This window comes from Urocampus carinirostris, chromosome 19 (assembly GCF_059441175.1).
Source record: "Urocampus carinirostris isolate Australia breed hairy pipefish chromosome 19, RoL_Ucar_1.0, whole genome shotgun sequence".
NCBI classification, from domain to species: Eukaryota; Metazoa; Chordata; class Actinopteri; order Syngnathiformes; family Syngnathidae; genus Urocampus; species Urocampus carinirostris.
The window spans coordinates 23,880,088-23,941,035 of NC_142367.1; the positions used below are offsets into that span (position 1 = coordinate 23,880,088).

The following is a 60,948-nucleotide window of genomic DNA, read 5'->3' on the forward strand; positions in this document are numbered from 1 at the left end:
TTTTCTGGGAAAATTTACAATGAGACAACTTTCTTTGATTTGTTTCAAAATTTGACATAAACCGTCACATATTTATATTTGTTGTTTATTTCTACGATTGCATTTTTATACAATAATGAAAACATTTCTTAACCAACACATACGATTTTAAATGTAACCAGGGTTGGGTAGGGTTACTTTAATGTGATTACTTTCAATGACTTTTGGATTACTCCAATACCAAATATGCTAATAAAAGACAAAAGAAATGAATCAAATGATGACTCACAACACGCGGTAAGCTTTCTCTCCTGGCTTTGATCTCTTTGATCTCCGGCAAAACGAACATAAAATGCGACAGAAACAAAATGAAAATCAATCCAGCTTTTCCATTATCAAAAAAACAGCTTGCCAACATCATTTTTGCCGTTCCATGTATTCCGTTACTCCCCAAGCCTGCACAAAATTGAGTCATTTTATTCCTATTTAGTTACTTTTGTCTTTTATTAGCATATTTGGTATTGGAGTAATCCAAAAGTAACTGAAAGTAATCAAGTTAAAGTGACCCTACCCAACCCTGAATGTAACATGACGACAAGAAAAGTAAATAAAATAATCGTAAGTAAATAAATATATTCTTGTGGTAAGCAATTCGACGATTTGTTGGACAGAAACAGTTAAAATGTGAACGTAATCACCTCGTTTTTCCTTAATTCGACATTCCACAGGGTTCAGATGAGAAATTCCCAAACGTTTGTTCCCGTTTTTGTGAAAAAAGTAATATAAGTTAAGTGACCTCAGCTGCTAACAGTGAATTAGCAACGATTGGCTGTTTAGTTTGAGCACAAGATGGCGCCAAAATCGTCAGAAGCTCATCTTAAAACTGTTGCGCTTATGTTAGTGAGTTTTTTAAAAAGAGTTATTTTATATTTATTATATGTAAAATGTTATAATCAAACATTTATATTCACTCACTCTAAATTAATAATCAAATGATAACCTTGTACAAATACTGTGGGGCAACAGTAACTGCCGTTGGCTCAAAGGACCGGAAGTGCTTTCATAATAAAAACAATTTCCGTGTTTTTGTAATGCTTCTTCCGGAATATGTGATGAACCACCGCTTTCTCTCCTTATACTGATTCGAAAATTATAATAATACGAAATAATTATCTACTGTTTTGCTTAAACTAGAACAAAAATAGAGTACTTTAGTCGACAAAGTGAAGAAATCACTGCAACGATTGCATTTAACTTCCGGTTTTGGTAAAAGTTTGCTACTTCCGGTTTTAAATGGTGAACGGACTGCATTTATAAAGCGCTTTTCAAATGACTGAAGAATTCCTAAAACGTTGTACAATAATCAAATACCATAACATGTCAATAGTTGATAAAGGTGTTTGCAGAAGCTAAACGAATACAGCGAAATAAACATTTTGCATTTAAAATACGCAGTACTTGAGGCCCAGGGGGCTTCCTTGGCACGCCCATGGGAGGAGCCGGCACACCATTATGCGGGGAGAAGATGGCCAATAGGAGAAAGCTAAAGGACTTCAGAAGAAGGCTTCCCACGGACGCCATCGTCGCTTCAAGTTACATATTTGTTGTGAAATTATAATAATACTAAATCATTATCTACCGTTTTGTTCAAACTAGAACTTCATTTAAAATACGCAGTACTTGACTTTAAGGGAGTGAAGGATTTTACACATTTGACTATAAAGGGTTTTATACGATTCAATATAAATTACATTTCATGCAAAAGATATTCACTGACTGGGCTGTCGTACAAGGTCAGGGCAGGCTGGTGGAAAATGTTGTTTACAGGAACGGCAGGGACGGGACGTACTGCTGATAAGATAATCGGCACATCCAGACGCTGATGACGCAGAAAGGCTCGGTGTTGTTTTGAGTACCCCAGACATCGGGACGCTCGTCTACGAGATGGTGAAGCCCAGGGGTCTTTCTTGGCACGCCCATGGGAGGAGCCGGCACACCATTATACGGGGAGAAGATGGCCGATAGGAGAAAGCTAAAGGACTTCAGAAGGTTTCCCACAGACGCCAACGACACTAATAGTTTCTATTTCTTATTTATTTATTTTCTTGGCCTGTGTCGGGATTTAACTAGCAAAATGTACCGTTTACCAAATGATTCAAAAGTGTAAACAGGAGACTGCCTGGTTCATTCTGCGTCAGCAAATCCACGAATCCTGTTATCAAAAGCACTAGACAAAACATTATGCGTTTCACCTTTTATTGTTCATTGAGCTAAAACACAGTCAGTGAATAGCTTTATTGCATTCAACTGAATACATGTAATTTGTAGTCGATCGTATAAAATCCTTTATAGTCAAATGTATACAATCCTTTAGCCTGTTAAATGTAAACATTTTAAGATTTAAACTGATTATCAATGAAACGATAAACGTGTTTTGTAGAAAAAAATGTTATTTCCGAAACCCATGACTTTCAGAATAAAACATTGACCATGTTTGTGTAATGCTTCAGCATACTCACTAATATACTGTTTTCTACATTAGACTATCACTTCCCCCCATAAAACCCTAAACAATTAAAATAATACACTATCCATTTATGTCCATATTAAAAAAATAAAAGAAAAACTTGACTCGAAATGAGTATTTCAATCTAAGGCTGCTTTTATTTTGAAGCGCGTGAATAAACTGCTCCAACGGTCGCATTACAATCGAAAAGTCTCGATTGTCATTGATGACAACGTTGTGAAAGATTGCATGCAACGAGATTAGACATGGCACTCCAGAGTAAAACGTATAATAAAGACTTTGAAGAGAAAAACATGTAAAACACGATCAGGATAAATAGGCGTAAAAATATAATACTAACTAAAATTATGGTGATTATTATTATTATTATTATTACACTGTAGTGCTTAAAAACAGCCTAAGTTATAATAATTCAAATAAAAAACAGTATATTGTAACAATAGTGCAACAAAGTTGATTTCCGTTTTGGTAAAAGTTTGCTACTTCCGGTTGAAAGAGTACGTGTTTTTTTTTTAATATTCTGAACACAGATAGTGTTTTTAGGTGGAAAAAACAGAATGCGCAATAAAATATTTAAAAGATTATAACTTTGCCTTTGAATGTAAATGAAGTGATTTCAACTGTTGATGGTTTATTAGCAATTATTAGCCTTTGGGCACAAGATGGCGCCAAAAATCATCAGAAGCCCATCCCAAAGCTGTTGCGCATGTTTTTTTGTAAAATATATATAATTTTTTCATTTTATCAGCATATAAAATGCAACAATATATAATTAAAACTGTACTGACTCTCTCAGATTATTAAAGAAACAATAAATGTGTTTGGTAAAAAATAATGTGACGTAACCGAAGCTTTCGCTGGCTCAAACTACCGGAACCCGTGATTATGTTTTCACAATAAAACAAATTTCTTGTTTACGAAGCGCCCCGGCTGTGTGATAAACACGCATGATTCAAAACACGCGTTTTAGTTTGAATGTCTACCACTCTCCCGTACCGGAAGTTCGACAACGAGCTTGACTTTATAGAGCCGCTGTACTCATGCAGCGCTTCAGAGCAAGAAGCGCACTCCACCTTTCCTGTTTACATTTCTTTTGCAACAAGTTTAGGAAAATAATCCCATTCACACAAGAAAACCTACCTTCCGCTTGTTTTTCTGAGATTTGTTGGACGTGAGATTCATAAATGACAAAAAAACACTGAGAGACCCCCGCTTCTGGACCAGCGATGGAGGGCAAAGGACCGCTCCGGTGTAAAATTGTTGTGGTTGGGGACACGCAGTGTGGAAAAACTGCTTTGCTGCACGTTTTCGCCAAAGATTCATACCCAGAGGTACATGCAAAATGATTTCTCAAGTTATTATCTGTTTCAAAAAAAAAGTTTAGTAAAACCGGTGCGTTTTTACGCATGACGCACAAGATCGTTTTTAGGGTTCGTACACGCTTTTGCACGGACAAATTCAAGCACTTTTTTTAAGGACTTTTAAAAGCTCATTTGCCAAATTTTCTAGTGCCATTAAAAGAAAGTTCATCATATTTTTTTGCAGTTACACAATTATAATTATGATATACATATACCCAGGGTTGGGTAGGGTTACTTGAACTGGATTACTTTCAATGACTTTTGGATGACTCCAATACCAAATATGCTAAGACAAGACAAAAGAAACTAAAAAGGAATCAAATGATGACTCACAACACGCGGTAAGCTTTCTCTCCTGGCTTTGATCTCCGGCAAAACGAACATCAAATGCGACAGAAACAAAATGAAAAGAAATCCAAACAGCTCGCCAACATCAAATGGAGTCATTTGATTCATATATAGTTTCTTTCTTCTTTTATTAGCATATTTGGTATTGGAGTCATCCAAAAGTCATTGAAAGTAATCCCGTTAAAGTAACCCTACCCAACCCTGGTAACAATGACAATAAAGGTATATTCTATTCTATCTATGTAGGCTGCTTTTCAACCAAAAACGAGTGCTAATTGACAAGGAAGAATACAAACTATGGGGACTCAAAGTGACCAAAACATAACCAAATGTTACCCTCAATTTTTTGGCCTGGTTTTTCACGATCACACTGGATTTCTTCTGGGAAAAAAATTAAAACATGGCTATAAACAAGGTGTACGAACCCTGGAATTGGTTACTAAGTAATGTAGGTGGTAAATAAGGTACTCTTTAAATGAAGTACCTACAAACTAAGTATTTTGTTTCCAGTTTTTGCACCCAACACTGTTCACCAACCAGGGATGGGTAGGGTTACTTGAACTGGATTCCTTTCAATGACTTTTGGATGACTCCGATACCAAATATGCTAATAAAAGACAAAAGAAACTAAATATGAATTAAATGATGACTCACAACACGTGGTTAGCTTTCTCTCCTGGCTTTGATCTCCGGCAAAACTAACATCAAATGCGACAGAAACAAAATGAATATCAATCCAAACAGTTTGCCAAAGTCATTTTTTGCCGTTCCATGTATTCCGTTACTCCCCAAGCCTGCACAAAATTTAGTAATTTTATTCCTATTTAGTTTCTTTTGACTTTTATTAGCATATTTGCTATTGGAGTAATCCAAAAGTAATTGAAAGTAATCCAGTTAAAGTAACCCAACCTAACCCAGCATATACCATTCTTAATATCGTGTGTGCATTTAACAAAACATTTGATTTTTATATATTGAATAAAAATTGGGTAAAAATGACAGGAGTATGTAGCTGAAATTTTCAGTTACAGCGCAGGTGTCAAACAGGCAGCCCGCGGGCCGGATCAGGCCCGCTAAGGGATTGAATCCGGCCCTGGAGACAACATTCAGAGAAGCGCAAGAGAAAAACAAGCTGCAGGTTGAAATATGTCAACTTGATGTTGCCAAAGCCAGGTGCCTCCAACAAAGAGACTGTACTTGTATTTTTTTTTCTCTCTCTCTCTCTCTCGTTCTCTCTCTTTTCCACCCATTTTCTTCCACTCTTTCACTATCTGTGTCTCTTTTTCTCTTCCTTTGTTGCTCTTTGTCTCTTTCTCTCTGTGTCTTTTAACCTCTTTTGCTCTAACTTCCTTTTTTCCTTTTCTCTCTTCATACCCTTCGCACTTTCTTTTCTCTTTTCTCTCCTTCTGTCTTTCTCTTTGGATTTCTTTCCTCCTCTTCCTTTCTTTTCCCCCTCTCTCACGACTTTTTATCTTTTCTTTCTCACGCTCTCTCCTTTTCCCTTCCTCTTTCTCTTATTTCTTTAACTCTCTTTTTTTTCTCTTAAATCTACTACTCCGGCCCCGACAGAATGTTTGTTCTATCGTGTGGCCCCTGAGTTAAAATGAGTTTGACACCCTTGAGTTACAGTAAGCAACTTACTACTGTGAACGCTACCTTGGCCCCAAAGAAATATCCATAATTGATACTTAATCCTTGCAGGTATACACTTTTCATAGTAGTCTGTTTAGGTGTAGCACGCACTTGTCCCATAGGGGGGCGATAATGCTTCATAGGACGATACCATACAAACTGATACCAGCTGCCGTTAATCGCGAGGGAAGAAGAAATGAAATGGCAAAGCGTTAATGTTCTCAAAACTTTGGATCAATTTTCTCTTACGCATCTGACAGGCTCCCTCATTTTCCATTTTTTAAAAGATTCTGAAATCCCTGACACTTTGTTCCTGTTTTATTATTTTAATACTTTTCTTTTTTTATATATCTAAAGCATTTCTATTCTATGCACTTTGTCTTCAGCTGTGGGTGTTTTAAAAGGCTTTTGTAAATAAAGTCGAGTTGAGTCATTCTTAAGCAGATTTTTTGAGAAACAAGGCAACCATTTCAAGCATTTCATCATTTCACTTCATCCAAAATTCAAGCACCTTTCAATTCTTGTAAACACAACATTAGAATTAGAGTGCTTCCAAGGATTTCAAGCGCCCGTAGAGTCAAGAACCGGAACGGGACCAGGACCCAAACGCGTGACGTTTCTCACACGAGCCTTTTATTTTACGGGAAATGGGGAGTCATGCACGTTAGGCAGCAGTCTGGCGAGGAATGATAGGAAGCCAGAGGCTGACGAGATCGATACCAATCGCCAGAGCAGATATCGAACAAATGGGGTCAACAGGATTGATAATGAAACAGGATATGGAAAATAAACAGGACAAACTAGATGGGAACGAAAACTGGAGAGAATGATAAACAGGACAAAAATAGACAGGAACAAAACTGGAAATCGATATAAAACAGGACAAAAATATCGGGAACAACACAGGACAGAGAATACCAACAGGAAACAGGACCGAGTCGAAACCCATGTCTTGCGGGGCAGAGGTTTGTTGACGGACTGACAAAAGGAGAGTGACAGGACTGGGTTTAAATAGCAGGGAAGCCAATCTGTCAACGAGCCGCAGCTGGCGCCAATTGTGCGCCATGGCAACCGTGACATTTATAAATAAAGTCGAGTTGTGTCATTTTTAAGCAGACTTGTTGAGAAACAAGGCAACCATTTCAAGCATTGACACTACTTCATCCAAAATTCAAGCACTTTTCAATCCTTGTAAACACAACATTAGAATTCAAGCGTTTCCAAGGATTTCAAGCAGTGTTGTTGAATGTTTGGTTGTCATTGATGACGAAAATCGGCAAGTTCGCGTTCAAACTTTGACTTCCGTGTTCGCAGAATTACGTCCCGACGGTTTTTGAGAATTACACGGCCAGTTTCGAGATCGAGAAGCAACGCATCGAACTCAACATGTGGGACACGTCAGGTAAGACCTTCGTTAAGGCAAGTGACCTCCAGGGGGCGCCTTGGAATTAGATTCATGTCTGATACAAATGGTAAATGGTCTGCATGTATATAGCGCTTTTCAAGTCAATGAAGAGCTGCCAAAGCGCTTTACAATGTGCTTCACACTTAGCCATTCACACACACACTCTCACACCAATAGGGAGTCAGCCTCCAAACATTTTGAGGATAATCAAGATGCTAAATGCTAAAAAGACTGCATTTTTATAGCGCTTTTCAAGTTAACAATGTGTTACAATGTGCTTCACAGTTACCCATTCACACACACACTCTCACACCAATAGGGAGTCAGCCTCCAAACGTTTTGAGGATAATCAAGATGCTAAAGGTAAATGGTCTACATTTCTATAGCGCTTTTCAAGTCAATGAAGACCTCCCGAAGCGCTTTACAATGTGCTTTACACTTTTCCCTTTTACACACACACTCACACACACCAATAGGGAGTCAGCCATTCAAGGTGCCGACCTGCTTATTGGGAGCATTAGGGATTCAGTGTCTTACCCAAGGACACTTCGACATAGAACATGGAGGAGCCGGGAATCGAACCTGCGATCTTTTGATCCCAACCACCCACAACCACTTCCAACTGTGCTGTTGTTTCCACGTTAGCTTGTCGGCTAGTCGGCTTATGTAACAAATATTAATGCGGAGTTTTCTATTAGTTTGCATGTCAGGTCTTGTTTTGATAGTTAAGCAAGGAGTGTTAAATTATGTCCGTAAGGGATGTCCACAAAGGTTTTCTGTGTGTGAGAGCAGTCGGGATTTTTTAATGGATATCGAATGACATGGATGAAAGAATTAAGATCAAAGTTTGACCGATTATCCGTCAAAAACCGGTACAGGATCAGGACCCAAACGCGTGACGTTTCTCACACAAGCCTTTTATTTTACGGGAAATGGGGAGCCATGCACGTTAGGTAGCATTCTGGCGTGGAACGATAGGAAGCCAGAGGCTGACGAGATCGATACCAATCGCCAGAGCAGATATCGAACAAATGGGGTCAACAGGATTGATAATGAAACAGGATATGGAAAATAAACAGGACAAACTAGATGGGAACGAAAACTGGAGAGAATGATAAACAGGACAAAAATAGACAGGAACAAAACTGGAAATCGATATAAAACAGGACAAAAATATCGGGAACAACACAGGACAGAGAATACCAACAGGAAACAGGACCGAGTCGAAACCCATGTCTTGCGGGGCAGAGGTTTGTTGACGGACTGACAAAAGGAGAGTGACAGGACTGGGTTTAAATAGCAGGGAAGCCAATCTGTCAACGAGCCGCAGCTGGTGCTAATTGTGCGCCATGGCAACCGTGACATTTATAAATAAAGTTAGGCAGCGGTCTGGCGTGAAATGATAGGAAGCCAGAGGCTGACGAGATCGATACCAATTGCCCGAGTTGATATCGGACGGATGGGGTCGATACCGGACAGGACGGGACAGACAGGATTGATATCGAAACAGGATATTGAAAGCAAATTGAGCAAATAAAATCTGACTTTGACTTGTTCCAGTCTTACGAGGGTTTGTATGGAGAAGGGCTGTCGAACTCATTTTAACTCGGGGCCCCGTGGTAGAGAACCGTTTCTCACAGGGGCTGGAATAGAAAGGGGGAGAGACAGAGAGAGAGAGAGAGAGAGAGAGAGAGAGAGGGAGAGAACAGATTAGAGCAAGTACAGAGAAAGAGAGAACAGATTAGAGCAAGTATAGAGAGAGAGAGAGAGAGAGAGAGAGAGAGAGAGAGAGAGAGAGAAAGATGGGGAGAACAGATTAGAGTAAGTACAGAAAGAGACAAAAAACAAAAAGAGAGGCAGAAGGGAAAAAGAGGGAGAAAGAATTAGAGAGAACTTGCAACAGTAATAGAGAACCAGAGACAGAAAGCAATAGAGAAAGAGAGAGAAAAATAAAGGGAGGAATGAGAAAAAAAAGGAAAAGTCTCATGAACCGGAACAGGATCAGGACCCAAACGCGTGACGTTCTCACACAAGCCTTTTATTTTACAGGAGTCATGCACGTTAGGCAGCGGTCTGGCGGGAAATAATAGGAAGCCAGAGGCCGACGAGATCGATACCAATTGCCCGAGTTGATACCGGACAGATAGGGTCGATACTGGACAGGACAGGACAGGACAGGACAGACAGGATAGATATTGAAACAGGACAAAGTAGACAGGAACGAAACTGGAGAGAATAATAAACAGGACAAAAATAGACAGGAATGAAACTGGAAACGGATATTAAACAGGACAAAATAAACAGGAACAATACCGGACAGGAAATGCCAACAAGAAACAGGACGGAGTCAGAACCCATGTCTTGCGGGGCAGTGGTTCGTTGACGGACTGACAAAGGAAGAGTGAGAACACTGAGCTTAAATAGAAGGAAAGCCAATCTGTTAGCGAGCCACAGCTGGCGCCACACGGGCGGGGTCAATTGGGCGCCATGGCAACCGTGACATTTCCAGCCCCGATATTTGGGTATTTGACGGATATCGGTATCGGCACTTTATTCAATCGACTGGCCGAATATAAGGGCTCAGATGCAGCCAAGTCTCTATCCCCCTCTCTTCCCTTCCTCTATCTGGTTGTTACTCACCCTGTGCCTTCTGATTGGATAAGCGACCCGGGGCGGAGCCACTAAAGGAGGAAGCATAACATAAGAGTAGACAACGACAGCTAACTCCTGAGTCCTGACATGCCTGTGAATCAAAACCACCGCTGATGATATTAAGATTTTTCTGTATATCGAGTCTGTGGTAAAAAAAAAAAAAGCATATGTTTGATTAATAAATAGCATAAAAGTTTGGTTAACTTGTTTTAGGGAAGCAAGTTCAAGCAGAGACTGGTCTATTAGCTTTTATCATAACATCAATTCGTCAATTAAACGTGTGTGTTTTTGATTGAGAGCATAAAAAGCAGGGTCAAGTGGAAGTGATGAGCTGGTATCATAACATTAGCTGGTCAATCCGGCTTTGAAACAGTAGTAAGTAAATTCAAATAAAAAATAGCTTTTGCTAGACCGCACAGGCACACAAATTGGATCATTTCCCACGGAGCAGTACATTAATGAATGGCCGCGGAGGAGCCGGGAATCGAACCTGCAACCTCTTGATCCCAAGACAAGCACTCCACCTCCTAATACTTAAGAAATACACCACTCCAGAAATAGTACAAAAATTACTTCAAATATACAAATACAGTAATATTACAAACAGGAAGTACCATTATGGAAATATTTCAAAAATACTTTAAAGCACCACAATAATGATGCAAAAGTAATACAGTAATGCTACAAAAAAAATTCAGTAAGGCTACAGAAATCATACAAAATTGAGACAAATATACTACCATAATGCTACAAAAATATTAGATAAATACTACAAAAATACGAGAGAAATGCAACAAAAATACTAAAGTAATGATACAAAAGTACTGCAGTACTGCTACGAAAATGCTAATATATTGAGACAAATGTACTACCGCAATGCTACAAAAATCCTAGAGAAATGCAACAAAAATACTACAATAGTGATACAAAAATACTACAGTAATGCGACAAAAATATTTCAGTAAGGCTACAAAAATACTACAGAAATCCTACAAAATTGAGACAAATGTAAAATACTACTACAAAAATACTAAAGAAATGCAACAAAAATACTACAACAATGATACAAAAATACTACAGAAATACTACAAAATTGGGACAAATGTTCTACCATAATGCTACAAAAATACTAGAGAAATGCAACAAAAATACTACAATAATGATACAAAAGTACTTCAGTAATGCTACAAAAATACTTCAGTAAGACAAAAATACTACAGAAATACTACAAAATTGAGACATATGTACCGCCATAATGCTACAAAATTTTTGAGAAATGCAACAAAAATACTACAACATCATGATACAAAAGTACTGCAGTAATGATACAAAAGTACTACAGTAATGCTACAAAAATACTCCAGTAATCCGACAAAAATACTACAGAAATACTACAAAATTGAGACAAATGTACCGCCATAATGCTACAAAATATTCAAGAAATGCAACAAAAATACTACAATAATTATACAAAAATACTACAGTAATGCGACAAAAATACTACAGAAATACTACAAAATTGAGACAAATGTACCGCCATAATGCTACAAAATATTCAAGAAATGCAACAAAAATACTACAATAATTATACAAAAATACTACAGTAATGCAACAAAAATACTTCAGTAAGGCTACAAAAATACTACAGAAATCCTACAAAATTGAGACGAATGTACTAACACAATGCTACAAAAATACTAGAGAACTACTACAAAAATACTCAAGAAATGCAAAAAAAATATTACAGTAATTCAACACAAATACTTCAGTAAGGCTACAAAAATACTACAGAAATACTACAAAATTGGGACAAATGTACAACCATAATGCTAAAAAAATACTAGAGAACTACTACAGAAATACTAGAGAAATGCCACACAATACTACAATAATGATGCAAAAGCACGACAGTCATGCGACAAAAATACTTCAGTAAGGCTACAAAAATACTACAGAAATACTACAAAATTGGGACAAATGTACTACCATAATGCTACAAAAATACTAGAGAACTACTACAAAAATATTGTAGAAATGCAACAAAATATTACAATAATGATGCAAAAGTATGACAGTAATGCTACAAAAAATACTTAAAAAAAATCCTACAGAAATACTACAAAATAGAAAAGAAGATAATTTACTTTTATTGTCATTCTTGACAAAAATACTACAGTAATCCGACATAAATACTACAGAAATACTACAAAATTGAGACAAATGTACCGCCATAATGCTACAAAATTTTCGAGAAATGCAACAAAATACTACAATAATGATACAAAAATACTACAGTAATGCTACAAAATACTATAGTAATGCGACAAAAATACTACAGAATTACTACACGATTGTGACAAATGTACTACCATAATGCTACAAAACTACTAGAGATCTACTCCAAAATACTAAAGAAATGCAACAAAAATACTACAACAATGATACAAAAAATACTACAGTAATGCTACAAAAATACTACAGTAATGCGACAAAAATACTTCAGTAACGCTACAAAAATACTACAGAAATACTACACAATTGAGACCAATGTACTACCATAATGCTACAAAAATACTAGAGAACTACTACAAAAATACTAGAGAAATGCAACAAAATACTACAATAATGGGACAAAAGTACTACAGTAATGATACAAAAGTACTACAGTAATGCTACAAAAATACTACAGTAATCCAACAAAAATACTACTGAAATACTACAAAATACTATAGTAATACGACAAAAATACTTCAGTAAGGCGACAAAAATACTACAAAAATACTACACAATTGTGACAAATGTACTACCATAATGCTACAAAACTACTAGAGATCTACTACAAAAATACTAGAGAAATGCAACAAAATACTACAATAATGATGCAAAACTACGACAGTCATGCGACAAAAATACTTCAGTAAGGCTACAAAAATACTACAGAAATAGTACAAAATTGGGACAAATGTTCTACCATGATGCTACAAAAATACTACAAAAATGCAACAAAAATACTACAATAATGATACAAATGTACTACAGCAATGCGACAAAAATACTACAATAATCCGACAAAAATACTACAGAAATACTACAAAATTGAGACAAAAGTACCACCATAATGCTATAAAATATTTGAGAAATGCAACAAAAATACTACAACAATGATACAAAAATACTACAGTAATGCGATAAAAATACTCCAGTAAGGCTACAAAAATACTACAGAAATCCTACAAAATTGAGACGAATGTACTAACACAATGCTACAAAAATACTAGAGAACTACTACGAAACTACTAGAGAACTACTACAAAAATACTCAAGAAATGCAACAAAAATACTTCAGTAAGGCTACAAAAATACTACAGAAATACTACAAAATTGGGACAAATGTACTACCATAATGCTACAAAAATACTAGAGAACTACTACAGAAATACTAGAGAAATGCAACACAATACTACAATAATGATGCAAAAGCACGACAGTCATGCGACAAAAATACTTCAGTAAGGCTACAAAAATACTACAGAAATACTACAAAATTGGGACAAATGTTCTATCATAATGCTACAAAAATACCACAGAACTACTACAAAAATACTACAATAATGATACAAAAGTACTACAGTAATGCTACAAAAATACTAGAGTAATCCAACAAAAATACTACAGAAATAATACAAAATTGAGACAACTGTACCGCCATAATGCTACAAAATATTCGAAAAATGCAACAAAAATACTACAATAATGCTGCAAAAGTACTACAGTAATGATACAAAAGTACTTCAGTAATGCGACAAAAATACTTCAGTAAGACAAAAATACTACAATAATGATACAAAAGTACTACAGTAATGATACAAAAGTACTACAGTACTGCTACAAAAATACTAGAGAAATGCAACAAAATACTACAATAATGATGCAAAACTACGACAGTCATGCGACAAAAATACTTCAGTAAGGCTACAAAAATACTACAGAAATAGTACAAAATTGGGACAAATGTTCTACCATGATGCTACAAAAATACTACAAAAATGCAACAAAAATACTACAATAATGATACAAATGTACTACAGCAATGCGACAAAAATACTCCAATAATCCGACAAAAATACTACAGAAATACTACAAAATTGAGACAAAAGTACCACCATAATGCTATAAAATATTTGAGAAATGCAACAAAAATACTACAACAATGATACAAAAATACTACAGTAATGCGATAAAAATACTCCAGTAAGGCTACAAAAATACTACAGAAATCCTACAAAATTGAGACGAATGTACTAACACAATGCTACAAAAATACTAGAGAACTACTACGAAACTACTAGAGAACTACTACAAAAATACTCAAGAAATGCAACAAAAATACTTCAGTAAGGCTACAAAAATACTACAGAAATACTACAAAATTGGGACAAATGTACTACCATAATGCTACAAAAATACTAGAGAACTACTACAGAAATACTAGAGAAATGCAACAGAATACTACAATAATGATGCAAAAGCACGACAGTCATGCGACAAAAATACTTCAGTAAGGCTACAAAAATACTACAGAAATACTACAAAATTGGGACAAATGTTCTATCATAATGCTACAAAAATACCACAGAACTACTACAAAAATACTACAATAATGATACAAAAGTACTACAGTAATGCTACAAAAATACTAGAGTAATCCAACAAAAATACTACAGAAATAATACAAAATTGAGACAACTGTACCGCCATAATGCTACAAAATATTCGAAAAATGCAACAAAAATACTACAATAATGCTGCAAAAGTACTACAGTAATGATACAAAAGTACTTCAGTAATGCGACAAAAATACTTCAGTAAGACAAAAATACTACAATAATGATACAAAAGTACTACAGTAATGATACAAAAGTACTACAGTACTGCTACAAAAATACTAGAGAAATGCAACAAAATACTACAATAATGATGCAAAACTACGACAGTCATGCGACAAAAATACTTCAGTAAGGCTACAAAAATACTACAGAAATAGTACAAAATTGGGACAAATGTTCTACCATGATGCTACAAAAATACTACAAAAATGCAACAAAAATACTACAATAATGATACAAATGTACTACAGCAATGCGACAAAAATACTCCAATAATCCGACAAAAATACTACAGAAATACTACAAAATTGAGACAAAAGTACCACCATAATGCTATAAAATATTTGAGAAATGCAACAAAAATACTACAACAATGATACAAAAATACTACAGTAATGCGATAAAAATACTCCAGTAAGGCTACAAAAATACTACAGAAATCCTACAAAATTGAGACGAATGTACTAACACAATGCTACAAAAATACTAGAGAACTACTACGAAACTACTAGAGAACTACTACAAAAATACTCAAGAAATGCAACAAAAATACTTCAGTAAGGCTACAAAAATACTACAGAAATACTACAAAATTGGGACAAATGTACTACCATAATGCTACAAAAATACTAGAGAACTACTACAGAAATACTAGAGAAATGCAACACAATACTACAATAATGATGCAAAAGCACGACAGTCATGCGACAAAAATACTTCAGTAAGGCTACAAAAATACTACAGAAATACTACAAAATTGGGACAAATGTTCTATCATAATGCTACAAAAATACCACAGAACTACTACAAAAATACTACAATAATGATACAAAAGTACTACAGTAATGCTACAAAAATACTAGAGTAATCCAACAAAAATACTACAGAAATAATACAAAATTGAGACAACTGTACCGCCATAATGCTACAAAATATTCGAAAAATGCAACAAAAATACTACAATAATGCTGCAAAAGTACTACAGTAATGATACAAAAGTACTTCAGTAATGCGACAAAAATACTTCAGTAAGACAAAAATACTACAATAATGATACAAAAGTACTACAGTAATGATACAAAAGTACTACAGTACTGCTACAAAAATACTAGAGAAATGCAACAAAATACTACAATAATGATGCAAAACTACGACAGTCATGCGACAAAAATACTTCAGTAAGGCTACAAAAATACTACAGAAATAGTACAAAATTGGGACAAATGTTCTACCATGATGCTACAAAAATACTACAAAAATGCAACAAAAATACTACAATAATGATACAAATGTACTACAGCAATGCGACAAAAATACTTCAGTAAGGCTACAAAAATACTACTGAAATACTACAAAATTGAGACAAATGTACTGCCATAATGCTACAAAAATACCAGAGAACTACTACAAAAATACTAGAGAAATGCAACAAAAATACTACAATAATGATACAAAAACACTACAGTAATGCTACAAAAAATACTTTGGTAAGGCTAAAAAAAAATCCTACAGAAATACTACAAAATTGAGACAAATGTACTGCCATAATGCTACAAAAAATTCGAGAAATGCAACAAAAACACTACAACAATGATACAAAAACACTACAGTAATGCTACAAAAAATACTTCGGTAAGGCTACAAAAAATACGACAGAAATCCTACAAAACTGAGACAAATGTACCGCCATAATGCTACAAAAAATTCGAGAAATGCAACAAAAACACTACAACAATGATACACAAATACTACAGTAATGCTACAAAAATATGACAACAATGATACAAAAACACTACAGTAATGCTACAAAAAATACTTCGGTAAGGTTACAAAAAATACTACAGAAATACTACAAAACTGAGACAAATGTACTGCCATAATGCTACAAAATATTCGAGAAATGCAACAAAAATACTACAACAATGATACAAAAACACTACAGTCATGATACAAAAATACTTTAGTAATGCGACAAAAATACTTCAGTAAGGCTACAAAAATACTACAGAAATACTACAAAATTGAGACAAAAGTACCACCATAATGCTATAAAATATTTGAGAAATGCAACAAAAATACTACAACAATGATACAAAAATACTACAGTAATGCGATAAAAATACTCCAGTAAGGCTACAAAAATACTACAGAAATCCTACAAAATTGAGACGAATGTACTAACACAATGCTACAAAAATACTAGAGAACTACTACGAAACTACTAGAGAACTACTACAAAAATACTCAAGAAATGCAACAAAAATACTTCAGTAAGGCTACAAAAATACTACAGAAATACTACAAAATTGGGACAAATGTACTACCATAATGCTACAAAAATACTAGAGAACTACTACAGAAATACTAGAGAAATGCAACACAATACTACAATAATGATGCAAAAGCACGACAGTCATGCGACAAAAATACTTCAGTAAGGCTACAAAAATACTACAGAAATACTACAAAATTGGGACAAATGTTCTATCATAATGCTACAAAAATACCACAGAACTACTACAAAAATACTACAATAATGATACAAAAGTACTACAGTAATGCTACAAAAATACTAGAGTAATCCAACAAAAATACTACAGAAATAATACAAAATTGAGACAACTGTACCGCCATAATGCTACAAAATATTCGAAAAATGCAACAAAAATACTACAATAATGCTGCAAAAGTACTACAGTAATGATACAAAAGTACTTCAGTAATGCGACAAAAATACTTCAGTAAGACAAAAATACTACAATAATGATACAAAAGTACTACAGTAATGATACAAAAGTACTACAGTACTGCTACAAAAATACTAGAGAAATGCAACAAAATACTACAATAATGATGCAAAACTACGACAGTCATGCGACAAAAATACTTCAGTAAGGCTACAAAAATACTACAGAAATAGTACAAAATTGGGACAAATGTTCTACCATGATGCTACAAAAATACTACAAAAATGCAACAAAAATACTACAATAATGATACAAATGTACTACAGCAATGCGACAAAAATACTTCAGTAAGGCTACAAAAATACTACTGAAATACTACAAAATTGAGACAAATGTACTGCCATAATGCTACAAAAATACCAGAGAACTACTACAAAAATACTAGAGAAATGCAACAAAAATACTACAATAATGATACAAAAACACTACAGTAATGCTACAAAAAATACTTTGGTAAGGCTACAAAAAATACGACAGAAATCCTACAAAACTGAGACAAATGTACCGCCATAATGCTACAAAAAATTCGAGAAATGCAACAAAAACACTACAACAATGATACAAAAACACTACAGTAATGCTACAAAAAATACTTCGGTAAGGCTACAAAAAATACGACAGAAATCCTACAAAACTGAGACAAATGTACCGCCATAATGCTACAAAAAATTCGAGAAATGCAACAAAAACACTACAACAATGATACAAAAACACTACAGTAATGCTACAAAAAATACTTCGGTAAGGCTACAAAAAATACGACAGAAATCCTACAAAACTGAGACAAATGTACCGCCATAATGCTACAAAAAATTCGAGAAATGCAACAAAAACACTACAACAATGATACACAAATACTACAGTAATGCTACAAAAATATGACAACAATGATACAAAAACACTACAGTAATGCTACAAAAAATACTTCGGTAAGGTTACAAAAAATACTACAGAAATACTACAAAACTGAGACAAATGTACTGCCATAATGCTACAAAATATTCGAGAAATGCAACAAAAATACTACAACAATGATACAAAAACACTACAGTCATGATACAAAAATACTTTAGTAATGCGACAAAAATACTTCAGTAAGGCTACAAAAATACTACAGAAATACTACAAAATGGGGACAAATGTTCAACCATAATGCTACAAAAATACTACCGTAATCCGACAAAAATACTACAAAACAGATAAATGCACGCCATAATGCTACAAAATATTTGAGAAATGCAACAAAAATACTACAACAATGATACAAAAATACTAGAGAAATGCAACAAAAATACGACAATAATGATACAAAAACATTACAGTAATGCTACAAAAAATACTTCAGTAAGACAAGAATACTACAGAAATACTACAAAACAGACAAATGTACTGCCATAATGCTACAAAAAATTCAGAGAAATGCAACAAAAACACTACAACAATGATACGAAAATACTACAGTAATGCTACAAAAATATGACAACAATGATACAAAAAAACTACAGTAATGCGACAGAAATACTTCGGTAAGGCTACAAAAAATACTACGGAAATAGTACAAAACTGAGACAAATGTACCGCCATAATGCTACAAAATATTCGAGAAATGCAACAAAAATACGACAACAATGATACAAAAACACTACAGTAATGCTACAAAACACAAGAGAAATAATATCGAAGTTTGTGACTCTCATATTTCCGAGGGAAAGCGTCTCACTCGTATCTTATGTAACTGATGACTGTTAGACCAGGGTTGGGTAGGGTTACTTGAACTGGATTACTTTCGATTACTTTTGGATTACTCCGATACTAAATATGCTAATAAAAGACAAAAGAAACTAAATAGGAATCGAATGATGACTCACAACACGTGGTAAGCTTTCTCTCCTGGCTTTGATCTCCGGCAAAACGAACATATTTAGTTTTTTTGTCTTTTATTAGCATATTTGCTATTGGAGTAATCCAAAAGTAATTAAAAGTAATCCAGTTCAAGTAACCCTACCCAACCCTGTGTAAGACCCAAACAAAAACTGGTCCGCACACATTGAGCGTGTAGCGTTTCTCTGTTTTTACATAACCTGAGAGACGAGCCCAACTGGATTTTGAGAGATATGTACAGCATGATGCAAACATAGGCTAAGAAAAATTTTCAGGGTGGGAGAAAGTCTATAAACAAAATAGGTCCAAAAAAAAAGGGGAGAGGAACCCCCCAAAATCAGCAAATTCTCTTAGAAGGGACATTGTCTCCTAAGAACTACAAAACCAAAAATATTTTGATTATATTTAATAACAAAAATCAACGCTGTAGAGAATAGTGCCAGATTGCAACACGGACCCGAGACGTCGTCTTCCTGTGTGTTTGTTACTGGTGGTCATGGACAAAATCGCATTCGCTTGTCATCGTTCCTCGAGGATTAAAGGAAACTGGCATCGACGCAGTTGATAAGAATGACTTGTTTATTTTATTTTATCAATCGTATTTTTCGATCGACTTTTCGGACTAGTTTATGGGCTCGAGGCGTCGTTGCTGTCATGCACTTTCTGGACAAATTTCAAGATATTACCCATGATTTCTTATTATTGATGTTGACTATGTTTTGTGTACTGTGACCCAATGCTAAATCTATTCCACCCTGGTCATCCTGGAAGGGGAATTACCACTTCTCAAAGTCTTTTTTCTCGAGCTGAGTTTTTTTTTTAGTTTTTCCTTTTCCTGCATGTCGGTTTCAGATCAGGGGACGGTGTCCTGTGCAGTCCTTTGAGACATTTTTGGGATTAAGGGCCAAAACAAATAAATGGGACTTGACTATTTCACTGTGTTAAGTTTGATGATTTGATAATAAATAATCCTAATAATGCCACAACCTGAGTCCCATATCCGGTGCAAGCAAAGCTCTTTTGTAAAAATGTCAACCAAATACAGCAAACGAGAAGAGTCCTGTATTTATTTTCAGTGCGGACGGCGAGGGGTCGAAAGAGTACGGGCGCTGCGTGTATAGCTCCGCCCATTCCTACTGCTCACCCATTCAAATTGCTCTGGGTGTTTTGCTAGAGCTTTTGGGTAAAAAGTGTGTGTTGGGTTGGTACTGTGGCTTTTCTTCATAAAGTGTCTCAACAATGAATATCTTTAGAGCTTCTAAATCAAGGATATTTCGCGATTACAGCCACAATGGGGTCTGTTGGACTGTAAACGAGTTAAAATGGTGTCCTATAAAACTGGACTGAACCAATGAAGCAGTCAGTTTTTTCTCAGCTTCCCATGCGCAACAATCGGTGGTACACATATCAATATGTTAAATAATGGAACAATTTATATCATCTCTGAGGCCATATGTACTCATGAAAAGAGCCCTGTATGGCTTGTGAGCCATAGGTTTCCGACCCCTGTTTTTGTAGATTTTTTAAAATTTTTTATTTGAATAATACGCAAAAATACATGGACTATCAAATTTTGATTTTTTTAATTCTCATAGGTCCAGAAATGTGTGTTTATTTGAGATAACTTTAGGCCACCTTGAGGGAGCTGACACGATTGCCCGCCATCTTGCTGCTACACGTACTCTCAAAGACCAAAAACCTTGTGAAAAGCGGGTCAAAAAATGAAAAAATATGCTGCTTTTTGGTCGCTTTGAGTCGCCGTAGTTTGTATTGTTCCTTGTGATTTGTAGCGCGTTTTTGGTTGCACTAGACCAGGGGTGTCAAACAGGCGGCCCACGGGCCACCTCAGGCCCGCTAAGGGATTGAATCTGGCCCGCGAGACAACGCTGAGGGAAGTGCAAGAGAAAAATAAGGTGCAGGTTGAAATATGTTGATGTTGCCAAAAGCCAGGTGCCTCTCACAAAGAACTGTACTTATACTTGTTTCTCTCTTTTCTCACTCTCCCTCACTATCTCTCTCTCTTCCTCCCATTGTCTATCTCTCTTTTGTTCTCTCTGTTTTTCTTTTTCTCTTTCTTTGTTCCTGTCTATTTCTCTTTTTTTTACCTTGTTTTACTCTCTTCCTTTTCTCTCTTTTTTCTGTCTTTCTCTCTGGCTTTCCCATTTACTCTTTCTCCCCTTCTTTTTTCTCCTTCTCTCTTTCTCTTTGGATATCTTTATTTCTCTCTTTCTTTTCCCCTCTCTCACTATTTCTCTTATCTCTTATGCTTCTCATATTTGCTCTCTCTCTCTTTCTCCCTTTCTTTGCCCCACCCTCTTGCTTTTTCTCTTCCCTTTTTTTTCTCTCTCTCTTTTTCTATCTTTAATCTGGTAGTCCCGGCCCCAGAGTGGATGTTTGTTCTATGGTGTGGCCCCTGAGTTAAAATGAGTTTGACACCCCTGCACTAGACGATATAGTGAAAGTGTTTTTTAGAGAAAGCGCCGGTCAAACCTGTTAGACTCTCCGCCCTTGTTTTCATCTTTTTTCTGATTTTCTTTTCCTTTCTTTTTATTTTTTTGTACCCTTCTTTTTCCCCTTTCAATTCTTTTTTCCCCTTCATTGTTTCCTTTCTTTTTCTTTCATTTCTTCATTATTTTCTTTGTTTTATTTCCTTCTTCCTTTCCTTTTTTATTTTCTTTGTTTTCCTTCCTTCTTTCTTTCCCTTTTTTTTCTTCCAACCCTTTCCCCTGATTTTTCTACTTTTATTTCTTTATTCTGTTATTTTTCTTCTTTTTCTTTCTTTTTTTCCCTTCCATTAAATTTTCCTGTGTTGTTTCTTTCTTTTTACTATAATTTCTTCATTATTTTCTGTTTTAGTTCCTTCTTCCTTTCCTTTTTTTTATTCCATTTTCATTTTCTTTCCTTCTTTCTTCCCCTTTTTTCTTTCTTCTAACCCTTTCCCCTGATTTTTCTACTTTTATTTCTTTATTCTGTTATTTTTCTTCTTTTTCTTTCTTTTTTTCCCTTCCATTAAATTTTCTTGTGTTGTTTCTTTTTCCAATAATGTCTTCATTATTTTCTTTGTTTTATTTCCTTCTTCCTTTCCTTTTTTATTCCATTTTCATTTTCTTTGTTTTCTTTCCCTCTTTCTTCCCCTTTTTTCTTCCAACCCTTTCCCCTGATTTTTCTCCTTTTATTTCTTTATTCTGTTATTTTTCTTTCTTTTTTTCTTCCCTTCAATTTTCCTGTTTTGTTTCTTTCTTCTTCCAATAATTTCTTCCTTTGAGTACTTTATTATTTTTTTCATTCAATTTGGAGTTTTTCTCTTTCTTCTTTTCCTTTCCCCTTATCCTCCTTTTTAATCCTTTCCTTTTTTATATTTCTTCTTTATTTTTTCGTTCTTTTCTTTATTGTTTTTTTCCTTTTCCCCCTGTTTTTTTCTCGTTACCTTTTTAGGTGCTAGGGTCTAGGGTCTAGTATTATGGTTCCAAAATAGAATTGGAGCTAGGGTTAGAAACTACGGTTTTGGCTCATTATTGGGATAGTAAACGGAATTTTATCCTTTTTTATATGTCTTCTTTATTTTTCATTCTTTGGTTTATTGTTCTTTTCCTCCCCCCCCGGTTTTTTCTTTTTCAATTCTTCTTTTTTCCCTTTCCTTTTTCCTTTCTTTCTCTCCTTTTTAATTTTTTTGGGGAAAAGAATGAGCAAAAAATTCCCAAAAATGGTGTGTTTGGTCACTTTGAGTCTCTGTAATTTGTCTCCATTCCTTGTATGTTTTCTACACAAGACAGCGACATCTAGTGGGCAAAACTGAGTCAGTGTGCCTTTCAAAAACTCGTTCCTACCCGAACGGCTTTTCTATCCGGGAAGAAAATATGTGAAAGTGGGCCGCTTTGGTTCCACCATCCATGGAGTCTGAGGCATCCATCATTCATGAGGAGATCGGATGACCGTCCGACCGCTTTCTTGAAAGCTTCGGCGCAAGAACCCAATGTGTCCTTTATTTATCTCTTGCTGCTTTCATACTTTGTTGATGGCCAAATTCAAGCACTTTTTCAAGAATTTTACAGCCAATTTTCCAGTACCATTAAATGAAAGCCTTATTTCAGAACCCTAAATGGGTTTAAGACCCAACTTGCAGTCAAAACCTTAGCTCCTAACTCTAGCCCTAAACCTAACCCAATATGTAACCCTAGCCTTGTTTAAACAATAAACATAGTTCTGAACCTATTTTGGAACTCAACTTTCAGTTTAGAACCTTAATTATGGAGTTCAAACGCTAGTTCCTAACCCTACTCCTAATCCTTGCTGTAATTCGAGCCCTAACCCAATTCAGGACCCTAAATTCAGTTTAATATCCTAATAAGGTGCCTAAACTGTAGTTTTCAACCCTAGCCCAATCCTCTTTTGGAACATAAATATAAGTTTGAAACCTGAATTTGCAACCCAACCCCTTTCTCCTAACCCTACACCTAACCCTACTCCTAATCCTTGCTGTAATCCTAGAATTAAACCCATTTCAGGACTCTAAATTCACTTTAATCTGTAGTTTTCAACCCTAGCCCAATCCTCTTTTGCAACGTAAATATAAGTTTGAAACCTGAATTTGCAACCCTAACCCTACACCTAACCCATGCCCTACTCCTCGCTGTAATCCTAGCCCTAACCCTATTTCAGAACTCTAAATTCAGTTTAATCTGTAGTTTTCAATCCTATCCCAATCCTCTTTTGGAACGTAAATATAAATTTGAAAGCTGAATTTGCAACCCTAACCCTACACCTAACCCTTGCCCTACTCCTAATCCTCGCTGTAATCCTAGCCCTAACCCTATTTCAGAACTCTAAATTCAGTTTAATCTGTAGTTTTCAATCCTATCCCAATCCTCTTTTGGAACGTAAATATAAATTTGAAAGCTGAATTTGCAACCCTAACCCTACACTTAACCCTTGCCCTACTCCTAATCCTTGCTGTAATCCTAGCCCTAACCCTATTTCAGGACTCTAGATTCAGTTTAATCTGTAGTTTTCAACCCTAGCCCAATCCTCTTTTGGAATGTAAATATAAGTTTGAAACCTGAATTTGCAACCCAAACCGTATCTCCTAACCCTACACCAAATCCTTGCCCTACTCCTAATCCTCGCTGTAATCCTAGCCCTAACCCTATTTTAGGACTCTAGATTCAGTTTAATCTGTAGTTTTCAATCCTATCCCAATCCTCTTTTGGAACGTAAATATAAATTTGAAACCTGAATTTGCAACCCTAACCCTACACCTAACCCATGCCCTTCTCCTAATCCTTGCTGTAATTCTAGCCCTAACCCAATTTAGGACCCTAAATTCAGTTTAATATCCCAATAGGGAGCCTAAACCGTAGTTTTTAACCCTAGCCCAATCCTCCTTTGGAACGTAAATATAAATTTGAAACCTGAATTTGCAACACACACCCTATCTCCTTACCCTACACCTAACCCTTGCCCTACTCCTAATCCTTGCTGTAATTCTAGCCCTAACCCAATTCAGGACCCTAAATTCAGTTTAATATCCCAATAAGGAGACTAAACTGTAGTTTTCAACCCTACCCCAATCCTCTTTTGGAACGTAAATATAAGTTTAAAACTTGAGTTTGCAACCCAAACCCTAGCTTCTACCTCTAGCTCTACACATAACCCTAGTTGTTACCCTAGCACTAACCTTGTTTCAAACCCTAACCCTAGCTCTAAACCTATTTTGGAACCCTGTATTCAGTTTAAAACCCTAACATGAAGTTCAAACCCTAGTTCCTAACCCTAAACTACACCTACCGTAGCCCCAACCCTAATTCAGAACCTTAAATTCCATTTACTATCCCAATAATGAGCCAAAACCGTAGTTTCTAACCCTAGCTCCAAATCTATGTTGGAACCATAATACAAGACCCTAGACCCTAGCACCTAAAAAGGAAAATGAGAAAAAACAGGGGGAAAAGGGAAAAAAAAAAAACAATAAAGAAATAATGAAAAAATAAAGAAATATAAAAAAAGGAAAGAAGTAAAAAGGAGAATAAGGGGCAAAGGTAAAGAAGAAAGAGAACAACTCAAAATAAATAAAGAAAAATAGTAAAGTACTCAAAGGAAGAAGTTATAAAAAAAGAAAGAACACAGGAAAATGGAAGGGAAGGAAAAAAGAAAGAAATAGAAGAAAAAACAAAATAAAGAAATAAAAGGAGAAAAAACAGGGGGACAAGGGAAAAAACAATAAAGCAAGAAATGAAAAAATAAAGAAGAAATATACAAAAGGAAAGGGGTAAAAAAAGAGAATAAGGGCGAAAGGTAAAGAAAAAAGAGAAAAACTCAAAATGTATAAAGAAAAATAGTAAAGTACTCAAAGGAAGAAGTTATAGAAAAAAGAAAGAAACAACACAGGGAAATGGAATGGAAGGAAAAAAGAAAGAAATAGAAGAAAAAAACAAAAAAAAAGAAATAAAAGGAGAAAAATCAGGGGGAAAAAGGAAAAAACAATAAAGCAAGGAATAAAAAAATAAAGAAGAAATATAAAAAAGGAAAGAGGTAAAAAGGAGGATAAGGGGGAAAGGTAAAGAAGAGAAAAACTCAAAATTTATTAACAAAAAGAGTAAAGTACTCAAAGAAAGAAGTTATAGGAAAAAGAAAGAAACGAAACAGGAAAATGGATGGAAGAAGAAAAAGAAAGAAAAAGAAGAAAAACAACAAAATAAAGAAAGAAAAGTAGAAAAATCAGGGGGAAGTGTTGGTAAAAAGAAAAAAGGGAAAGGAAGGATGCAATAAAAAAGCCCATCACTCAATTCAAGAGAAACGACAACAATTCCAAGCATTTACAACCTAAAATACAACCACGAAAACATCCAAATTCAAGCCTTTTCAAGGCTTTCAAGCTACAGAACAAACCTCGGTTTTTTTTGGGCGAGGCGCTTTGAAAGGTTCGAGCGAGGAGACGACGGGAAGGGTTTTTTAAGTAAAGTGCGGCGCTCTTAAGAGAATAGATCCCTTCCATTAGGGAATCAATGGAGTCCAAAGTGTCTCCTTAATCCCTTGGGTGAGAGGGGGATGGATCTTCTTGATCTTCCTTGGAATATAGTCCTGGTTTTCTATTTGTCCACTAGATGGCGCTGTCATTTGCAGTGCAAGCAAAAAAGAAAGACAAAAAGACAATAAAGGGAATAAAAAAGGAGGAGGAAATAAGAAAAAGAGGAAAACATAAAAAGGAAAGGAGGAGATAAGAAAGGCAAAAAAAGAAATGGAGAGAACAAGAATGAAAGTGAAAAAGACAAAAATGAAAACCAAAATCATTTTTTTCTCTTTTTTCAAATTTTATTTTCCTTTTTCTTTTTTAAACTTTTATTTTCCTTTTTTTCTAGAGTTTTTCTTTTTGTCCTATGTTTTTCATTTTCACTTTTGTTTCTTTTTTCACGCTTCTTTTCTTTTTTTAAATCTTTTTTTCTACTCTTTTTCCAATTTGTATTTGTATTTTTTTTCTTTTCCTTTCCTTACTTGAGTATTTATTTTTTTGCCCTTTTTTTCGGTTTTTCTTTTTTTCGAGTTTTACTTTTTGACTTATTTTTTTTCATTTTTCTCTTTTTAATTTCTTCTCTTTTCTTCATTTTAAATTTTTTTCTTTTCCTTTTTTTTAAGTTCAATTTTTTTCTTTTGAATTTTTTCCCTTTTCTTTTTAAAGAAATTGTTTTCCACTTTTATTTTCCTTTTTTCTTCACTTTTACTTTTTGTTTTGTTTCTTTTTTCACGTTTCTTTTTCTATTTTTTTAAATCCCTTTTTGCTTTTTCCAATTTGTAATTTTCTTTTTTCTTTTCCTTTTCCTTTGTGATTTTTCCTTTTTGTCTCGTTTCTTTTTTCACGTTTGTCTTCTATTTTTTAAAATCTTTTTTGCTTTTTCCAATTTGTATTTGTCTTTTTTTCTTTTCTTTTTCCTTTGTGACTTTTCCTTTTTGTCTTGTTTCTTTTTTGACGTTTCTTTTCCATTTTTTAAATCTTTTTTTTCTCTTTTTCCTATTTGAATTTTCTTTTTGTCGTTTCCTTTTCCTTCTTGAGTATTACTTTTTGTCTTGTTTATTTTATTTTTTTTCACTTTTTCTTTTTCTCGAGTTTTACATTTTGTCTGTCCCCTTTTGTCAGTCCATCTGCAGCCTCTGTTATACAAGGCAAGCTTTTTTTCTACCCTGACTCCCACCTGTGCCGTTTTTGCTCCTGTTCGTTTCCGGCTACGACCCGTTTTGATCCCGACCACGTCCGCTCTCCCGTCCCGGCTTATGACCCGTATCTGACCCCGACCACGTTTTTGCTCTCCTGTCCCGGCTATCGACTTGTTTTTCTGTCCTTGACACCGCCATCGCTCGCCACAGAAGATCCACTTCCGTGTTTGGATCACAATCCAAGTACGAGAGCGACTTTCCTTCGATAAAACTTGTGAGAAACGTAACGCAATTGGGTCCTGTTTCCGTTCTGGTCCCGACATCGTTTCCAATCGGATGTTGCTTTTTCTTTTGTATTGACCTTGGAACGGATTCATCCCGTTTCCATTCATTTCGATGGGAAAACGTGATTCGATTCACAACGGTTTTGCTCTATGAAGTCCGTAAGCGGAGGTTCGCGCACTCGGGAACAATAACCGTATCGGGTCGGAGTCGGCGTGACACGGGATCGCGAGGATGCGTAAGGAAGAAAGGGAAAACGGACAAACAGGCTTTTAATATTAATGAGAAGGACTGCGTTGTGATGGAAGATGTCATCAGGGGGGATTAAAGGTGCCTGTATGTGTGAGGAGCCAGCGCTCCTGAATTATGCAGAAAGACGAAAAAGATAGAAGGAATCCTCTCTTATCGGTACCGCCGACCGAAAAATACGCCGAGTTTCACTCCGAGCGGGAGAAGTCGATAAGAGCGTCGGAAATTGCTAACGAGATTTGGTACGAATTTAAACCGGATAAGTACGTCCCGCCAATCGCTGGAGAAATTCCACCTCGTTTAAACTTTAGATTCCGCTTTTGGGTTCACAAATACGCGTCCTGCTGGCTAAGGAATGGAAAAAATAGGTAGGTTTCAAGGTACAGTGTGTAATTTTGGACCACTAGATGGCGCTGTATGGTCTAATGCGAAGGAAAACCGGTGGGAAGAGCACGGTGTGTCAGCAGGAAGTCTCGTTCGACCCTGACTCCCACCTGTCCCGTTTTTGCTTCCGTCTGTGACCTGTTTTGCTCCTGACCACGTCTGCTCTCCCGTCCCGGCTTACGACCCATTTCTGATCCCGACCACGTCTACTCTCCCGTCCTGGCTTACGACTCGTTTCCGACCCCGACCACGCTTTGTTCTCCCAGTCCCGGCTACCGACCTGTTTTCCGTCCCTGACACCGCCATCGCTCGCTACAAAAGATCCACTTCCGTGTTCGGATCACAGTCTGAATTCGAGAGCGACTTGCTTCCCGCGTCCAGCGAACACCGGATCCTCTCTCTTTCAATAAAACTTGTGGTAAACGTCACGCAATTGGGTCCTGTTTTTGTTCTGGTCCTGACATCCACCTAGGAATATTTATGTTAGTTCATGTATTTTTGCCTATTTTTCAAACCAATTCTTTTTTTTTTTTAACTGAATGAAGTTTTTTGTAGCACTTGGAGGCTCTAAATATAACACACTGTACCTTTAAAAGAGTTGAATATCACATTTTTAAAATTGTCATTTTAAAAGAAAAAAAAAAATCACAAGAAAATTTGTGTACACATGTTTCCTTGTACCATTAAAGGTCCTGTTTCCTGTCTGGTATGGTTCCTGTTTATTTTGTCCTGTTTAATATCGGTTTCCAGTTTCGTCCCAGTCTAGTTTGTCCTGTTTAATTTCGATACCCTGTTTTGATATCTATGCTGTCTGTCCCGTTGTTTAATATTGATTGCCAGTTTTGTTCCCGTCAAGTTTGTCCTGTTTATTTTTGATACCCTGTTTTGATATCGATCCTGTCTGTCCCGTTGTTTAATATCGATTTCCAGTTTCGTTCCCGTCTAGTTTGTCCTGTCTAATTTCGACACCCTGTTTTGATATGGATCCTGTCCTTCCTGTGGTTTAATATCGGTCTCCAGTTTCGTCCCTGTCTAGTTTGTCCTGTTTAATTTCGATACCCTGTTTTGATATCTATGCTGTCTGTCCCGTTGTTTAATATTGATTGCCAGTTTTGTTCCCGTCAAGTTTGTCCTGTTTATTTTTGATACCCTGTTTTGATATCGATCCTGTCTGTCCCGTTGTTTAATATCGATTTCCAGTTTCGTTCCCGTCTAGTTTGTCCTGTCTAATTTCGACACCCTGTTTTGATATGGATCCTGTCCTTCCTGTGGTTTAATATCGGTCTCCAGTTTCGTCCCTGTCTAGTTTGTCCTGTTTAATTTCGATACCCTGTTTTGATATCGATCCTGTCTGTCCCGATGTTTAATATCGGTTTCCAGTTTTGTCCCTGTCAGTTTGTCCTGTTTAATTTAGATATCTTGTTTGGATATCAATCCTGTCTGTCTTGTTGTTTAATATAGGTTTCCAGTTTAATTCCCGTCGGTTTGTCCTGTTTAATTTCGATACCATGTTTTGATATCGATCCTGTCTGTCCCGTTGTTTAATATTGGTTTCCAGTTTCATTCCCGTTTAGTTTGTCCTGTTTAATTTCGATATCCTGTTTTGATACCAATCCTGTCTGTCCCGTTGTTTAATATCGGTTTCCAGTTTTGTCCCTGTCAGTTTGTCCTGTTTATTTTCGATATCTTGTTTTGATACCAATCCTGTCTGTCCCGTTGTTTAATATTGGTTTCCAGTTTCATTCCCGTTTAGTTTGTCCTGTTTAATTTCGATATCCTGTTTTGATACCAATCCTGTCTGTCCCGTTGTTTAATATCGGTTTCCAGTTTTGTCCCTGTCAGTTTGTCCTGTTTATTTTCGATATCTTGTTTTGATACCAATCCTGTCTGTCCCGTTGTTTAATATTGGTTTCCAGTTTCATTCCCGTCAGTTTGTCCTGTTTAATTTCGATACCCTGTTTTGATATTGATCCTGTCTGTCCCGTTGTTTAATATCGGTTTCCAGTTTCGTCCCAGTCTAGTTTGTCCTGTTTAATTTCAATACCCTGTTTTGATATCGATCCTGTCCGTCCCGTTGTTTAATATCGATTTCCAGTTTTGTCCCTGTCAGTTTGTCCTGTTTATTTTCGATATCTTGTTTTGATATCAATCCTGTCTGTCCCGTTGTTTAATATCGATTTCCAGTTTTGTCCCTGTCAGTTTGTCCTGTTTATTTTCGATACCCTGTTTTGATATCGATCCTGTCTGTCCCGATGTTTAATATCGGTTTCCAGTTTTGTCCCTGTCAGTTTGTCCTGTTTAATTTCGATATCTTGTTTGGATGTCAATCCTGTCTGTCTTGTTGTTTAATATCGGTTTCCAGTTTCATTCCCGTCAGTTTGTCCTGTTTAATTTCAATACCCTGTTTTGATATCGATCCTGTCTATCCTGAAGTTTATTATTGGTTTCTAGTTTTGTCCCGTCAGTTTGTCCTGTTTATTTTCGATATCTTGTTTTGATATCAATCCTGCCTGTCCCGCTGTTTAATATTGGTTTCCAGTTTCATTCCCGTCTAGTTTGTCCTGTTTAATTTCGACATCCAGTTTTGATACCAATCCTGTCTGTCCTGTTGTCTAATATTGGTTTCCAGTTTCGTTCCTGTCTAGTCTGTCCTGTTTAATATTGATACCTTGTTTTGATATCAATCCTGTCCGTCCCGTTGTTTAATATCGATCACAAGTTTTGTTTTCGTGTAGTTTGTCCTGTTTATTTTCAATATCCTGTTTTGATATCAATCCCGTCTGTCCCGTCCAATCATTGTTCCTGTGTATTTTTGTCCTGTCGAGTTTGTCCTATTTTTTTTCGATATTCTGTTTCATTATCAACCCCTTTGGTCCCGTCCTGTCCGGTATCGACCCCATCCGTCCAATATCAATTTGGGCAATTGGTATCAATCTTCTCTGGCTTCCTATCACTTCACACCAGACCGCTGCCTAACGTACATGACTCCCCATTTCCCCCTAAAATAAAAGGCTTGTGTGAGAAACGCCACGCGTTTGGGTCCTGATCCTCTTCCAATTCTTGACATCAATTTTGATGATCTAGCATAACAGGAGTGGGTGAAAGTGTTTAGAAACGAGGTCAGTCGGGGGTCCATGACTCAAGTGAGGGTCGACGTTTCGGCAATGGCCCGTCACCTGCTCGTTGACAATGCCAGTTTCTTCTCTAGGGGCCCCGCACCCAAGTAGGGGCCATTGTGACAACATTCCAACGCCACTTGTTGTGCTTTTGTGGGCAAAATTTGCCGCCTCAGCGCATCGACCAAGGATTCCAGTCACATTCCTCAACGCAATTCAGAAGGGGGGTTGCTTCCACTTATATTCTAAATATTTCTCGAAAAAGATTCTTTATTATAAATCCCCCAAAAACGATTGTGTTTTTCATGAAAAAGTCACTCTATGATTTATTAACATCTGTGTTTTTTTTGCTCATATTAATCTCTTGAGTTGAGGAACTCTGAGCCATCTATGTCTCAAACTAGTCATGTTTATTTGTGACGCTGTCATGAACCAGAACAGGATCAGGACCCAAACGCGTGACGTTTCTCACACAAGCCTTTTATTTTAGGGGAAATGGGGAGTCATGCAGGTTAGGCAGCAGTCTGGAGTGGAAGGACAGGAAGCCAGAGGCCGACGAGATCGATACCGACTGCCCGAGTTGATATCAGACGGTTGGGGTCGATACCGGACAGGACGGGAGAGACAGGATTGATAATGAACCAGGATATCGAAATGAAACGGGACAAACTAGATGGGAAGAAAAACTGGAGAGAATAATAAACAAGACGAAAATAGATGAGAACGAAACTGGAAAGGGCTATACAAATAAACATGACTTGAACCCGATATTAAACAGGACAAAAATAAACGGAAACAATACTGGACAGGAAATAACAACAGGAAACGGGACCGAGTCAAAACCCACGTCTTGCGGGGCAGAGGTTTGTTGACGGACCGACAAAGGAAGAGTGACAGCACTGAGCTTAAATAGACACAAAGCCAATTTGTCAATGAGCCTCAACTGGTGCCACACAGGTGGGGCCAATTGGGCACCGTGGCAACCGTGACAGACAGCCTTAATCTGCACAGACTATTCTGACAGCATCCCCTGATCTAAAACCTACATGAGGGCAGGGAAAAACTCAAAAACCTCAACATGAGGAAAATGAAGAAACCTGGAGAAGGGGCTGCACGTAAGGTAATAGATCAGATCCACAGCACAGGGACCCAAATGGAGAGCGCTCTTGAACCTGCGGATTTCTTCTTGGCTCTTGGGATCATGAGTAGACCACCTTCAAAGCAAAGGCTCTGGACCAAAACATAGGGGGGGGGGAACTAAGGACTTTAATGCACTTATCATCTTGCTACTTCTTTTTCTACTTTAGGCAGAGCCTGTTAGTCCTCTTATCTAATGGGAGTAGTACACCCCGTTGTAGGAAATCTTCAGTTTCTTGGCAATTTCATTTCTTAGACCAATAATAGTTTGTTATACTCTACGTCAGGGGTGTCAAACTCATTTGAACTGGGGGGCCACACGATAGAACAAACACTCTGTCGGGGGCCGGTCGAGTAGATTCAAGAGAAAGAAAAGGAGAGATAAAGATATAAGAGAAAGAGGGAGGGAAAAGGAGAGAGGGCGGGACAAAGAAAGAGAGAGAGGGAGAGGGAGAGAGCGTGACAAACAAAATATAAAAATCGTAAGAGAGGGGGAAAAGGGAGAGGAAGAAAGAAATCCAAAGAGAAATAGAAAGACAGAAGGAGAGAAAAGAGAAAAGAAAGCACGAATGGTAGGAAGAGAGAAAGAGAAAAGAGAGAAAAGGAAAAAAGGAAGTTAGAGCAAAAGAGGTTAAAACAGAGAGAGAGAAAGAGACAGAGAGCAACAAAGGAAGAGAAAAAGAGAGGCACAGAGAGTGAAAGAGACAGAGTGGGAGAAAAGGGGTGGAAAATAAAGAGAGAGAGAGAGAGAGAGAGAGAGAGAGAGAGAGAGAGAGAGAGAGAGAGAGAGAGAGAGAGAGAGAGAGAGATAAATACAAGTACAGAGTCTTTGTTTGAGGCACCTGGCTTTGGCAAAATCAAGTAGACCTATTTCAACCTGCAGCTTGTTTTCCTCTTGCGCTTCTCTGAGTGTTGTCTCGCGGGCCGGATTCAATCCCTTAGCGGGCCGGATTCGGCCCGCGGGCCGCCTTCTTGACACCTGTGCTCTACGAGATAGTTCTCTCTCTCTGGCCATGGTAAAAGTTGAATCACCCCCATAAATGTGATGCTCCAGAGACTGGACTGTGCAAACATCATTGCACAAGGATAGTCTTGTACACAGTGGACCTTAAGAACTCGAGTCCTGGTTGTTTTGTAGCGAAAATAATCAATGAAGGGGGTGTTTTTTGTGATTATTGTTACCTTTATTGACAAAAACACTGCTTTTCTTTCAGAATGAAACCTCAGAACGATAGTGTTTTCCAGGTTTCGCGTTCCACCGTCCCCACTCCGTTCCGCTAATCCGCGTTCCCAGCTAATGCGTATCGATCGCCTTTGGAATCTATTCATAAGAGTCCTCGTACTCGTGGTAAGAGCAGCAGTACGATTCCCCCCGGAGGTCCCGAGAGGAAGCGGGAGCCCATCTGTCTCCCTCCAAAATAAAGAGCCTGCAGCGTCGGTAAACACAGAGCGGGCATTTTGTTCTGTCGGTGGACATTAGGCTAGCGCCGGAAGACGCCTTATAAATAAATGAGCTACTTTAGTCTTACACGATTCCACCGATGTTGCGCAATTAAAGCGCACTTATGTCAGGAAAAACCACGTCGGGGGCCCTCGGGGGAGAGCGAGTCGGGGACGGATGAGAAGGGATTTTTCCGGTACAATTTAAAACCTGAACGGATACATGACGGTAACAGTGACGCGCTATAAATACAAATTGTGAGATGTAACAATATTAACAATATTATTACACAATAGAACACCCATTCTCCCGGGGCCGGATTGTCAAGAACCGGAACAGGATCAGGACCCAAACGCGTGACGTTTCTCACACCATTTTTTTTCTTACGGGAAATGGGGAGTCATGCACGTTAGGTAGCAGTCTGGCGTGGAATGATAGGAAGCCAGAGGCCGACCAGATCGATACCAATTGCCCGAGCAGATATTGGACAGATGGGGTCGATACCGGACAGGACAAGATTGATATCAAAACATGATACTTAAATTAAACAGGACAAACTAGACGGGAACAAAACTTGTGATCAATAATAAACAACGGGACAGACAGGATCAACATCAAAACAGGGTATCGAAATCAAACAGGACAAACTAAACGGGAATAAAACTGGAAACCGATATTAAACAACGGGACAGACAGGATTGATATCAAAACAAGATATCGAAAATAAACAGGACAAACTGACAGGGACAAAACTGGAAACCGATATTAAACAACAGGACAGACAGGATCAATATCAAAACAGGGTATTGAAATTAAACAGGACAAACTAGACGGGGACGAAACTGGAAACCAATATTAAACAACGGGACAGACAGGATCAATATCAAAACAGGGTATCGAAATCAAACAGGACAAACTAAACGGGAATGAAACTGGAAACCAATATTAAACAGCAGGACAGACAGGATTGATATCAAAACACGATACTTAAATTAAACAGGACAAACTAAACGGGAATGAAACTGGAAACCAATATTAAACAACGGGACAGACAGGATTGATATCAAAACAAGATATCGAAAATAAACAGGACAAACTGACAGGGACAAAACTGGAAACCGATATTAAACATCAGGACAGACAGGATTGGTATCAAAACAGGATCTTACACGCTTCCACCGATGTTGCGCAATTAAAGCGCACTTATGTCAGGGTTTTTCGTCGGGGGCCCTCGGGGGAAAGCGAGTCGGGGACGGATGAGAAGGGATTTTTGCCGGTACAATTTAAAACCTGAACAGATACATGACGGTAACAGTGACGCGCTATAAATACAAATTGTGAGATGTAATAAGAGAAACACCATTATTACACAATAGAACAACCATTCTCTCGGGGCCGGATTGTCAAGAACCGGAACAGGATCAGGACCCAAACGCGTGACGTTTCTCACACAAGCCTTTTATTTTGCGGGAAATGGGGAGTCATGCACGTTAGGTAGCAGTCTGGCGTGGAAGGACAGGAAGCCAGAGACAGACGATATTGATACCAATTGCCTGAGCGGATATCAGACAGATGGGGTCGATACTGGACAGGACGGGACAGACAGAATTGATATCAAAACAGGATATTGAAAGCAAACAGGACAAAGTAGACAGGAACGAAACTGGAGAGAATAATAAACAGGACAAAAATAGACCAGAACGAAACTTGGAAAAAACAGGACAAAATAAACGGGAACAATACCGGACAGGAAATACCAACAGGAAACAGGACCGAGTCAAAACCCACGTCTTGCGGGGCAGATATTCGCTGACGGACTGACAAAGGAAAAGTGAGAACACTGAGACAGATGAGATCGATACCAATTGCCCAAGTTGATATCGGGCAGATGGGGTTGATACCGGACAAAACGGGACAGACAAGATAGATAATGAAACAGAGTATCGGAAATAGACAGGACAAACTAGACGGGAACGAAAACTGGAGAACATAATAAACGGGACAAAAATAGACGGAAACTGAACTGAAAACCGATATTAGGACCTAAACGTGTGACGTTTCTCACACAAGCCTTCTATTTTACGGGAAATGGGGAGTCATGCACGTTAGGTAGCAGTCTAGCGTGGAAGGACAGGACGCCAGGGACAGACGAGGCCGATTCCAATTGCCCAAGTTGATATCGGGCCGATGGGGTCGATAGCAGACAGGACAGGACAGACCGGATTGATATCAAAACTGGAGAACGACATTAAACAGGACAAACTAGACGGCAACGAAAACAGGAGAGAATTAAAAACAGGACAAAAACAGACGGGAACAAAACAGGAAACCAATATTAAACAGGACAAATGGGAACTATACCAAACAGGAAATACCAACAGGAACAGGACCGAGTCAAAACCCACGTGCTGCGGGGCAGAGGTTCGTTGACGGACTGACAAAGGAAGAGTGAGAGTACTGAGCTTAAATAGACAGAAAGCCAATCTGTCAATGAGCTGCAGCTGGCGCCACATGGGCGGGGCCAATTGGGCGCCATGGCAACCGTGACAATTGAGGTTCCATGCATGAAATCCTTGAAAATGTTGTGATTTCAAGTTTTTAAAAGTGCTTGAATTTTGGGTAAAAAGCTCGACATTTTTGCCATATTTCTTGGCAGTCTGACTCGATAGACAACACATTAAATTATGAAAAACAAAACAAGCCTGCTTAAAAATGACACCGGCTCTGCTCTCTGGTAGCTTTCGCTTTGCCATTGCATTTCTTCTTCCCTCGGATTTTGACTGCAGCTGGCATTAGTTTGTACGGCATTGTACGTCGCCTCCTAGGAGTTACCGCCTACTACACAGGTGCCTTATATACCCAAACAGGGCACTATGAAGTGAGTATAAGTGCAAGTATTCACCCGTGTTTTGGACTCTGGCTCTCTGTCCCTATTTAAACCCACTCCTATCTGTCCCCATTTGTCAGTCCGTCTACGAACCTCAGTTAACACTAGGCAAGCCTTTTACCCCGACTCCCACCTGTCCTGTTTTTTGCTCCTGTCTGTCCCTCGGCTTCGACCCGTTTTTGATCCTGACCATGTGTACTCTCCCGTCCCGGCTTTGGACCTTTTTATCCCCGACCACGTTTACTCTCCTTTCCTGGCTTACAACTCACTTCCGACCCCGACCCCGTTTTTGCTCTCCTGTCCCGGCTACTGACCTGTTTTTTTCTGTTCCCAACACTGCCATCGCTCGCCAGGGAAGTCCCACTTCCGCCTTCAGAGCGACCTGCAATCCTCCGATCGTGGGCGCAACCCTTTTTCTTTCTTCCAATAAAACTTGTGGGAAACGCAACGCAAGTGGGTCCTGTCTCCGTTCTGGTCCTGACAGTAAATTGTTATGGGAAGAACTTCCTGCAACTGAAAATTAAAGCTAGTTAATATTGTCATATTTACCAAACATATATATGAGGAAGATTTGTCCCAAAAATATTTACACACGTATTGTTCAGATCAACAAATATGTTTGCATATTCTACCTGTTACATGTTGCTTGTGCAAGGATGTGAAATTCTTGGATGTGCTTGCATAAACTCTCCCTTTTTCATAGTTTTTAGGGTTTGGGTTGGCATTTGGACTGTATTTCAAACAGTCCTTTTCTTACTTTCACCATTTTCTTCCTACAATTAAAGAAAACTAAGACCACGTGCGTATGACTCCGCCACCTTCAGGCACCTCACTGACTTACCTTTAAAAAGTGCTTGAATTCGGTCATGAAAATGGAGTAGAACCCTGAAAATGTTTACACGGGCTTTATTAGTTTCGTGTTGATTTCCGGTGTATTTGACATGCGTGTTTCTTACCCAATTTCCAGGTTCGGCCTACTACGACAATGTGCGTCCGTTAGCTTATCCCGATTCGGACGCCGTCCTCATCTGCTTCGACATCAGCCGTCCGGAGACGCTGGACAGCGTCGTCAAAAAGGTCAGTGTGGCGTTTTATATCTTTTACTCTTCTTGTAAAATTGCGTGGTAAGGAATCAGGGTTGGGTAGGGTTACTTGAACTGGATTACTTTCAATGACTTTTGGATGACTCCAATACCAAATATGCTCATAAAAGACAAAAGAAACGAAATAGGAATCAAATGATGACTCACAACACGTGGTAAGATTTCTCTCCTGGCTTTGATCTCTTTGATCTCCGGCAAAACGAACATCAAATGCCACAGAAACAAAATGAAAAGAAATCATTTTTGCCGTTCCGTGTATTCCGTTACTCCCCAAGCCTTCACAAAATGGAGTCATTTGATTCCTATTTAGTTTCTTTTGTCTTTTATTATCATATTTGGTATCGGAGTAATCCAAAAGTCATTGAAAGTAATCCAGTTCAAGTAACCCTACCCAACCCTGGTAACAATGTCAATAAAGGTATATTCTATTCTATCTATGTAGGCTGCTTTTCAACCAAAAACGAGTGCTAAATGCACAAGGAAGAATACAAACTATGGAGACTCAAAGTGACCAAAACAGAACCAAATGTTACCCTCAATTTTTTTGCCTGTTTTTTCACGATCACACTGGATTTCTTTTGGGAATAATATTAAAACTTGGCTATAAACAAGGTGTACGAACCCTGGAATTGGTTACTAAGTAATCTAGGTGGTCAATAAAGTACTTTTTAAATGAAGTACCTACAAACTAAGTATTTTGTTTCCAGTTTTTGCACCCAACACTGTTCACCAACCAGATTTGGGTAGGGTTACTTTAACTAGATTACTTTCAGGATTACTTCATTACCAAATATGCTAATAAAAGACAAAAGAAACTAAATATGTATAAACTGATGACTCACAACACGCGGTAAGCTTTCTCTCCTGGCTTTGATCTCTTTGATCTCCGGCAAACCGAACATCAAATGCCACAGAAACAAAATGAAAATCAATCCAAACAGCTTGCCGACATCATTTTTTGCCGTTCCGTGTAGTCCGTTACTCCCCAAGCCTGCACAAAATGGAGTCATTTTATTCATATTTCGTTTCTTTTGTCTTTTATTAGCATATTTGGTATCGGAGTAATCCAAAAGTCATTGAAAGTAATCCAGTTCAAGTAACCCTACCCAACCCTGTACGGAATGTAGTAGCCACTTTACTCCTCTCAGAATGAAGCGCTAAGTAAGCATAGCGTCTAAGCTCCACTTTCATCCAAAACAGAGTAAAACCGAAACATAGAGTGAGAACATAGTGAGTCGGAAGCCACACCACAAACGATCGAGAAGATCCACAAAGCAATACGCAATTTCAATGAAGATCAAAAATAAATATCTACAAAAGTATATCTTTGGAAACGTACAAAAAAAAAACCCGGTCGAGGAAACAATAACGGAAGCAAACTACTTCTGATGATGCGATGTGTCAAGGGGTTTCAAACTCGAAACCCTAATGATGATAGTCTGGGAACCCGCCTTCATGAGTTAAAGGGACAGTTTATATTATTTGACCACTAAATGTAGTATTGTCGCGTGCGACCAAAAACGAGTGCTAAAAGTCACAAGTAAGAATACAATTGAAAGTGATCATAAAGTTTTTTGCTCAGCTTTTTTTCTATAAGATGGCTGACTATGATGTCATCTTCCTCCAATTGAGGCTCATTTGATATAAAATAAATCAAAAATTCTCAAGCGAGGAGTATTTAAAAAAAAAATGCCAATTTAAATAATAGTTCATATATTTTTGCCACACAATATTTGCAAGACATTTGATGGTACGCCTTAAAATCCGGTGTGCCTTATACACCGAAAAATACGGCGGGTAAAATAAGAAATAGTCAAACAAGTGAAGGTGACAATGTGTAGGAACACCGTACGTGGTTTTCTTTTCAATAACCTTGCTCCACCGAGTGAACTGATAAGGCTCCCGATGTGATGTCACTTCCTATCAGAAATAAACTTTCAAAATAAATGAGGAGTACAAACTAAGTCAATAAAAAAATGTAATTTGAAGTAAACCATGTCATACTGGTCACTGAAACTCCCAAGATGGCACACCATGGCACGAAACTCTCTGGGGACAATAAAAAAATCAATTGTGGCACTACATAAGGCTTCCCAAGGATACACGATTTTATTTACCGTATTTCCTGTTTCTCAGCCAAATTTAGTGTTTTCAGGTGCACCTCATAGTCTGGAAAATACGGTCATTGCGAATTTCCCAGAACCCTTTGACTTGAACTCTGCATGACACACATGGCGGTGCTATTAAACTCAACTTTTGAGTGCTAAGGAACAAAAAAATGGCAAATAATCGAACAAGTGAAGGTGACAATGTGTAGGAACACCGTACGTGGTTTTCTTTTCAATAACCTTGCTCCACCGAGTGAACTGATAAGGCTCCCGTTGTGATGTCACTTCCTATCAGAAATAAACTTTCAAAATAAATGAGGAGTACAAACTAAGTCAATAAAAAAATGTAATTTGAAGTAAACCATGTCATACCGGTCACTGAAACTCCCAAGATGGCACACCATGGCACGAAACTCTCTGGGGACAATAAAAGGTGGTTTTCTTTTCGATAACCTTGCTCGACATTGTGACGCCCTTCAAAGATCCTTCAACTTCTTCACTCGTTCTTCGAATCGCTGTGATTTTTCGGTTCCTTGTCCTTTGTTGTCTATAAAAGCTTTATTTTGGAAAAGATGACTCATCTGGGATGGGCTGACGTCAACGTGATTCACCTCCACATTGTCTCGAAATTTCTGTTATCATCAGTAAATGTTTAAATACTATTTAAAGGAACAGTGTGTATTTTTGAGTGCTCCCAGGTCGTAAAAAAAGCTGAATTCATTAAAAACATCCGTATTGATTTGGATAACAGGCAAACAAATGTTAACTCTTACATAAACGTACATTTTTAAAATACTGTAAAAATACTCCTAAAGGGGGCGCTAACATACAGTGTGTCACAAAAGTGACTACAGTACACTCCTCATATTCCTGCTTTATAATGTTTAATTGAACATCACTGAAGAAACATTGCTCTGACACAACAAAAGCTAGTCTGTGGAAATGAAAAGTGAGTACACCCTAAAGTGAAAGTTCCTGGAGTGTATGGTCTGAGTACTTCCAGGCTGAACCCCACCTCTTCAATCTCTGCCGCAATGCTGACAGCACTCCTGCTCCTATATTTCTTATATAGCTTTTGGGGGTGTCACTGTTTTCATTCACTCGTCTTCTTCGGACATCCAACACAAGTCCTGATGTGAGAGAATCCTGTTTTTTTTTTTAAACACTAGAGGATCTTGGCTACTGTACTGCAGTTCAACTTCAGGTTGTTGGCAATCATCTTGTATTTTTAATTCATTTTTTTAAGGTTCCCAGAGAGTCTCTTGCCATGGTATGCCATCTTGGGAGTTTCAGTGACCAGTATGACATAGTTTAGTTTAAATTAAACACACCTGCTCCCAATTAATACCTGGTATTTTGGAGGTAAAATGACAAGCAGTGCTTTGATTGGATGTATAGGGATGTCAAGCCTTTGGGGTGTGCTCACTTTTGTCGCCAGGGTTTTAGTTATTGATGGCTATATTTTAAAATGTCTCTGCTGTATAAGCTTAACAAAGATTTATTTTCATGGTGTGAAAGCAATATTTCTTCAGTGATGTTCTATTAAACAAATATAATGAAGTCTCTGCAGAAATGTGAGGGGTGTACTCACTTTTGCAACATACAGTAAGTGTCCAATATTTCGCTTCTACGGCGACCTAAAAAAACAAAAACTTTTCAAAAGGCTGGACGAAGAAAATGAGACGAAAAACGGTGGGTTTTGGTCACTTTGCGTCATTGTAGTTTCTATTCTCCCGTGTGTTTTGTAGCACTCGTTCTGGGTTGCATGACACAATACAGCCACATTTGCTGGTGAAATATTACACTGTGTCCCTTTAACTATCCGAGTCATACTTTTAATCATCAGTCTTTATTTCACCCAGTTATTTGTGCTTTTGGGTCACCTTGAGTCCTCTTAGTTTGTATTTGCGTTTTGATACAATTGATACAGTAATCCTGTAACATGGTCTGCTACTGTGGCAACATCACAAATTTACATAAAACTATGAAAGAAAGCTCACCCCACAGAGAGCTGGAACAGAAAATGTAAACATGTTACGGTTCCAGAACAAAAACCTGTAAATCAGTTGTCACGATGGCAACAGAACCAATGAGAGACAATTGATACAGTAATCCCGTAACGTGGTCTGCTACTGTGGCAACATCACAAATTTACATAAAACTATAAAATAAAGCTCACCCCACAGAGAGCTGGAACAGAAAATGTAAACATGTTACGGTTCCAGAACAAAAACCTGTAAATCAGTTGTCACGATGGCAACAGAACCAATGAGAGACAATTGATACAGTAATCCCGTAACGTGGTCTGCTACTGTGGCAACACCACAAATTTACATAAAACTGTGAAAGGAAGCTCACCCCACATAGAGCTGGAACAGAAAATATAAACATGTTACGGTTCCAGAACAAAAACCTGTAAATCAGTTGTCTAGATGGCAACAAAACCAATGAGAGACAATTGATACAGTAATCCTGTAACGTGGTCTGCTAGTGTGGCAACACCACAAATTTACATAAAACTGTGAAAGGAAGCTCACCCCACAGAGCGATGGAATCAAAAATGTAAACATGTTCCGGTTCCAGAACAAAAACCTGTAAATCAGTTGTCACGATGGCAACAGAACCAATGAGAGACAATTGATACAGTCATCCCGTAACGTGGTCTGCTACTGTGGCAATATCACAAATTTACATCAAACTGTGAAAGGAAGCTCACCCCACAGAGAGCTGGAATCAAAAATGAAGCACTGGTTTTCTGTTGCTCCGCACGTTACAGCCACATCTAGTGGTCGAATTTTACACAGCGTTCCTTAAACTATAAGAGTCCTCAACAGATTCAGGGAGAACATTCCGGACATATGTGGTACTGTGTCAAATAAGCAGTAATGTTAGTAAATCAGAGTGACAAAAACACAAAAATATTCCTAATCTTGGTGAAAAAAATGGAGGAGCCACAGGCGAAGCTAAAAATAGCAGAATCCGACATACAGCTAATGTCATATAGACTGAATCAACGAAATACTGCCAGGAGCACTATAAGTACTATGAAGCACCGGAACTCGCCGGCTTTCCGATATGCCCGAGGGTCCTCGCTCGCTGATTCGTCGAGTGCTGAGAGCGATTAAATATTCACGGAACGCGCTCGCGATGCGTTCAAATCGGCGATAGAGAAACGAAAATGGCATCGCTGGAACCTGTTGGCCGCTCTCGCGTCGAGACGGGCATCAAACTGACACCTGCTGGACCGTTGGGTGGGCAAACTACGGCCCGCAGGCTTTTTCGTCCGGCCTGCCAAACCAAAATGACCAAACTATAATGATAATAGATGTCAAGATAGATAGAGAGAGAGAGATACCATAGATACCATCGATAGATAGATACCATAGATACCATATACAGTAGATACCATCGATAGATAGATACCATAGGTACACAGATAGATACCATAGATATAGATAGCATAGATAGATAGATAGATACCATCGATAGAAAGATACCAAAGATAGATAGATACCAGCGATAGCTAGATAGATACCATAGATACACAGATAGATACCATAGATACCATAGATATAGATACCATAGATATCATCGATAGATAGATACCAAAGATAGATAGATACCAGCGATCGCTAGATAGATACCATAGATACCATCGTGGATACCATAGATACAATCGATAAATGGATAGATACCATAGATACACAGATAGATACACAGATAGATAGATAGATACCATCGATAGAAAGATACCAAAGATAGATAGATACCAGCGATAGCTAGATAGATACCATAGATACACAGATAGATACCATAGATACCATAGATATAGATACCATAGATATCATCGATAGATAGATACCAAAGATAGATAGATACCAGCGATCGCTAGATAGATACCATAGATACCATCGTGGATACCATAGATACAATCGATAAATGGATAGATACCATAGATACACAGATAGATACACAGATAGATAGATAGATACCATCGATAGAAAGATACCAAAGATAGATAGATACCAGCGATAGCTAGATAGATACCATAGATACACAGATAGATACCATAGATACCATAGATATAGATACCATAGATATCATCGATAGATAGATACCAAAGATAGATAGATACCAGCGATCGCTAGATAGATACCATAGATACCATCGTGGATACCATAGATACAATCGATAAATGGATAGATACCATAGATACACAGATAGATACACAGATAGATAGATAGATACCATAGATAGCTAGATACCATTGATACCATCGATAGATAGATAGATACCATAGATAGATAGATACCATCGATAGATGAATACCATAGATACCATTGATAGATAGACACCATAGATCGATAGATACCATAGATACACAGATAGATACCATAAATACCATCGATAGATACCATAGATACAATCGATAAATAGATAGATAGATAGATACCATAGGTACATAGATAGATGCACAGATAGATAGATACCATAGATACCTTCGATAAATAGATAGATAGACACCATAGATAGATAGATACCATCGATAGATGAATACCATTGATAGATAGACACCATAGATAGATAGATACCATAGATACACAGATAGGTAGATACCATAGATCGATACATAGATACCATAGATAGATAGACACCATAGATAGATAGATAGATACCTTATATAGTTACATAGATACCAGATAGATACAATAAATAGATACTTTACTCATCCCTGTCGATAAATTCACATACATACATACATACACATTTTTATACATATATATATATATATATATATATATATATATATATATATTTTTTTTTTTAATGTATATATACAGAAGTAAATTAAGTCCCAAATAATTATTATTAGGTGGAATATTTGTCCCCGATGTCTCTTTAACAAAAATACACCACAAAAATACTTAATAAATTCTTAATAAATTCTAAAAAATAACAAAAATATTCCCACGAAACTAAGTATTAAGGTTAGTCCTTGAAAACAGGGACCGAATATATTATTTAATAAGATAGAAATGCTACAACAACGCTACTGCAGCAAAACTGTAATAAAGAAAAAATACTACAAAATCATACAACAGAAATACTATAAAAATACAACGATATTACAGAAATATTTTTTTCTACAATTAATACAGTAATCCCGTAATGTGGTCTGCTACTGTGGCAACACCACAAATTTACATAAAAATGTGATAGAAAGCTCACCCCACATATAGCTGGAACAGAAAATATAAACATGTTCCGGTTCCAGAACAAAAACCTGTAAATCAGTTGTCACGATGGCAACAGAACCAACGAGAGACAATTGATACAGTAATCCCGTAACGTGGTCTGCTACTGTGGCAGCATCACAAATTTACATCAAACAAATGATCATTTGTGCTGTTTTAATCCACAACTGGACCTGATCCACTTCAGTTTACATGATACTGTGCCACTATCATGTGGCTGTTATGGATATCGACATTGATCTTCCAGTTCTGTCCTACAGAACATTTTTGAAAAAGTGCCAGGGAGCCACTAGGGCGCGCCAAAGACCTGTACGTGACTTATGAGCAGGTTTCACTAGTGGAGAGGTCCACATTTGTTGGCGATAGAAAGCATCTTCCTATGTTTAGCCAATCGGGATGCAGAACACTATGCAAAATGGAACTGCGTTACTGACTTTATTGTTTATTTCCTTTCCTGATATGATTTTGGTTCTCTTTGTTTCTGCAGTGGAAAGGAGAGACGCAGGAGTTCTGTCCCAAAGCCAAAGTCGTCCTGGTGGGTTGCAAATTGGATTTGAGGACTGACGTCAACATCATGAGGGAGCTTTCCAAACACAGACTCATTCCTGTCACCCATGAACAGGTACAAATACATATCGCTATTTAAGCTAGCTCCATACTAAAAGCCAATCTGATTAAGTTTCGACGATTTGTTTCAACCGAGACAAAAATTCAGAAAAATTGTGTCACAGGATCAGGACCCAAATGCGTGACGTTCTCACACAAGCCTCTTATTTTACGGGAAATGGGGAGTCATGCACGTGAGGCAGCGGTCTGGCGTGGAAAGACAGGAAACCAGAGTCTGACGAGATCGATAACAATTGCCCCAGCAGATATCGGACAGATGGGGTCGATACCAGATAGGACAGGACAGACAGGATTGATATTGAAACAGGATATCAAAATGAAACAGGCAAAACTAGACTGGAACAAAACCGGAAACCCATATTAAACAGGAAAAAATAAACGGGAGCAATACCGGACAACAGGCAACAGGACCGAGTCAGAACCCACGTCTTGTGGGGCAGAGGTTTGTTGACGGGCTGACAAAGGGAGAGTGGGGGCACTGAACTTAAACAGAAGGGAAGCCAATCTGTCAACGAGCCAACCTATTTTATTATTGTATCATTAAGTTTTACATCTTTATGACCAGTACTGTATATCACTTCGCGTGTTATTTTGACACGAAGCCACAAGAGGGCACTGTAGGCCGGTGTTGATCATTTCAACCTTGACCGCGACGTAGAAGCGGAAAGAGGAAGCAGCTTATCGTCTTTTTCCCGATTTAGAGGAGTTGTTTACCGGTAAAAATGACAAAGAGAATGAAGATTTGATTGGATGTAGCTGCTTGGAGTGAAACATGCTCTTAATGCTAGTTATTTGAATAATTCCTCATGTTACGTCGTTACTGACTCGCGTGTCAAAGTATACCGTGTTTTCGATTTTATTTTTCCAATTTTAAATTGCCTTTCAAGACGCCATGTATGTTTTTGGTGTTCACCAATAATGCGACTTATACTCAGAGTGCCGCGTATACATGTTGTTTCCTTCTTAATGATGCATTATTTGGCTCCTGCGACCTATACTCGAGAGAGAGACTTATGGTCCACAAAATATGGTATTTTTAAATTCTTTAAGGACACCTCAAACTACAAACATTTAGCTTCAGTTCAACAGCGGTGATCGTATCCTGCCAGTAGGGGGCGTTTATATCAAACTCTTACTGAAAACATATATATTACACGATAAATGTACATATTAAGTCATGTGCGAAACCCCTGTTGTAAAATTTCTGATATGAGTGAGTATGCAAGAGGTTTATAACAAAAAAAGCAAACGCCAGGCCACTAGAAGATTGGATTGGGCTGCTCGGAGTGGTCGGCAGCTGCAGTACCCAATTTAGCTGCCAGGGGAGGGGGGTGGTGGAAGAGACTCCATGAAAGCAGATGTTTATCCATTTTGTTTGTATTTATTGAGAGTACCTTGACATAAAACCCAGCTAAAGACATTTACAGAGGCCTAAAGTACAACTGAGTAAATTTTCCTGATAAAAAAAGCTGCCCGTGGCTTTGCCATGCTGGTGTGCTTCCAGAATGGTAAGCAACTCCTGCAGGCCATGCCTTAGGCATCTTTGCTGCCCAGCTGACTTCAAACCAGCTTCCCTCTCATTATTATTGTGCTCATTGTGCTCAGCACCCTATTAATGACTTCATTCTAATTCAATTCAGTACAACAAAGCGACATGTTTGTTTGGAATGGAAAATTTATGACCAACATTTCAGCTTTTACCAGTGATTTTTTTATTGTGCGTTTTCTATCGCAGTTGCTCGTGCGAATGCTAATATTTGTGGTCTGCATTTATATAGCGCTTTTCAAGTCAATGAAGACCTCCCAAAGTGCTTTACAATGTGCTTCACACTTCTTCCTTTTACACACTAATCGATAGCAGCAATGAAAATATACGCAGTCATTCATTTGTGATTACACACGAGGAAACGTTATGTTTGACTGCTCACATGCACCACACCAATCAACAGGGACCACACCACATAAAAAGCATACATTCAACCAGCATACTAACCAGTCGATCACAGCCGCGCCACCTTTCTTCAAGCATTCAGCAGTACAACGATCCAACCAAGGCGCCTTCCCCCCGTTCATTTCTTACGCACGAACTGCAGGAGAAAATAATGAAAGGGGGGCTGGTATACATGATTTTTCCTTCTTAATTCTGCATGTTCCACGGACGGACTGAGGAGATCATTTCTTCCTCATGCCATGAGGCTCTTTAACTCCGTCCGGGGGAGTAATAGCCTGCATTAAACCCCACCCCCACCCTATTTTTATGACAGTGTGTATTTTCTGTAGCACTATTTAAATACTTCTATAGCAAAATGTTGTATTGGGTATTGTTGTATTCTATATCTTTATTTTATAATTTTATTTTTCAACACAAGGATACTGCCGGAAGTGTAAATTTCCCTACGAGAATGAAGAAAGTATCTATCTATCTATGTTTTTGGCTGGTGCGAATTATACTCCGGCGAGACTCATAGTCCGGAGAATACTGTATTTAATCTCTCAATACCAAAAAGAATTCCGATGAAGTTTGCCAGATTCGCTTCGATAAATCCGAAAATTCAATACAATTGTGTCATGATGCGGGGCACCTGACGCTGATTGGCTGCTGATCTCTTTTTAAACCCCCGTCTTCCCTTCACCTGTTGTCAGTCTGTCTGCGAACCTCAGCTCCTGCTAGGCAAGCATTTTTCGACCCTTGACTCTATCCGGTCCTGATTCCTGTGCGATTCCCGGCTTCGACCCCTTTTCTGAACTCGACTACGTTTCTGCTCCACCGTCCCGGCCATCGACCTGTTTTCCCCCCGCTCCCGACAATGCCACTTCCGCGTTCTGAGCGATCGTGGGTGCAAGCCCTTTCCTCCTTCTAAATCAGGGGTGTCAAACTGGTTTTAGCTGGGGGGCCACAAATGCTCTAAAAAAATCTCACGGGGGCCGGACTAGTAAGTTTAAGAGAAAGAGAGAGGGAGAAAAAGAGAGAGAAAGAGAGGGAGGGAAAGAGAGCGATAAATAGATAGGGAGAACAACAGTGAGAGAAAAAGAGAGAGCAGAATAGATATGAATGGAGGAGAAGGGGGAAATGAAGATAGAGAGAAGAAGAAAGTGAAAAAAGAGAACGATAAAAAGAATAAGAGCAGTGAAAGGACAGAAAAAAAAGTCAGCAGGAGAAAAAGAGACAAAGTGAGGTGAGGGAGAGAGAGAGAGAAATAGAGAGAGAGAAAGAGAGATATAGAGAGATGAGAGAGAGAGAGAGAGGTCAAAAAGGGGAAAGAAAGAGGGAGAGAAAGAAAGAGAAAAATAAAAAGAAAGAGAATTAAAGTATAAATTAGAGAGAGAAAATAGAAAGAGAGCAAGACAGAGAAAAAGAAAGAGTTAGAGAGTGAGAGAGAAATAGAGAAAAGAAAGAATGAGAGAAAGAGAGAGTGAACAGGAGAAAGAAAAAGAGGGAGAAATAAATAAAGAAGTGAAATGGAGAAATACGACCACAATTGTTTTGCAAGTGTTAACTGTCTTTGCTGACATCCGGTGGAAATATTTCAAACCACAGCTCATTTCCCTCTTGCGCTTCTCTCACTGTTGTCTTGCGGGCCGGATTTAAACCATTGGTGGGCCTGATCTGGCCCGCGGGCCGCCTGTCTGACACCTGTGTTCTAAATAAAGCTGAGAAAAACGAACGCAAGTGGGTCCCGTCTCCGTTTCTGATCTCCGACAAATTGTTTTGTTTGCGTCTCGGAGGAAAGAGCTCGGCGACCCGGAGCGGGGATTTTAATAACCTATTTTCATGTAAATGGGAATTCTTTATTCCGAGGAGCCTTCACGTTTGGATTTCTTTTCCAATTCTCCATCAAAGCAAAGGTAACCACCTTCGTTGCCCTGACAGTAATTGCGGCATTAAGCGTTCCCGTCTGACATCAAGAGACCGGAGTCAGAATCTGGACAAACCTCTTTTAAACCTCCTGGCTGGCTTTTGCCACGCTAACTCAAAGGAACAGCTGTCAAAAAAAAAGGAAAAAAGAGAAAAGTTATTGCGCAAGAAAGCTTTTAATCCGCCGCCTCAAGACAAAAGGACAATGGCGACCATGGTCACGGCAATGAAGCACGCGCAAACTCCATCGGATTCAAAAAGACAATTTTGTTCCAAGATACTTTAGTGCAGTGGTGTTAAAACATACCGCCCGCAGGTTGGATAAGGGCCGTAAGACATCGGGCAACAACCTGCAGTTTTAAACGTGTCCACCGGATGTCGCCAAAAGCAGGAGCGAGTCCCATAGCAAATCAGCCTCTGTAGATGCCTTTGCAGACTACCATTAATCAACCAGAGAACATATCCAATGTTAATTTACTCAAAATATTTTAAAAAAGTCATGCATCCTCTCTTTAACCCTTCAACGTCGGACTGTTAAGAAGCAAAAACGTGTCCGTGCGATGTCACCACTCACCAGTGTTTTGCGATTTTTTGGGAAACGCCGAAACCTACTAAAATATATCAAATACTAATGTTTAGTTTTTCAGATTGTGTTGAAATTCGACAAGGTACCCAGTAAGGTTTCAAACTATTGTTGTCATGGCGCCCAATTGGCCCCGCCCATGTGGTGCCGGCTGCGGCTCGTTGACAGATTGGCTTTCCGTCTATTTAAGCTCAGTGCTCTCATTCTTCCTGTCAGAACGAGAACAGATACAGGACCCAATCGTGTGACGTTCTCACACAAGCATTTTATTTTACGGGAAATGAGGAGTCATGCACGTTAGAAACCAGTCTGGCGTGGAGGGACAGGACGCAGGAGACCGACGACATACGATAACGAATCAGGGTAACGAAAATAAACAGGAGAAACTAGACAGGAACCAAAACTGGAGAAACTAACCAACAGGACAAGAACAGACGGAAAACAAAACTGGAACCCGAAATTAAACAGTACAAAAATAAACGGGAACAATACCGGACTGCAGATATCACAGGAAAACAGGACAGAACCCACGTCTTGTGGGGCAGAGGTTTGTTGACGGGCTGACACAGAAGCAAGAGTTGAGCGTTGAGCTTTATATACACAGAAAGTCAATCTTCAAACCAGCCGCAGCTGGCACAACACGGGCGGGGCCAATTGGGAACCTTGGCAAACGTGACACACATGGGCAGGGCCAATAGGGCACCACGGCAACCTTGAAACACACAGGCGCGGCCAAGTGGGCGCCATGGCAACCATGACACGTCCTTTGTCAGCCCATCAACCAACCTCTGCCCCGCAAGACGTGGGTTTTTCCTGTTGGCATTTCCTGTCCGGTATTGTTCCGTTTATTTTTGTCCTGTTTAATATCGGTTTCCAGTTTTCGTTCCCGTCTAGTTTGCCCTGTTTTTTTCCCCGATATCCTGTTTCATTATCAATCCTGTCCGTCTCGTCCTGTCCGGTATCGACCGCATCTGTCCGGGCAATTGGTATCGATCTCGTCAGCCTCTGGCTATCATTTTACGTCAAATTGCTGCCTCTCGTGCATGACTCCCCATTTCCCGTAAAATAAAAGGCTTGTGTGTGAAACGTCACGCGTTTGGGTCCTGATCCTGTTCTGGTTCTTGACTATTGTCTCACAAAGAGGCCAAAAGCATCCAGATTCTCTAAACAGTTCATGAACAGCGTTCAATTTACTTTGGGTACGTTTTGGATTGGGATTTAAGGCCAATTTTACAGGATTTTTAGGGGTTTATGTACTATAATTGTACACGTTCGTGCTGCTTACATTGTCTCTCTTAACTGCAACACTGTTCCTAAATTGGGCCTTTTTGCATAAACTATACTTGATAGGAAAGCACCTGGATTCTTAGTTTTCCTCACCCTTTAGGGCAGTGGATTCCCTCACGTCTGGCCCCTTCTCAAGGTTTCTTCATTTTCCTCATGTTGAGTTTTTCCTTGTCCTCGTGTAGGTTTTAGATCAGGGCATGGTGTCATAATAGTCTGTAGTTTGCAATAGTCTGTGCAGTCCTTTTAGACTGTCCCTTCTTAAGGTTTCTTTATTTTCCTCATGTTGAGGTCTTAAGGTTTCTTCATTTTCCTCATGTTGAGGTTTTTGAGTTTTTCCTTGCCCTCATGTAGGTTTTAGATCAGGGGATGCTGTCATAATAGTCTGTAGTTTGTAATAGTCTGTGCAGTCCTTTTAGACTGTCCCTTCTCAAGGTTTCTTCATTTTCCTCATGTTGAGGTTTTTGAGTTTTTTTCCTTGCCCTCCTGTAGGTTTTAGATCAGGGAATGGTGTCATAATAGTCAGTAGTAGATAATCAAGATGCTAAATGGTAAACGGACTGCATTTCTATAGCGCTTTTCAAGTCAATGAAGACCTCCCAAAGCGCTTTACAATGTGCTTCACACCTACCCATTCACACACACACTCACACACCGAGGAGTCAGCCTCCTAACGTTTTGAGGATAATAGAGATGCTAAATGGTAAATGATCTGCATTTCTATAGTGCTTTTCAAGTCAATGAAGACCTCCCAAAGCGCTTTACAATGTGCTTCACACTTACCCATTCACACACACACTCACACACCGATAAGGAGTCAGCCTCCAAACGTTTTGAGGATAATCAAGATGCTAAATGCTCTGCATTTCTATAGCGCTTTTCAAGTCAATGAAGACCTCCCAAAGCGCTTTACAATGTGCTTCACACTTACCCATTCACACACACACTCACACACCAATATACAAAACTACCGTAAAACTCGAAAAACGAATACCGCAAACGAGTCAGAATGACTCGAATACCAAAGTTAACCAAACCCGAGTTCATCCGAATGTCCCTGGCTGGGATTTTAATGAAAGAGCCTTCGGACACGATTAACTCAAATTGCATGCCAACGCGGAATGCAAACGAGTTCTCTTTCTTCAAAGTTTCCAAAGTGACCGGTGACTCATCGCAAAAAAAGGCCGACGGTTGGAAACGGATTGAAAAAAAATAATCACGAGCGCAGTGAGTCATTTTCTTGCAAGTACCGACTGAAACAAAGGAAGCTAAAAGCAAATTGTTTTAATTTGAAAGGAGCGACTGAAAGGGAAGAAACATCACCCGGGCGGCACTTAAACCTCTTTGTTTTGCCGCTAAAATTTCGGTGTTTAGCAAATTTTGTTAGACTGGTGAGTGGCCAGTCCAAAATGTAGAAAATGGTCTACATTTTACTATTCTGTATTTGTAAATATTTTATTCTCCTGGATTTACTAAACTCACAGATATAAGAGGACCATGGTTATACATTATTATTGAACACAACGACTTCGGTGAGCTACTCCGGCTATATATTTTCCCTGTATCTTGTTTCAGACTTAACTCGATGTTTCTTTGATAAGCATTGCAGATACTGGATGGAATGGAGTGTCTATTTTTAAATTCAACTCAATTCCAAGTGTTTATTGTCATATGCACAGTAAAGTTGCCAGCGAAAAAGAAAATAGAAACTAAGGAATGGTTGGCATTTCTTGAATCCCAAGACTTGAACCTTCCGAATGATATTTGCAAGCTTTGGGAATGTTAAGGGGGTAATCAGTTGGACTGAACCATCTGACTGTTTTGTCCACGTTCCCATTTTAGCGCCTTATAATCCAGTGCGCCTTATGTATGGAAGATATAGGACCAAAAACTATTTTTTCGGGGGTGCGCCCTATAACCCGGTGCGCCTTATAGTGCGGAAAATACGGTACTCACAGCAAGATAGATTATGTAAAACACGGTGACAGTATCACCAGTGTATAATAACGTTGGTACGAGTGATCGAGACGATCAGGTTAGAGTGGAAATAGGCAAGGCGAGATCGGTCTTTTTTTTAAATATAATTTCATAATAAAACTGCATTTTATTTTGTTTATCTCATCTTTTTGCTGTTTTTTCCTGTTTCCTGATTAATATAAGAATGTTTTTAGTGATCAGGAAGAGGGGGACCCGAGAGTGTGTTTTATAACTATTTCAGATTCCCTTGTACGCTTTTGTTAGGAGCAATGTTCCCTGGAATTTTCCTTACGGGTGTGAGCGTTCACACAAAGTCGGTGAGCAACGCTTGAAACGACAGTGAGCAACGGCAATCCCAAGTGTGGCAAGATAATCCATTATCAAACGTGGCCAAAATTTGACATCAAGTCACATTTTGCTGAGTTTCCGGCAATGCAAAATTTGTTTTCACTTTTGAATGAATTGACTCATGTAAGATTGCCGACAAATGTCATTTGTTTTTACAATTCTTTCACAAGATATCCATTTCTTTTTTTTCCTGATATATTTTGTCGCATAATACTCACATTTTGGGGGGCTTATTTCGTCGGTTGCAAGATACAGAACTGTATTTAATGACATTTTTTTAGTGGGAGTACAATGTTGGCAACAAGATTCACTTGATATCATTGGAAATTATTTGAATGCAACACAAACTTTTTCTTCTATTTTCCCTGTTTTTTTTCTACTTTTTTGAAAAAAAAATCCCTTTAAAAAAAATCTCATTGTGTTTATTTTTTCCAAGCTGTTTTTTTCTTTTTGTTCTCTATTTACTTTTTTCCTACATTTCTTTCTTTTCTTTTTTTTTCTGGCTTTTTTCTAAATTTTTCCTTTTTTTTTTCTCTTCCTTTTGTTTCTTTTTTTCTCAGCTTTTCACTACTTTTTCATTTTGGTATTTTTTTTCTTTTTTGTTCTATTCCCCCCTTCTTTTAAGTCATTTTGTGCATAGTTTTACATCATATTTGGTCATGTTGGGATGAAAGAAGCAAAAACAACCCGAAGAGCCGTTTAGGACTCGAAAGAGCCGGTTCCTTTTTGTGAGCCGAGCCGAAGAAGCCGGTTCTCGACAAACTCTACTAACTTTACTCAACCTCGTTCTACTTCGACTCGACTTCAAAATACCGCATTTAGGACACAACGTCAGGGGAACCCGTGTATTTTGACCTTCATGCACTGTAACTTTAACTTAAGTCGCTACTTAATTAGCAATTTCTGATTTTTGTGAGCTGGCTAGATTTTCTTGTGCGCTGAGAATGTGCGAGCAGCTTAGAGGGAACACTGGTTAGGACTGGAGCAAATCAATTTGTTTTTAATTATTTCATATCGGGAACATTTGAGCCTGATCCTGGAATGAATTAAGCTCGTTGTAGAGGTATTACTGTACAGGTTTATGTGACTCTGGCGGACCGCCAGAGTCCATGTATGTAAAACACCAGGATTTATTGGAGACCCAACACCAAAACAAACCCTCTTTTTCTGCCCTTGTAGGGTTCTCATCTGGCAAGACAGATCGGCGCCGTGGCGTACGCCGAGTGTACCTCCAAGTTTTCCGAAAACAGCGTCCGGGACGTGTTCCACGTGACCACCCTGGCCTCGGTGACGCGGGCCCCTTCCCGTACGGCGCTGAAGCGGGCCGGCTCGCGACGGGGTCTCAAACGCGTCTCGCAGCAGCCGTCTCGGACTGAAATGCACGAGGAAACGCCCGCCATTAGGAAAGAACGATCCAAGAGCTGCGTGCTCATGTGAACGCCACACCAGACTTAATTTATTGTGTCGAGTCTTTGCACTGCAGGAAAAAAGGACAATGTGGGGAAAATCTTCCGTTTTTTTGGTTTTTGGAAGGAGTTCCATATTTGTCAACTAGGGTAAGATCCTCCCACCTCCTCCTACATCCTCACAAATAAAATAGAAACAATTCTAATTGTTCGGGCTTGGGGCGAGTCGGACTCAGGTTGAGTCGGGCTATAATACTCGCTGTCAGGCTGGATTTTTCTAGGCTCGACAAGCAAACGCAACACCGGCAAAACCAAGCATCGAGCCCAAAAACGGACACTACAACATCGACTGCAGATTCCCTCAAACCACAAGTGCTTTGATTATGATCATCACATTTTAACGTTGCGAATATATTCTTGTCTTAACCCTGGGAAATGGACTCACGAAGGAAGGGATGTTGTATGAAACTGTCAATTTGTCCATGTGATAATAAATAAGAAAAGCCACGTGTTTGTCGATTGGAATTTTGTTCAGGAATCGGGGTGAAAGCTTGGAAATGTACCACTTTATACGGTTACGTTTATTCTAAATCTACTTATAACATTCATTGCGTGTATATGACATAGTTGTTTTCCATCTGCCATCAGTATGTACCTGGATTGACTCTTCTTCATTCATGCAATGTTTTCTAGAAGCCACGTGAACTCCTCTTCCCACGATGGTTTAATGTACATTTACGTTTTGGAGCGTCATCAATTTTGTTCGCTTCTTTTGAATCTTCTGGGGCTGAGGTTTTGGCTTAATTCCTGGTAAGGATATGTCAGAGTGTGCAGTTTCCTCATGCGTGAGAAGATAAGCAGGACATTGTGGTTCAGCCTTTAGGCATATTTATTCCTCAACAGCAAGCAAACAAGAACACGGCTACATTCGATACAACATGGCGAACAACAATTAGCAAAACGAAAAATGGTGCGCGCATCATGACGTCACACCATAGAAAACGTCTTACCGCAATAGAATGAGTAAGAGCGCTATTAAATTGACACATTTTAACAATTCCTAACCACTTCTCCATTTTCATGTGTTCTCTGTGCGTTGGAAAATGATAAGCACGACCATATAAGGCTCGGGAGAGTCCAGAAGCACAAAGTTATTTGATTCAGGCTTCTGATTGGCTGATGAGTATGCAAATTGCCAAACAAACTGAAATTCCGAAATTTCCAAACGAACTGAAATCACCAAAACGAACGAAGATTTCGAAATAAGGATAAAGCAAACGTTTGATTAGAATTTTTTTTAAATTTTGTTTCTTTATTTTTTCTCTCACAGCCAGCCCAAGTATTCGCGCAAGCTAGCCGTAAACACTGTCGGAAATGCTAACTTCTTCATGCTAAAATTTTTGGGTAATGGCTATAACTCTAACGACTTCATAGTTACAAATTATGCTAAAGGTCTCATGTTGATGAGTTATGCTAATGGATACAAGCTAGAAAAGTGATGCTAACGGCTACAGTACTTCTCCATGTCTTCTTATTTCAATCCAACACAAAAAGAGACTGGGGAAAAGCCAAAAGGAGCGTGACCAGCGAGACAAGAGCAAGTCAATGATCCGTTTCTCCAGCTGCAGTTGTTAAAAAAAACAAAACAAGTGTTTGCCTGAATTTCCTTCTAGAATTAGCTCATTTTCAAAGCTCTCCCACACATCAGCGGTCTCTTTAGACCCAACATTTTCGCACCGGAACACAAATCGACGTTAGCGGCCGATATACATGAGCTCTCTTCTGTGACCTTTAAGCGCGTCTGTGCATTTGCAGCTAGAGGCTAACGAGCCGCTAGCGCTGCTTCTTTGAGCGATAGCAAAGTGACATTTTGCAACGCCGCCGCATGGAGAGGTCGCACCACAGGCCCCGAGCCTGAGGACGACCACTGCCTGGTAGAAGTTACCATGTATAAAAAGAAAAAAGAACTATTCCAACCTTTCCAGCTTCTTCATATTAAAGCTGGAGGGTGGTAACGAAAAAACAAACAAAAATGGCGTCAGTAATTAGTGTAAAAAAACAATGTAAATGGATTTCGTCATTATATTATAGTTGTATTTAGGAATTTCGTTGCAGGGTTAAAATTGCTTTAAAAGCACAGTAATCCCTCGGTTATCGCGGTGAATGGGGACCAAAACCACCCGCGAAAAGAGAAAATCCGCGGAGTAGCGACGCCCCTTCAAAAATGCTTAAAAAAAAAAAAAATATATATATATATATATATATATATATATATATATACATATAATATATACCATATTTTCCGCACTATAAGGCACACCTAAAAGCCTTTATTTTTTTCAAAAGCTGACCATGCGCCTTATAATACAGTGCGCCTTATATATGGATCAATATTAAGTCGCAAAGTCTTCCAACTAATGCAAGCAGCCGCCGACTCGATTTTCCCCCGAAGGCAAAGTAGTCCGCGGTGTATGCCGGGATTTATTTACCGGCGTTTCATTGGCTAACCAATGTGTCAATCATCAATTGAATCGATCACTATTGGCTAAAGTTATTCGGAGGTCAAGGGGCGGATCCTTTTTATCATTTACAGGCTGGCATTGGCTGAAGCGGCAAAACAAAGCCTGCATTTGGCCGAAAAAGATGAATGTGACTAGCAAGTTGGGTTGACGGCATTGAGAAAATAGTGTTTTACTATTCTGTACTGTATTTGTAAATATGTTACTCTCCTGGATTTACTACACTCACGGATATAAGAGGACCATGGTTGCACATTATTATGAACACAACGACTTCGGTGAGCTACTCCGGCTATATATTTTCCCTTTATCTTGTTTCAGACTGAACTCGATGTTTCTGTGATAAGCGGTGCAGATAATGGATGGAATGGAGTGTCTATTTTTAAATTCAACTCAATTCCAAGTGTTTATTGTCATATGCACAGTAAAGTTGCGAGCAAAAAAGAAAATAGAAACTAAGGAATGGTTGGCATTTCTTGAATCCAAAGACTTTAACCTTCCGAATGATGGAACGATGCATTTGAGTGACATCGTACAGACACCGCATCCGCACGTGTTCTCGACACGTATTTGCGTCTTTGCAAGCTTTGGGAATGTTAAGGGGGTAATAAGTTGGACTGAACCATCCGACTATTTTGTCCACGTTCCCATTGTAGCGCCTTATAATCCAGTGCGTCTTATCTATGTCAAAAATAGGACCAAAAACTATTTTTTCGGGGTGTGCCCTATAACCCGGTGCGCCATATAGTGCGGAAAATACGGTATATATATTATCTCATCTCATTAGCTGTACCGCTTATCCTCAGTAGGGTCACGGGGGTGCCGGAGCCCATCCCAGCAATCATCGGGCAGTGGGCAGGGGACACCCTGAACTGGTTGCCAGCCAATCGCAGGGCACACAGGGACAGACAACTCACTCATTCACACTTAGAGACAATTTGGACCGGCCAATCCACCTGAAATGCATGTCTTTGGAATGTGGGAGGAAACCGGAGTGCCCGGAGGAAACCCACGCAAGCACGGGGAGAACATACAAACTCCGCACAGGAAGTTATTATTATTGAAATGCATGTTTTCTTTTCACTGAAAATGTTTTTTCGTACCACTAGGAGGCACTTAAGATTTCACATTGTCCCTTCAATGTGCTCAATTCACTGCATCGTTAAAATGTGAGCAATGTTAAACGACATTTAGTGATTTATATTGAGCACGGTGGGGCAGTGGTTAGCGCGTGTGCGGCACAGTTCTGAGGTCGGGAGATGGAACCTCCTATGTGGAGTTTGCATGTTCTCCCCGTGCTGGCGTTGGTTTCCTCCCACATTCCAAAAACATGTGTTTCAGGTTAATTGTCTGGTCCAAATTGTCCCTAGGTGTGAATGAGCGAGGGAGTTGTCTCTGTGTGCCCTGTGATTGGCTGGCAAGCAGTTCTGGGTGTCCCCTGCCCACTGCCCCAGGATGGCTGGGATGGGCTCCAGCACCCCCGTGACCCTACTGAGGATAAGCGGTACAGATAACGGATGGATGGATTTAGTTTGTTTTCCCAGTTCACGTCACACTCGTTCAATAATTCTTCAGCATTTCGATCCAGCGCCAACTCTTCACTCGCAATCCTGACAAAGATTGCATTTTCTCTATTTCGTCTCTTTTTTTTCTGTAGTCGAGTTTGCAATAAATCAAGCGAGGGTTAAACGCCGGAGGCGAAGCTCCACGAGAAATATTTGAGGAGGGTAAATACGAAGGACGTGAAATGTGTCACGTTGCAGTCTTTCCTCGCCTTGGGCTGGAAATGGGTTAGACGGATGTGGTAAACAGTCATCCGTCATCCTTACGTTAAGGCGAGCAGCTAGCACATAACATGAAGAGAGTTAAGTGTATATACAGAGCTGTGAACACACATTGGTCCCATTCCTGAATTCTGTGTTTTTTTTGCATATTTATCAGTCATAAACGTTTCAGATCATCAAACCAATTTAAATATCAAACAGAAACAACCCATGTAAATATTAAATGCAATTTTGAAATCTCAACTCCGCTGTTGCTAAACTACAACACAGCACCCCGAGGCCATCCTGATAATCTGTTAATAAACAACACAAGGATACTGCTGAAAGTGTGAATTTCCCTACGGGGATGAATAAACTATCTATCTATCTACTGCAATTGGTCATGAGTCACAACGCAATGAAGTAATTTTGGCCCATTCTTCTTTGCAAAATTGTTTGCAATTCGCCATATTAACTGTCCATTTCAATTCACACGCCAGCATCTCAATTGAATTTAAATCTGGACTTTGACTTGGCCAGTTTAGAACCTTCATTTTGTTTTTTGAGCCAATCAGAGGTGGTGGACTTGCTGGTGTGTTTGAGATCATTGTCCTGCTGCGAGATCCAAGAGAGTTGGAGTTTGTGTCAGGACCAGAACAGAGACAGGACCCACTTGCGTTACGTTTCTCTCAGTTTTATTGGGAAGAAACGGTTGCACCCATGATCCAGTGATTGTTGGGCGCGGGAAGCAGGTCGCTCTGAACGCGGAAGTGGGCGATGGCGGTGTCGGGAACAGGAAAAAACGGGTCAGTAGCTGGGACAGGCGAGCAAACACGTGGTCGGGATCAGAAACGAGTCGAAAGCCAGGAGAGGAGAGTAGACGCGGTCAGGATCAGAAAACAAGTCGAGGCCGGGGAACAGACGGGAGCAAAAACAGGTGGGAGTCAGGGTTGAAAAAAGCTTGCCTAGAGTAAACTGAGGTTTGCAGATGGACTGACAACAGGTGACAGAGAGGAGTGGGTTTAAATAGGGGCAGGGAGCCAATCAGAGTCTGAGGCAG

At 38.7% G+C, this 60,948-nt stretch overlaps 2 protein-coding genes across 3 annotated transcripts in view; one reads left to right on the forward strand and one right to left on the reverse strand.

The window, feature by feature from the left end:
- Window positions 1-827, reverse strand: part of LOC148347811 (NADPH-dependent quinone oxidoreductase VAT1-like) — an 18,608-nt gene extending 17,781 nt beyond the window's left edge. The window contains exon 1 of one of the 2 annotated variants that reach the window (XM_088323785.1): window positions 678-827. The gene's annotated coding sequence lies outside the window, so the exon portion shown is untranslated. The remainder of the gene's footprint in view (window positions 1-677) is intronic. The other variant, XM_088323786.1, reaches the window with a different exon arrangement.
- A 2,722-nt stretch (window positions 828-3,549) lies between these two features.
- LOC148347812 (rho-related GTP-binding protein RhoN-like) lies at window positions 3,550-56,105 on the forward strand. The gene is made up of 5 exons (XM_088322945.1): window positions 3,550-3,837; window positions 7,162-7,249; window positions 38,027-38,136; window positions 46,013-46,147; window positions 55,380-56,105. Exons 1-5 carry the CDS (start codon window positions 3,733-3,735, stop codon window positions 55,635-55,637), a joined length of 696 nt encoding a protein of 231 aa, XP_088179071.1. The 5' UTR covers window positions 3,550-3,732; the 3' UTR covers window positions 55,638-56,105.
- Window positions 56,106-60,948: the final 4,843 nt, after the last annotated feature.

Bases quoted from the DNA above. Each gene is read 5' to 3' on its own strand.
- LOC148347812 (XM_088322945.1), top strand. From the start codon at position 3,733: ATGGAGGGCAAAGGACCGCTCCGGTGTAAAATTGTTGTGGTTGGGGAC. The intron at 38,137-46,012 runs GTCAGTGTGGCG...TTGTTTCTGCAG, and splicing joins TGGACAGCGTCGTCAAAAAG to TGGAAAGGAGAGACGCAGGA. The intron at 46,148-55,379 runs GTACAAATACAT...CTGCCCTTGTAG, and splicing joins TTCCTGTCACCCATGAACAG to GGTTCTCATCTGGCAAGACA.